Here is a 70,917-nt window from a genome sequence, read left to right on the forward strand (position 1 = left end):
GTGCAGTTTCCATAGGAAGCGGCTAGGATGCCAGTCCTCATGAAGCAAGAGTGGGGAAAGATGAGGCAAGGGCCAACCTAAGAAGATCTTCCACTGGCCACTTCAGCCCTGATGTCCATGTTTCTGAGTTCCCCCAGAATCTTCTCTGACCCAGACTAGGGTCAGGAGATGCTGCAGGGATGCTGGGGACTGGGCCGAAGACACTCAGCAAAGATGGGGAAGCTGAAGGCCAGGCAGTTTCTCTGGAACTTTCTAGAACAGACCCCCGACCTCCTGGCACGTGCATAGTTTAGGGGAGGCTCTTTTCTGAACCTGAATTTCCCATTTGGGGCTTCAACAGGCAGTAGGATGTTGATGTTTAGAGTTAGAATAGGTTGGAGTCAGTGAGGAACACTTATCCCTCATGGAGCTCCCAGTGCTGCGGGGGACTGAGCGACCACGCCTGTCCCCCTGGCTGGCACCTGTGGCTGCCTTGTCATCTGCAAAATGCTTCTGCAGTGTCCCACCTCCACAGATGTGCACATGCTGTGTACATCCATTCAACTGGGAGCCAACAAGACCCAAGAACCACACACCACAGGGATGGGGTGGTCATAGGAACAGCCCTGCATGGTCCCTGTCTTCCTGGATCTTTGAACCTGGTTGGGGACACAGGTGCAAAAATCACCAGGGGGTCGCTGCAAAGAGACGTGGGCTCTTAAGGGAAAGGATATGATTCTCTGAGAATAAAGAAACTTGACCTAAACCAAGGGTATCGGGGAGGGCTTCCCTGAGGAGCTGACGTCTGAGCTGAGACCTGGAGGAGGGAGTGGGACCACAAAGGCAGCAGGAGCAGCTGCCTGACGCTTCCCTGACCCAGGCCTCTCAGCCCGGGATGTCCTGGGTGAGGCGGGTTCTCTTCGGGACACTTGAGCAAGCAGATCCTCCGGGCTGGCCCCTGGTTTCCTCACAGGTGCAATGGTGTGAATGAGGCTCCGACTTCCAGCTGACTGTTGGCTCAAAGCATCCACCAAGAAGGGGAAACAACAGGTCTTCAGGCCTCTCCGTGACCTCTGTCCATGTGATCAGGCGCTGCCTCTTTGCATCCTCCACAGTCAGATAATGACTGACCTGGGCTTATCAGCCCAACCTCCGGTTGCCTCCACATACAATGTCACATATGGGTTGTGAAACAACTGCCTAGTTCCCCAGAAGACTGTCTGTTCCAACTCCCAAGGCCCAGATGGCTGCTCTGGCCAGCCTGGGAAATGTCAGCCCCCGGGGGAATCTGATCTGCGGTCAGTGTTCTGAGGGCACTTCCAGAAATGGCTCCATTTCTGAAAAAAAAAAAAAAAAAAGACCGTCTTTGGTGGTAGCAAACCTGCATCCTGGGCTCAGAACTGACAGCGCCTCGGAGTCTGTTCTTGGGCAATCTCTAATGGTACAGTGATCACAGCTTATCCTTCCGGGGCCTTCAAGCCTTCAGTGGGAGCTCCTTAATTTGACAAATATTTACTGAGTTTCTATTATGTGCCAGCTACTGTTCTAGGCACAAAGAGAGACAGTAGTAAACATTAAAAAAGCAAACAACAACAACAACCCACAAAAATCAAAACCCAAATTCCTGCCCTTGTAGTGCTTACATTCGACTAAGGGTGTTCACTTCACAGAGGACACATAGACAAATGTACTACAACGCTGGTGGTGACGAGGGCTTTGCAGAAAAATACAGAAGGATAGAAGCTAGTAAACAAGACAGGGAGGCGGAGAAAATATTATTCTCTTTAGAAGTGATGTTTGAGTAAAGATCTGAAGGAAGTATGAGAGGGAACGACATGGATATCTGGAGAAAAGATACGCCAAGCAGAAGAAAAGCAAGTGCAAAGGTCCTGAGGCAACAATGTGTGTAACGTGTGGGGAATGGCAAAAGGCCAGTGTGGCTGGAGTCCAGTGATAGGGAGAGTGTGTTGAACATGCAGGAGTGCCTTTTGTCAGTGTATGTGTGTGTGTTTGGGAGAGAAACAGAGAGAAAGGAGAGAGAGAAAAACTTAGAGACTGTTTCCTTTCTTTCTTTTACCTCCCCCGCCCCATCTTGGCAACGTCAAGATTAAGAGGGGAAAAACACAGATGATTAAATGATTTAAATGTGCAAGTGAAATAACACCTCAGTGAGCACATTATGCAAATCTATGCAATTAACATCACAAATGAGGTGAAGCCACCAAGGCCAGGGAACTAATTTCTCTGGGGGCTCTGGCTCCATTCTTACCCCTCCCTGCCTGCCAGAAACTTCTCTGGGTGAACAGAAGAGGAGCGAGGGGATGCCCTGGGCCCTGGGCGTGTGCACCGTGGGACTTCACCTGCATTAGATTCCCCAGGCACCCCACACCTGTCAGAAGAGGTGACAGTTACTGCCCTATTTCTAGGAAGAGGAAATTGAAGCATAGAGAGAAGGAGATTAGGTCCCAGGCCTCCTGGGGGGTAAACGCAAGAGGTTTTTGTGGAGAATTTTCCTATTTGTCCCTCAGGAGGTTTGAGTTTCTGGGGTGGTGGGGGCGCTGCAGATTCTCCAGGCGTTTAAAGAAGGTGAAGTTTCTGGAAAGAGCCAAGAGATTCATGTTCTAGGCTTTGTGGACCATACTGGATCGTGCCCTTGTGGTGTAAGCGGGCACGGTCGGGTGTGGTTGTGTTACAGTAAAGCCCGCTTACAAAACAGGCCGTGGCCCCACGTGAAGTCTCTCCTGGGCTTGTCACTCTAAGGCATCTGGTTTAGTGGGAACTTCCCCGGCCATGGTGCAGGGAGCCGCCGGACACCGTGTGACCCTGAACCAGTCCCTGGTCCCTCTGAATCTGCTTCTTCTTCTTCTTTTTTTTTTTTCTTTTAAAGAATTTATTTCTTTATTTGAGAGAGAGACAGTGAGAGAGAACAGGAGCGAGGAGAAGGTCAGAGGGAGAAGCAGACTTCCCATGGAGCTGGGAGCCCGATATGTGACTCGATCCCGGGACTCCAGGATCATGACCTGAGCCGAAGGCAGTCGTCCAACCAACCGAGCCCCCTGAATCTGCTTCTTTACCTGAGCAATGAGCAGACATCCTAGGGGAGGGGGCAGCCCTCTGCAAAGCACTGTGTTCAGCACTATCTCTGCACTACAAACCACTCAGCAGTGGGTCCGTCACATAAAACGACCATTTCCTGAGGCTCCTGGGTTCTGTGGGTCAGGAGTTCAGATCTAGCCCCATTAGGGACAGTTTGTCCTGATCTGTGATGTCAGCTGGGAATACTTGAATGCTGACTCAATGGCTGGAATCTGGAATTACCCAGAAGCAATCTGCACTTGCAGATCTAGCCATCAAGTGTAGCTGTCAGTGGGGGCTCAGGGAGGCTCTGGCCAGAACCCTCTATGTGGCCTTTCCCGGTGGCTTCTCTGTGTGGACTAGCTGCGGTTTCCTCACGGCATGGTGTCTGGCTTCCAAGAGAGCAAAGTGGAGGTTCATTTTTATGACTTCGCTTTGGAAGCCACGGAGCACCCCTTTGGCCACGCTCGGTGGGTCAAAAGAGTCACAAAGGGGAGGGACTATAGACAATCTCCTAGCCCCCACTCCAGGAAGGAAAGTCAGAGGGATAGCTCCATGGGCGATGTCATGGTCATCTTTGGGAAACACAGTCTGCCACATACACATGATGTGGCATCTGGGCCCGGGATCTCTTTCTCTGCTTCCAGGCAGCCCCAGCCCTGTCACCGGAAGCCCATTCTCCTCTGACCCTCCCTCGGACCCAACTAAGACTTCTCCAGTCAAACTCAAGCCCATGCTCCATCCTGGATCTCCTTCCAGAGCTGATCCTTGGGCTCTTCCTGCAGAGGGAAAAGTGGTTAAGCTTTTTTCTTACAAACAATGAAGGAAACAAAAGCAACCCCCCCACCCCACCCCCCACACATCCGCCCTATGACCCTGGCATTTGCAGGAGGGTTGGCCAAACAGATAGGGAAATGTTGAGACAAACCCAGCTGGGAAATGCCTTCTCCAGCCAGAGGACACAATTCTGAGTTGAGGGCTGGAGCGGGGAGCGGGGAGCGGGGCTCCTGGCCTGGCCTGGAGAGCAGAGACTCTCAGACAGCGATTGGTCAAAATAGGGCCTCTGAATAGGACCCGGAGCAAGGCAAGGTCACGTGGTTCTGAGCTGCCTTCAGAGGGGGAAAGGATCACGGAAATCTGGGTCCCTGAGATTCTGGGGAAAGACGTGAGAGTCAGGCCAGCCCCCAGTTAGATAAACAACAGCTCCCTGGAATCAGATCCAGTAGATTCCCACCTTCTAGTCTTCTGGGGTCTGATCCTCCCTCCAGCATTGGGAGAAGCATCTGGGGGGCTCAGAGAAGGGGAAGGGCTCCCCGTACATCAGCAACAGAGCTGAGACTTGAACCCGGGCTCTGTGTCCTTCCACTGAGGTGGCCCAGCCGAGGCCTCTTAGGGCTCAGAATCTCTTATAAATGGATATGATTATTAATAATAACGTGAACTCCCATTCATGGAACTCCCAGGTGGAGCGCTACATGCCCCTCATTACCCAATCCCACGACAGTGCCGGAGGGTTAGGGGTTCTTCCTGACACTCCCGTCTTCTAGAGGAGGCAATGTGACTGACACAGGAAAGAGATGGTTGAGACGGGTGAGCCCCTGAGCCCAGCACCCACGCCCTCAGAGAGAGGGAAGTGGCCCGCTCTGACCTTGCTGGGCACTCGGGCGTAGTCCAGGCCCTTGCTCAGACACTTTGGCACTTCCTGCCCCGGGGTCATAGGCAACTAGAACCGCCAACACCCCCAGCTAGATGAGGCTATGTTAACAGGAGTTCCTGGGGGAGGAGGTGGTGTGGAACCAGGTGGCCCCTCCAGGCATCCCACTCCCGGCCATCCTATCTCGACCTCTTGGCAATTCGAGCCAGGATAATTGTCCCCATTTTAACAGATAGGCAAACTGAGGCCCAGAGAGAAAATCAGGGCACCCCTCTTCTGGATAGTTGAGGGTGGCAGGGGAGGGAGCAGAAGCTGCAGCCGGATCTTTGCGACATCCTGCCCACGTGGCTCCTTCCCCAGCGTGAGTAGGATGCCTAGGAATGATAGAAGAACAGAGGAGCCCCCAGCTCCTTCCCTGCAGACTTCAACTGATCAGATAGTTCCCATGACTCATCTCCACATCCCCACAGCCCCGGAGGCTGCTCTGGCTTCAGCCTTCCTACCACAGCCCTGTTCCTGGGCAGTGAGGCAGCCACCAGGCCTGCCCCTCCCCTCCCCCACTCCTGGGATAGCATTGTCCTCCGAGGAAAGGCACCAGATGGGTGGGGTGATCATGTAATTTACTATCCAAACCAGAACACTTTGGGGAGCTATTAATAATTATGTGGGGAAAGGAGGCATTAACCTAGACTGTCTAAGACTTAATTAAAGTATTAAGTCTGACACAGAAGCACAGGCCACAAACTGGGGCGAAAGAGTTCATAGGAAGATATTTTTGAGAACACCTCAAGTCATACAGCGTGCCTGGGGATGGGGAGTTCAAATCTGCGTGCAGAGCTTTAGAGCACACCCTCTGAAATAAGACTGTCTGGATTCACATCCTGGTTCGACTTCTTGAGGGCTGTGTGAGCTCAGGCCTTTTACCTAACCTCTCTGACCCTGGGTTTTCTCATCCGTAAGATCAACCCACCCCCAAAGGACTGTTGTGAAGATGAACTCAGATAACATGCAGGTAAATCATCCATAACAATTTTGGCATAGATTACATGCTCAGAAAGTAAGAGGCCATTGTTGTATTATATGAATTTTATTGTTATTAACTAATGAGGCCAGGAACTGAAAGGAGTGGATCTCAAGGTCTCCGATAGGGCCCTGCCCTATGCACAGTCCTGTGGGAATGAAGGCTTGAAGGACAGACCCAGAGCTGTGGAATTCGGAGATGTAGGAGGGCCTTTCTGACTTCGATGTGGGCATCACAGTGGGCTTCCTGGAGGAGGTGGCCCCTGGGCAGGGTCGCAGTCCAGATTCTTTGGAAGATTAAGGCCATAGGTCCTGTTTCTAAAGAGCTTCTGATGTCCGTTTGTCCCCATAGGAGCACCCAAAAAGATAGTTCACTGAAGTTCTGCTTTTTCTCTTCATGACAACTTCCATGCCGTATTAGAGATGTCAAGTATCAGAGTCTTTTCCCCCAAAAGTTCCTTTTGGGGTCCTTGGGCTCGCATTTCATCAGCCTAATGTTTTGTCCCGGTTGCAAGCAACACAAGGCCCTAGAGCCAGCTGGAATGGAGCTCAAGAGAAAGAGTCTGGGCTCGCACAGCGGGGTGAAAGCGGGAAGCAGGTGAGCAGCCTGGCCTCGGAGGAGGGCTGGTGACTGGACCTGGGCCTAGGGCCCTCGCCGCCTCTGGGCCTCTCAGAGCTGGCTCTGGGCCCCTCAGTTGTAGTCACCCCCACCGAGGACTACTTTCCTGCCTTCTAGGGACACGTGACTCAGCGGCCTGCTGCCTTTCAAGTTATACAACACGCTCGATTCAGAACCTGCCCAGCATCTCGGATTCCCAAATTCAAGTCCTGGGGAAAGGCTCACTGGTGAGCTTGGGTCACATGTCTACTCCTCATCCAACTGGCTTCAGCAGCCCAGGCCCCAGGATTAGCAGGTTGGATTTCTGCTCTCGGAAGAGGAAGAAGGCTTTTGCAGGAGGAGTACACAGCCTGGGCAGAAGGCGTAGAGCTGGGGCAGCAGAGGCTTTGTGTGGAGGACACGGAGGGGCCGAGTTTGCATCAGCCTGGCTGTGGCTGGTTGAGAGGTGGCTGCTTCAGCCGCATTCCTGCGTCTGGGCTCAGTGGCCCTGACGTGGCCCAGAAAGGGAAGTCACCAGTGAATCAGCAACAGAACCAAAGCTCAAAGCCGGTTCCTCCCAACCCAGGCTTGAGTGTCTGGGGTGTGTGCGTTGGAGGGTGGGGGCGGAATGTGGGTAGAGGAGCAGGGAGAATGAAATCAAGAAATAACAGGCTTCACAGGAGCGATAATGACATTTTAACTTGAAAATTGCAAGGAGACAGGGCTGCGGAGGCGTATGCAAATTTCCATGCAGATGAGATGCAAATGAGCCTGCCTGCTCTTGCCTGGCGCACCTGGATGTGGCTTGGTGACAAATCCTAACGGGCACCGCATGGCTGTGTGATTGATTATCAAGGCCAGCTGGGATGACAACTGCACTCCCTCCTTGCCCCCCACCTCCCCTGGAGCTGGGGGAGAGACCAGACTGTTTCTAGAGCGCCCTCTGACAGCGGACCCTGAGGTGTGGCCGTACCTAGTTCCGGGACCGAAAATGTGGGGTACAGCTATTACTTTTATCGGCGCCAGCCTCCGTGGCAGACATCGTTAATCAACCGTTGAATTCTTCTTACTGAGTCAGCGGTGTGCTCTAGGCAGTCCCTACTAATTGATCAAAGTTGGCATTCATTCATTCATTCATTCATTCATCTAACAAATCTTGTGGAGTTCCTTCCCTGCGCCGAGGATATGTTGAACAGAGACTTTCAGTTCCTGCTATCCTGAAACTCACAGTTTAGAAAGGGATATGAGCATTAATAAAATATTACAAAACGGCAATTGAGATAGTCTGTGATAGAGAAGTGCCTGGTTTTAAGACTTGTCCTCAGTGGCCAGGAAAGGCCCACCCTATGGCTGATATCTGAAGCATAAGGACTTAACCAATTGAAAAAGAAGGAGAAGAACATTCCAGGCCCTGACACAAGGAAGAACTTCTAAGCAGACATTGTCAACACTATACCTCCATTCCCATTCCCTATGATCGCTTTTTGTCTCTTTGCATCCCTTCTGTGACTTAAAAAAAAAAAAAAAGAAAAGAAAAGCTTTATTGAGGTATAATTCATATACCATACAATTCACCCAAAGTGTACAATCCAATAGTTCTTTATTGTACTCACAGATATACATAGTCAATTTCGGAACATCTTCATGACCTCCGAAAGGAACCTTTTCCTCCTCAAGGATTCATACCCTCCCACCCCACATGTTCAGCCCTAAGCAACCACTAAATTACTTTCTGTCTCTACTGATTTGCCTGTTCTGGACATTTCATATAAATGGAGTCATGTAACATATAATTTCTCCTGACTGCCTTCTTTTCCTTAACCTGAAGCTTCATCCCCGTGTAGCATGGATCAGTTCTTTTCCCTTTAGAAATTTTTTATCGTGATAAAAGGTATATAACATAAAAATTGCCATTTTAACTATTTTCAAGTGTACAATTCAGTGGCTTTAATTCCATTCACAAGGTGCAGTCATCACCACTATCTCCGTTTGCATCCTCACGAACAGAAACTCTGTATGCATTAAAAAATAATTCCCCATTCCCTCTTCCTTCCAGACCCTGGGAAATTTATTTATTTATTTATTTTTTCCAGAGTAGACTCCATGCCCAGCACAGAGCCCAACGTGGGGCTTGAACTCAGAACCCTGAGATCAAGACCTGAGCTGTTATCCAGAGTCAGATGTTCGACCACCTGAGCCACCCATGTGCCCCAGGCCCCATAACTTCTAACATACCTTATGTTTTTATGAATTTGCTTATGCTAGATATTTTGTAGAACAGAATCATACAATATTGGTCCTGTTTGTCTGGCTTATTTCACTTAACATACTGTTCTCAAGGATCATCCATGTCATAGCAGACATCAGAGCTTCATTCCTTTTATGGATGGATAATTTTCCGTCTTATGGACATACTATGTTTCTCCATTTATCTGTTGGTGGACACTTTGATTGTTTCCACTTGTGAATGATGCTGCCGTGGGCATTGGTATACAAGTACCTGGCTGGGTCCCTATTTTCATTTCTTTGGGGTGTACACCAAGGAGTGGAATTGCTGGGTCATTTTATGTTGAGCCTTTAGAGGAATGCTCGAACTTTTCCACAGTAGCTGCATCATTTTACATTCCCGTCAGCAACACAAGGGCGTCAATTTCACTATGCCTTTACCAACATTTGTGATTTTCTGCTTTTTGGATGAGAGTCGTCCTAATAGGCATGAGATGATATTTTACTGTTTTTGATTTGCATTTCCCTAATGACTAATTATGTTGAGCATCTTTTCACATGTTCGCTGGCCATTTGTATATCTTTGGAGACATGTCTGTTTAATTTCTTTACCCATTTTAAAATTGGGTTGTTTATCTTTTGTTGTTCTTGTAGTTCTTCATAGATTTTATTTTATATATATATATATATATATATATATATATATATATATTTTTTTTTTTTTATTTTTTTTTTTTTTTTTTTTTAGAGAGAGAATGTGTATGCAAGAGCCAGGGGTGGGAGGGCAGAGGGAGAGAGAGACTCTTAGGCAGGTTCCATGCCCAACACAAAGTCCGACATGAGGCTTGAGCTCATGACCCTGAGATCATGACCTGAGCGAAAATCAAGAGTTGATCGCTTAACCAACTGAGCTGCCCAAACGCCCCTGTAGTCCTTCACATATGTTAGATATTAAACCCTTAATATATATATATGATTTGCAAATATTTTCTCCCATTCTGTATGTTGGCTTTTTTCACTTTCCTAATAATGTCCTTTGATGTACAAAAGTTTTCATCCAGATAAAGTCAAACCTACCAATTTTTACTTTGGTTGCTCATATTTGAGCATCATATCTAAAAATCCATGGTGAAATCCAAGCTCATGAGGATTTACTCCTAAGTTCTCTTTTAAGAGTTTAATAGTTTTGGCTCTTACTTCTGGGTCATTGATCCACTTCCAGTTCATTTTTATATGGTGTGAAGTAGAGGTCCAACTTCCTTCTCTGACATGCAGAAATCTAGTTGTCCCAGTACTGCTTGCTGAATGGACTTGGCACCCTTGTTGAAAACCAATTGCCCGTAGATATATGGACTTATTTCTGGACTCTCAATTTTATTCCATCTGTCTGGATGTCTGTCTTTATGGCAATGCCATATTGTTTTGATTACTGTAGGTTTGTAGTAAGTTTTGAAATTGGGAACTGTGGGTTCTCCATCTTTGTCCTCTTTTTTTTTTTTTTTCCCAAGTTGTTTTGGCTATTTGGGGCTGCTTAGAATTCAACCTGAATTTGAGGATCAGTTTTTCCATTTTTGCAAAAAAAAAAAAAAAGGCTGTTGGAATTTTGATACCGATTACATTGAATCTGTCGATTGCTTTGGGTAGCGTTGACATTTTAACAATGTTAAATCTTCCTGTCTATGTACCTGAGATGTCTTTCCATGTTTTTAGGTCTTCTATAATTTTTTCAGCAGTGTTTTAAAGTTTGCAATGTATAAGTCTTTCACTTCCTTGGTTAAATTTATCCTTAGCTTTTATACTTTTAGATGCTATTGTACATGGAATTGATTTCTTTTCTTTTTTTTTTTTAAGATTTATTTATTTATTTCAGAGAGAGGGAGAGTCGGGGTGGGGAGGAAGGAGGGAGAAGAGATAAGGTGGAGAGAGATAATCCTGAAGCAGACTCCCCACTGAGCGCAGAGTCTGATGCGGGGCTCAATCCCAGGACCCTGAGATCACGACCTGAGCCAAAATCAAGAGCTGGCTGCTTAACCAGGTAAGTCACGTAGGTACCCTAATTTTCTGTTCAGATTATCCGTTGCTGATATATAAAAACACAGCTGATTTTTGTGTGTTGATCTTATATCCTGCAAATGTTAGCTCTAGTAGTTTTCTTTTGGGTTAGTTGGAATTTTCTGTATACAGGGTTATGTCATCTGTGAATAGAGGCCATTTTACTTCCTTTCCAATTTGGATCCCTTTTATTTCTTTTTCTTGTCTAATTGCTCTGGCTAGAACCTCCAGTACAATGTTGAATAGCGCTGGTGAAAGCAGGCATCCTTGTCTTTTTCCTAATCTTCGGGGGAAAGCTTTCACTTTTGTACCGTTGAGTTTAATGTTGTGGGTTTTTCATAAATGCCATTTAGCAAGTTGAGTAATTTCCTCTCTCTGCCTGGTTTTATGACTATCTTTTATCATGAAAAGGTGTTTGATTTTGTCAAATGCCTTTCTGCATCAGAATGGTTATGTGGGTTTTTAACTTTCATTCTATTAATATGATATATTTCATTGATTTATTTCTTATGCTTAACTACCCTTGCATTCCTGAAGTGAATCTCAATTGGTCATGCTGTATAATCTTTTTTAATATATTGTTTGGTTTGCTAGTATTTTGTTGAGGATTTTTTATGTATATTCATAAGGTAGATTGGTCTGTAATTTTCTTTTCTTGGGATGTCTTTTTTTTTTTTTTTTAAAGATTTATTTGTTTATTTGACAGAGAAAGAGACAGCAAGAGCGGGAACACAAGCTGGGGGAGTGAGAGAGGAAGAAGCAGGCTTCCTGCCAAGGAGGGAGCTCGCCTGATGCAGGGCTCGATCCCAGGGCTCTGGGATCATGTCCTGAGCCTAAGGCAGATGCTTAATGACTGAACCACCCAGGCGCCCCACTTGGGATGTCTTTATCTGGTTCTGGTAATAGAACAGTGTTGGCTTCATAGGATAAGTTAGGAAGTGACTTCATTCATTTTTTTACAGCTAACTAATGTCCCATTGTTTGAATACACCACATTTTGTTTATCCATTCATTTGTTGATCAATATTTGGGTTGCTTCTACCTTTTGGTTATTATTAATAATTAATTCTAAATATTCATGTACTAATTTTTGCATGGACCCAGGTTTTCATTTCCCTTGGCTATCTTCCTCACAATGGAATTGCTGGGTCATATGGTATCTTCATGTTCAACCATTTAAGGACCTGGCAAACTGTTTTCTAAAGTAGCTGTGCCATTTTACGCTCCCACCAGCAGTGTATGAGGCTTCTAATTTCTCTACATCCTCGCCAACACTTGCTTTATTTGACTTTTTGATTCTATCCCTCCTAGTGGACGTGAGGTGGTCCCTCACTATTGTTTGGATTTGCATTTTCCTGATGGCTAATGACGTTGAGCATCTTTTCGTCTGTTTATTGGCATTTTTGTGTATCTTCTTTGGAGAAATGCTTATTCAGATCTTTTGCCCATTTAAAAATTATTTTATTATTATTATTATTACTATTTAGTTGTGAGCGCTTCCTACGTATTCTTTATACTCAATATTATCCTCATGGGACTGCACCTGCAAAGACTTCCAAAGACTGCCCTCGGGCTCCTGGGCCCTGCTTCGAGCAGCACCCTTTTGCAGAGAGCCCCGTAGGCCTTGGCAGTATAAAATGCCCTGCGGGGTCCCCGTGTCACCAGGCAGAGGCTGACACTTGGTCTACAACTGCGTCTTGGCCTCCTTCCCTTTCTGTCCTGATTGCCTTTCAACAACTCACCTGCACCTGACCCTCATCTCCAGGTCTGCTTTTAAGGGAACTTGACCTTAGAAAGAGTTTGGAATGGTGGAGGAACTGAAATTGCAGTGTTGCCAGAACTCAGAGAGAATGCGGAGATTGGGGGGGATGGTGAGGCTAAAGCCGTAGGCAGAGGCCTGACCACACAGAGCTTTGTGCATCACGGCGAGGGGTGGGTCTTTATCTGGAGAGCCACGGAGGGGTCACTGGGTGGTGTGAACCATGGCTGGACCTTATCTGACATTTTGTTAAAGTGCCTCTAGGTTCTGCGTGAAAGACACATGAAAGGGGCCCGAGTGGCTGCAGGGAGACCGTGGAGGAGACACAGGACAGCTGTCCAGGGGATCCAGGGGAGAGAGGATGGAAGCTGGAATGAAGATAGGGAGTGTGGAGGGAGAGAGAAATGAAGGTTAGAGAGAGATGGGCAGGTGGATTTCCAGGCTATGGGGAAGTTCAAGGACAACTGGCGGGTTTCCAGCCTGAGCACCTGGAGAGGTGCTCAGTGCACAGAGAGGGCGGTGGAATTGGGAGGGCAGAGCGGGAGTTCCACATGTGAGACGACACCAGCTTACCATCAGCTGCTGGTCCCATCCCATTTCACAGATGGAGCAAGTGAGGCCTGAGGAGTGCAGGGGTTCACCCAGGGTCCCTCATCACGCTCCGAACAGAAGGTGATGGGACTTCGGGAGTCCTGTTGCCTACCCAGAGCACTTATTTCCAGAGGCCCCACTGGCTCCAGCCTCAGAAAGCCGGTTCTTTAGGTGGAAGGTTGTTAGGGTGGGGTTTTGAGGCTGATGGATTTATTCCAGGCTGGAGGCCAGTACACAGTCCCCAGAGGACACAATGTCCCTGTTTTATGAGGGCAGCCTGTGCCCTGACTCCGACCAGCCACCCTGTCCGGGTCTGGCAGGCTAACTCGAGGGCAGGAGGGTGGGGGGGGGGTGCCCACATCAGAGTGGCCGACAAGTTGGAGGCTTATCTGCGCTCCCAAATTTGCCATTAATCAGACCAGGGTCCAGATCCTGAGCTTTCCCCTCTTTGTCCTGTGACCCCTTTCCTTGTCATCTGACCTTGGTTAGGGCACCTCCTCTCGCCCGTCTTTATTCAGTCTTCTCATTTGTAACATGGGGACATCCCAAAGTATGACTTTTGTGCCCTCAGGATTGTAAGAGAACGGATGGATAAAAAAGTACCTTGTAAACTGTCGAGTGCCTTAACTTCTATTTCGGCTCAGTCTTACCTCTGCACCAAGCCACCGCCCAGTGGGTTTCTAAGGCTTTGCTCCCTGACCAGACAGTCACCCCTCTGGAGAGGGAAAGAGGTCTGGTATGGAGTTCGGGGATGCAGAGATCTTATCACTCTGGCCCGGGAGCCTTGATAAACCCATTGTGCAGGTGGAAAAACTGAGAGGTGGCCCTCTGCTCAGAGTCCTTAGGCTGTTAAGCTTAGCTTCAAAGGCAGGGCTCTCTGACTCTAAAGATGAGAAAATTCCTTATTCATTTAGTGACCTGATTGGACAGATAAGCCAGAGGGGAAGCAACCTGCCCAGCGTCATGTGGGCAGTCAGCAGCAGCGGGTAAATGCCGCTGGAGGTCCCTGCCTCTCGGGCCTTGCCCCTTCCACCACCTTGTGCCCACCAACCCCTCAAGCACAAGAAAGGAGCTCCCATCATGGTGAGCTAGACGCAGTCATGTCACTGGCAGACTTTCCACCAGCACGGAGGGACCCTGAACCTCCACTCCCCAGAGCGGCCTCTGAGGGGCTGAGGCTTCGCTGACACATAGCTCTGTGGTCACTTGTGGGGCGTCTCCTGGGGGAGACCACATGCCACAACCCCACCATGGGCAGGTTAGGGCAGAAGTCAATCAAAAACTAATTAAGAAGTCCACACAATTCAAAGAGCAGAACGTTCTTTTGGAATCTCTTGGTGGCCTCTGGAGAAATTTCTTCCTTGATCGGCTGGATAGTGAAAGCATGGGCTGGCCGGGGTGGTGCCAGAGTACAATGCTGATGCTAGATACCACTCCTCAAGCACTTAGTATGCTCCAGGCACCTTTCCCACCACTTTCCACATCAGAACTCATTTAGCACTGACAGCGAGGCTTTGAGATCTGATTATCCTCATTGTATGGGGAAGGAAACCAAGGCACAGAAAGGTAGCATCACTTGGCCAAGGATGCACAGGTCTTGAGGCACAGAGCCCGGGCGGAAATTTGGTCTGTCCAGCTCCTGAGCCATGCGACTGACCACTTTGCCACACTGGCTCGCGGGCTACGGGAGACCGGAGGTGCCTCGCCCAGAGGACCAAGACCAGCCCAGCAGAGGCGGCTGGGGTACACAGCAGCGGCCAGGCTCAGCACGATTTCTGAGGGGACAAAGCGTGTGGCCGGTGCAGAAGCAGCAATCCGCCCAAACTGTCCCAAGATGAGTCCAAAATGTCAGCGTGGCCCCACGTCCTGACTCTGCCACTTGCCGTGTGGCACTTCAAATGTCTGTTTCCTCCTCATTAAGATGGACCGAACTTGGTATTGGCCTCACAGGACTGTTGTGAAGGATCCAGGGAGCCCTGGAAAGCGTCTACTGTGCTTAGTCCCGAGGTAGGCACAAAGAAATTGCAGACGAAATGTTAGCTATTACTATTATTATTTATTATTTGTATATGTCATTATTCATCATTAGATTTCATTTCTGCATCCCCTCTCCCCACCATGCACTGCTGGATGTAGACGGGGTGTTGGGGGTTGGCTCTTTTTAGAGACAGAGGGATGCACAAGATGGCTTTGGGGAGCCCTCCCTTGTAAGGATTCTGGAACCATCCATCCCCTTCCCCATCCCCCCTTTCCCTTGCAGCATCTGTATTCTCCTCTCTCCAAAGTTAGTTTCCATCCTTGCACCCCAGGTGCCCTGGCTCCCTGCCTGTGGTCCCCACTGGTTGGATGCTGTTGCTATAGCAACAGCATTTCAAGAGCCTTCAGCCTCCCTCTGAGGCGACAGGCATGGATGGAGGTGGGCTCAGCAACTGCCTCCTGCATCCTCTGGCCAGTGTGGATGGAAGGCAGGAGAGTGGAACGTAAGAATGAAAGCTGGCCTGGGCTGGGGGGGCCAGCCCCGCTCGGACCCCAGCTCCAAGCGTTGTCCCACCATACCCCACCTCGCCTTGTCACAGGAGAAACACCTGAGCTCTTGATTACAAAGGCAGATTCTAGCCCTGCCTTGGCTCCCAGGCCCTGATTTTAATTATCTGGGTGGGACCCCCTAGGAAGCTGCCTTTGATCAGCTCTGCTCAAGGCTCTGAGGCAGACAGGCCACAGAGCACATGTGAAAAAAATCTGGAGTCCTAGAAGATTGCTGAAGCCATCTTGGGCATTGAGGTTTGTGTTACTTTCTTTGCTGAGCCGTCTCCAAAGAAACACTCGCCTAGTCCCCCTAGGCATGCTCCAGTCCCGCCTCCCTCTCTTTCCAGAGCTGAGCTGAGTACCCACCCTCTGCCCAGAGTCAGGAAAATTCCAGGGCCAGGCCCCCAGAGGCCACCTTGTTAATGCATTCTAGATGGAGATGGGGGGGGTTCACCCTTTCCCAGCAAAATGACCTTCAGTGGAGGTGCTAGCCAGGGTTACTCAGGGTGATGTGAAAGCCTGGCAGTCTTCTAGATACTCAAGAAGAGGGGTGCCTGGGTGGCTCAGTGGGTTAAGCCCTGCTTTCGGCTCAGGTCATGATCTCAGGGTCCTGGGATCAAGCCCCGTACTGGGCTCTCTGTTCAGCAGGGAGCCTGCTTCTCTCTCTCTCTCTCTGCCTGCCTCTCTGCCTACTTGTGACCTCTCTCTGTGTGTGTCAAATAAATAAATAGAATCTTTAGATACTCGAGAAGCAACCGGCAGGGCTAGGTAAAGAGAGATAGGTAAGGAGCTACATGATTAGGCTCACAGAAATTCCAGAAATGCTGAGGCCTAACAAAACCAGAAATAAAGGAACAAAGCAGACGACCCTGCCCTAGGCGTCAGAGGTGGGGAATCTTTTTATGACAGTCACATTGTGACCAGCAAAGAATAACTTGACCCCAAAGAAGAAGGAGGCTATTCAAGATGTTATCACTGGTCCTTACTCAAACCAAGACAGCACAAGAATGATAAGGCCACAGGGCCCCGATCAGTCCTAAATAAAAGAGTGTCAATGGGGACCCACATCGGCCTCCCTGTCAGGACCCCTCTCACCCCCGAGATTCCTTTGTCTGTGTTCTTGTTTAGTAAAACTCCACCTCATTACTCACTCTCCTTTGTCCCCAAAATTCATTCTTCAACTCCGTGGGACAAGAACTTCACTCCCCCGCTTCGCCGTGAGATCAGAGGGGCCCATCCCCCTGCTGGATCGAGATGTGGTCTCCCCGCTCTCACCCACCCCAACCACCAGCACGAGGCTAAGACACTGGGCACCAGAAGCGTTGCCTAAAGCAGGGCGAGTGGGGTGGGGACCTGGGGTGGGGGTTGTGGAATTCATAGAGTCTGAAATGGGTGCGGGGGGAGAGAAGACAGAACATCAGAGGGGGAGAGGGTTTTCTCTGGAGCACCCAGAGAGAGGACCAGACCAGGAACCCTGGAGGGTGAGAGGATGGCCTTGTCCGTGGGAGGAGCCCTTGAGAGCGAGAGCCAGCGAGAGAGCGAGCTTTCCCTGCCCTTCCTCTTTCTGGGATTCCCTTTGCCCCAGGCCGGCCCAGAGAAGAAACCATCATCAGCCAGCACGGGATTCACTTGACCACACACCCTTTATTCCTCCCACTCACCTCCCTTCTCCTCCACCACTGGTTCCTGAAATCACAGCCAAATAAAAAGCCACCGGGATCCCCGTCCTGGATCAGAAGCGGAGCCCGAATCCCCCCCACTTCTGGCAACGGGGTCCCGTGGGCCCCCAGGGGCAGCTTATGCACCCCTGCACTCCCGGTGGGTGTCTGGCTTGCCTGAGACTAAGACCTCTGAAAGGGTCTGTACCAACAGCTCTTTCCACCACGGGCCCCGGGGGTTGTGGAGTCGGTCCTGGGCGCCACCATGTCCTGCTTTGCTCTCCATTCTCACTATTCTGATGGTGAGTCACGTCTTTCTAGAAGTTTCTGGGGCAGGGGAACAGGTTCAGCTTCTTCCCCTCTCCCAGCGTGGGTCAAACACACAGTGAGTGCTCACGAGCCCCAGCTGGGGCTCCCTCCTGTCGCTGGGCCCCTCCCCAGCCACCCTCGAGGCCCGGTGCCATTGGTGGAGGTCCTAGCTAGAGGGAGGCAGGGGGACTCGTCTGGGGTGAGTCCTCCAGAGACGTCTGTGAGTCTGTCCCCTCCGAGGAGAAGCTGCCCCCAGTAGGGTGGGGGGTCTTGCTCTGCCTGAGGAGTCGCTGCTGGGAGAAGAGGGGGTCAAAGAAGGGCTCAGGGGCTGGAAACCAAAAGGGCTCCTGGGGGCCTTTGCCTTCTTTAGCCTCTACGGCCCGACCAGCTTCCTGGGGCAGAAAGCCCACCTTCACATTTCTGTTCTGTCCCTCTCTGTGGGCCCGAGGCCAGCAGGGATTTGGTAAATGGTCCAGGCCCGGTAAGTCCGAAGGGGGCAGGCCCCACCTTCCTCTGGAAGCAACATCTCCATTCGGACCCTGGCCCTTGGGAGCTGCCCTTCTGACTTCCGGGGGTGCTGAGTGGGCCTTGGGCCCCTCTGGGCATGGGCAGTGGGCCAGGGCCTTCTTCAGAAGGGTCTGGATCTCCTCGTGCCTCACCCGGGCCTCCTCCCACAGGTCCTGGCCCAGGCCCTCCTGGCTCAGGGAGGCCACCTGCAGCCCCATGGCCGTGAGCTTCTCTGCGGGGAACTCCAAGGCCAGGCGCTGCCGGTAGCGGTCGAGGCGGCGCTGGTCCCCGGGGCTGGCCCTCTGGGCCTTGCACAGCCTGAGCTGCCTCATCAGGTCCTGGCAGTCTGTGTGAAACCAGGTCATCTGGGGGCGACAAGAGAGGAAGTTGGGGTTCAGTCTAGGAGCAGGACATAGGATAGGGAGGCCCGTCTCCAAGCAGAGAGGAAGTACGGTTGGGATGAAGTCATAAGAAGCGCCCAGTCAATGCCCTGGTTTCCTGTGCGTGGCCCTGAATGTCTCTGCTGCCAGCGAAGACAACGGGTCCCCTCTCTTCCCTGAGGTAAACACACCTGCCATCAGCTAACGGGCCTCAGCCCCCTTTGGAGCCTCAGGCATGGTCTCCTCCCCTCGGGGGCCCACAAAGACTCACCCCTTGCTGGGGCTCTGCCTTTCCTTCTCAAGAAGGGGAAGTGGTACTAGCAGATCATTCGGGTTCTCGGATGGTGGAAACACTGTCTTCACCCATTCTGAGTGGCACGGAGGGAGGCATCTCATTTATTGAGCACCGACTGTTTGCCAAGCTCTGGGTAGCTCATGTATGATGGCACTGAATAGTACCAGCAGCCCATTTCACAGAGGGGGAAACCAACGCTCAGACACATGAAATCACTTGCCCCAGGTCACGCGGCAAATCAGGAGGGAGCTGGGACTTGAACTCAGATGCGTCCAGCTTTCCACAGATTTCTCTCTCAAGCCCGTCCTTGCACGAGGGAAACTGTTCCAGCGAGGGCAGTGCCCACACACTCACCAGCGAGACCACCAGCTGACCCAGGCCCAGGGTGGGGGTGTCCATTCCGCTGGGCTTCTGCCTCATTTTGGGATTCTACTGTCCCTACTTCACCCACAAAATGTCTGCAGGCTGCAAAGGAGCCAACACGTTCCCAGCAGCTCGTGAAAAACATAATCTTTCTCTCCATTAATTTAGAAGCCGACAGCGAGCTGTTAGCTGTGGGGATTGGAGAACCGTTTTCTCCAAGGAAACCATCTTTCCGCGGATTAAGGGAACTTGTCTTTAGATAAATGGCTTCATATTCGCGGCAGCACACGGAGCTCATGGCTGGGAAAGGGCTCCATAACTCTCTGTTAGTGGCACAATTGTTTTATTATTATTTAGTGCCAAAGCTGCCGGATGCACGCTCTCAGCCTGGGGCTGGGCCCAGCCCAGGGCTGTCTTGTCTGTCTGTCCGCCTGGCTGGGGCTCCATCTTCCAGGCTGGGCTGGGCAGGGATGGGCAGCACCTTTGCCATCATCTTACCAACCCTTTGGGGGTGTGGATCAGGATTCAGGCCCAGAGAGGAGCATGGGTCAAACAGCGAGATGGCCATGGTGGGATTCCAAGTCAGGCTCCCACCTCCCGTAGGATTTCCAGGCCTGGGGCGGGGGGTGTGTGGGGGGAGCTCTATCTTGCCACACGCCCCCCTCCCCCCCAGTCTTCCTTCCTCTGCCTCACTCCTCACTCTCCCTCTGGCCGCTTGACCTCTATGGGGACCTGCCCCGTCCCAGGCACCTGGGAAGGATGAGGGCACAGTCCCGGGGCTCACCTCCCTGGGGGGTGATGAAGCCACAGGATCATTCCAGATCACAGTGAGCACCTTGAAATGAGACAAACAGGGTGACCAGAGAGATGGGCGGGGGAGGGGGGCAGACAGCCAGGCGGGAGGTGGGGGACATGTGAGCTGAGCGCTGAAGACAAGAAACCAGCAGGTCTCGAGGAAGAGCGAGTGAGAAGGCACAGAGTCGCCGTGAGTCTGCTCTACGGGGCTGATCTGGGCTGAAATTAGTAAGCAAGTGAGAGAAGCTGCCAGATGCCCTCAACCCGTGAGGCATTACCACCACTCCTACTGCTACTAATGATGATCCTATCGGTGTCGATAATAACAACACCAAATTAGAATACAGCCCCGGGGGCGGGGGAGGGGAGGGTTACTTACATTTCATTTCCTCCTCTCACTACCCAGCGAGGCTGGCCCCAGAGCCCGGGGACCTGGGTTGGAATCTCAGCTCTGCCACTTCCCCCTGTGTGACCCTGGAGGAGTTGTTTGACTTCTCTGTGTTTCCTCATGCATAAAATGGGCATAATCATAGCACCTGCCTCCAAAGGTGGGTGTGACAATAAGATGACACGTGAATGATAAGCAAGGCCACCACGTAACAGGAACTATAGAAGCATTGGTTACGATCCCTGTTATGATTGTTATTCCTGACAAGGAGCTGAGACCCAGAGCAGTAGAGACCTCACTGAGGTCACACGGCCTGTGCGGGCAGAAGCTGTCCCTGACTCTGAACCTCAGATGCGGCCACTGCTTGGCTCTCTCCTGTCAGCTGGGAGGAGGTCCCTTTGGTGCCACTGACCACATCCACATCCAGCGGCCCCACAGAGACAGAGAGTGGCCTGTCCTCCCTTTGCCCCAGGCGGGACTTGACCAGAGTCCCTCTTGCCGCCCTCCAAAGCATCCCGTGTTTTCTGTCTCCTGTGTACTGGGCCAGCCTGACAACTGGCCCTTCCCACACTCTGTGTGAGGGGGTGAGTCTGAGGGCACTGGGCCTGGGCCAGAACTGTGGGTTCTTGGCCCATCTGGGGTAGCCCGGGCTGTTCCCTTGTCCTCCTAAGCCTAGTTCTCCACCAAGAAAATGAGAGATTTGACTAAATGGATTTGGGAGAGGTGGGGGTGGGGGTCTTAAATCAAATCCTGCTTGGTCACTGGCCCACTGGGGAAACAGGAACGAGAGACACTTCCGTCATTGGGCCTCCATTTACTCATCTGCAGAGTGGAAACAATGTTGGCACCCCTCCCTCATAAAGATATGGTGAGATTAGGGGCACCTAGCTGGCTCAGTCAGTAGACCATGGGACCTGATCTCGGGGTGTGAGTTCGAACCCCACATTAAGCATAGAACCTACTTTAAAAAAATTAAATTAAAAAAGAACAAATAGAGATGATGAGATCAAGTCAAGCAAGGTTTGTGAAGCACTTGTCGGAGTGTCTGGCATGGAGTCCACAGTCACTAATGTGGACTCATCTCATAATAATCATATCACCATCATCATCATCATCACGCCTGTTGGAACAGGGGAATCTATTACCACCTGCCCTCGCATCTTTGGAGAAGAACAGAGAGAATCATGAATCCATCTGTGTTTAAATTCCAAATCTTCTTTTCCTCAGCTGTGTGGCCTTACACAAAGCCCTTTCCCTCTTGGGGCCTCAGTTTGCTCATCTGTAGAATGGGACCACTCAACCTTGCTTCACTGGATTACGAAGAGATGATGGACGCAAAGCAAAGGAGTTCTTCTTGCCTGCTACCCCAGCACTGACACACTCCCATCCCCCAGAGGAGCCCTACCCTCTCCTCCCCACTCCTAGCCAAACTCTGGGTTCCTGGCAAAGACTGAGACCTCTGTTCTGAGGGTGCTCAGAGTAGCCTTTTGGGCCTACCTGTTCCAACCGCCTCCCCTCCCCCAGCTCCCACCATCTGTGCAGGGCAAGGTGAGGCATGGGAAAGGCACTAGAATGGTGCCATGAGCTTGCTGTGTGACGTTGGCTAAATGACAGCCCTTCTCTGATCCTGTTTTCCCAGCTCCGCAACGGGGGGGTGGGGTAAGATCAACGTTCTTGACCTGGTCTGACTACCTAGTGAGCTCTCCATGGAGACGAAGTCTATGGCTTCGATTGGATTCTGGAAAACACCTGGAACCCTTCCCCTAATCCCAATGTTGGAGAAGCAGGTGATTCTGAGTGTCCTCCGAGAGCTGACACTCGGGTCGCCAGGAGGCTGCCGGGTGTAGTGGGACAAGCTGAGGTCAGAGATCAGCCAGGACTGATTTAGGGGGTTAACCTGTCCTCTCCCACCTGGCTCTCTTCCCACCTGGGGAAAGAAAATGCAGGTCATGCTCTCCTCCTACCCTACAGGGTTACAGAAGGAAGAGCCCAGGGCTGCACGGGGGCTGGTTGCTGTCCCCACCCCAGCTTGCAGCGGCAGAGGGCGGGGAGGGGTCCTGGCAGGCGGCCACAGGCTCACCTTCTTGCAGAAGAGGTGCAGGTGGAGCAGCGTCTCCAGGTCCGTGCGCTGCCGCTCAGCTGCCATGTAGAAGTGGGTCAGCTTCGCCTGGAAGGCCCGCTGGGTGGAAGCGAAGGCTGCCAGCTCCGGGAACTCTGCTCCTCCCGCCGCGCTGCTTCCTCTGGCTGTGGCTCCCAGCTCAGCCGCCTGCTTGGACAGCTCCAGGCCACGGCGGTACTGGGCCTGAGCGGGGAGAGGAGGGGTCCACTCAGTTCCCATCCTAGCCGAGGCCTCCTCTGGAGGTCAGGAACCTCCACTGTCCGGCCGCTGGGTGGTGACACTTGCCAGACCTCTGTTGCCTCATCTGTAAAATGGGGCCAGGCCTCTGCCTCAGCAGCCCACTTGCCTCACTGGGACTCTGCTTAGAGTTATCTCCTTCTGGAAAACTTCCCTGACCCAGGGCCTGGGTTTGGGGCTCCTGCTGCATGTCCCCACATGTCTCCCCCAGTCCTTGCTGGCCTAGGAACTCCCTGAGAACTGAAAGGGGCTGAACTAGGGTCCAGTACATCAAGGATACAAATTCCTTGCCCCGACCTCCGAGTCTGACTGAATAGGTCTCAGGTGGGACTCTGGAATCTGCATTTAATGAAATCTTCCAGGGATTCTGAGAGAGGTTTTTTGGTCTAGTGATGATCCTGGAAGGCTTCCTGGAGGAGATAGCATCTAAGCTGAACCCTCTGTGATCTCAGCTGGTCTTCTCACTATCTCTGGAAGTTTCATTGTGCTCTCCAACCTCCACACCTTTGCCCCAGCCATGCCCTCCTCCTCCACTGCCCTCTCCATGTGCCCTGGTCCTGCTCCCAGTCTTAGGAACGCACTGCAGCGTGGAGAAAGAAGTCCTCAAACTCCATGTGTGCCTTCTCCACGGTCTCCAAGCTTCTGTCTTTGGGGGTCAGCGCTTGCAGGCACCGGCTCCCCTCCTGCTCCATCCAGTTGCTGACCTAGGGCAGGGGAGGGAAGTTTGGACATGGTGGGGGACCTGGGGGATGTCTCTTAGCTGGTTCCCCAACTCCCTTGGAGATGAGGATCTTCTTGTCCTCAGTTTTTCAGTGGCTGGACCTGTGCCCACTGGCCTAGACTGACACCATCCCAGGTCTGGGCAGGAGCAACAGCTTGGGGAGGTTGGGTGCAATGTCACGTTCTTCAGCTACCTGAAGGGAAAGAGAGCCTGGGTGACTCAGTCAGTTAAGCATTTACCCCTGGCTCAGGTCATGATCACATAGCCCCAGGACTGAGCCCTGCCTTGGGCGCCCTGTTAGGCAGAAAGTCTACTTCTCCTTCTTCCTCTGCTTGTCCCCTTGATCCTTCTCTTTTGCTAACTCCCTCTCTTGCTCAAATAAATTAAGTTAAATTAATTACATTAAATTAAATTAAATCAAAACAAATACCTAAAGGGGAGAATACTCCCCGAAGGGGACCCCAGAGGGCATCTGGCCTGGCCAGCATCATGCACACTTGTTTGAACCAAGTCACAGGGTAGCAAATTTTGCTTCGTCTAACCACTTGCTGGCACCAATCATAGAAGAGGCGGCCTTGAGAGTAGTGAGCTCCCCACCCTCAGAGGTGTACAAAAGTGCCAGAGGAAAAGCTGCCTTCTGTGGAGTAAGGTGCATAGGTGCTATGAAGTAAGGTGCTATGTACTCAGTGTATCGACTGGGCAATTCACTTCCCCTTTCTGGGCCTCAACTTATTCAGAGGAAAAATGGGGCAGACATGAGGAATCAGCAAGGGACAGCGGCTCTCCAACCCCTGAGCAAAAGTCCCCTTCTGATTCTGGGATGCCTTCAAGAGTATGTATTCACTCATTTTATCCTCAAAAAGCCCAGCACAGCAGGCACTTACATTATTCCCCACTGAACAGATGGGGAAACTGAGGCAGCGAACAGTGCAATAACCTGCCTAGGGTCATCATCAGTGGCTGGAGCCAGGATTAGCGCCCACGCTGTCTGCATGCTCCACAGCTCCAGCCTGGAGGGGTGCACTGGCTCGAGACCCCGGCAGTCAGAGCAGTGATGCCAGGGGCAGGCTCCGGGATCCCCAGGTGTGTGACCACAGGCAGGTGATGTCATGTCTCCCAGCCTCCACATCCTCATCAATGAGTGGGAGGAATCCCGGCATCCTCCCACATCCCTGGCAAAGGATAGGTTGGAAAATCCTGGTAGGTGCAGAGGCTCTGGCCCAGGGCTTGGCGGGGTAGGGCTTGGTGGGGGTGGGGTGGGGTTATGCCTTCACACGTCTGGCACCTAGAGAATGCCATGTCACGGTCATGTCACCGGAGGCCCGCCTGGCATTGAAGAATGGCCAGCCTTGTGTCCTTACGCCAGAGCAGAGTGCCTGCTGGGGCAGGACCTGGGGCAGGGTTTTCTCTGCAGGGAAGCCAGCCTCCCCTTTCACCTGGAGGATGGCAGCTTCCAGACGGCCCAGGCGGATCCGGAGCTCCAGCCTCCCCAGGAGATGGTTAGATGCACTGACTAGGACATGCAGCCGCTCATCTACGAGGCCGTACAAGGCGACAGCTTCAGCCAGATGGCTCCTGGGAGGCAGAAGAGGGGAAAAAAGGGGCCCCAGATGTTCCTCCCCACCAGTACCTGCCTGCAACCTCCCACCAATTCCATGGTTCTGGCCTGGGGATTCCAGCTGCTGAGTTGCTGTGTGACCTTTGATAGGTCCCTATACCTCTCTGGACCTCAGACTTGGCCTTCCAAGGGACTGGGAAGACCAGAGGACACAGCAGGAAAGCAAATGACCCCTTCCCCTTCCCCGGGAGGATATGAAGTGGACTGGACAGATCTGGGTTCAAATCTTCACACACACCCCAAGCCGTGGACATCAGTGCTTTCTAAAGCTTCTTGGACAGTTCCGGGGGCAGTGAAGGTTGAGAAACAGCCCTCACACACTCAAACCTCCTAACACAGTGCCCAGCACACAGTGTGCCTTAGCGCTTATTACTTCTATTGTAAAGATGGTGAGTGGGCGTAACACACCCTCGTAGCCCAGCCTCCATTTTACAGATGGGAAAACTGCGGTCCAGAGAGAGGAACAGACTCTCATGCATGGCATTCTGTATTGAAACCTGGTGTGCAGCTTTTTAAATATTGACAAAGCCAGTGAGACATAAGTGAGGGACGCAGACCAACCGGAGTGAGGCGTGGTAACACTGCGGGGAGGGGAGGAACACCCCTCAAATCCTACCCCACCCTCTCCTGCCCTATGGGGTCTTAACTTGAGAAGGAAAAAAGAAAACAATGCTTTGGAAGGAAAGCCTGCTATCCTTGCTCTGGGCCTCCTCAACGGACGGCAGCTTCCCACAGATCGCTGCCCTTCCAGGAAGGGATGAGGGCCCAGGGTCGGTGGTGCTCCGGCTGGAAAATACCAGCCTGCCTGGAGGGACAGAGAGAGGAAGGGGCGGGCGTGAGGGCGGACCGGGAGCTGCAGGGTCCTCCCCACAGAACAAGTAGGCTCAGCGGCTCATGTGGGACCACAGCGCCCCCTGGTGGAACTTCTGGGAGCCAACAGTCTGGAGAGGCCCACGGAGGACAGAGGAGCCAGGGTACCAGCCAGGGAGGTGGGGTCATGCTGGGAAGGACCGTGCGAGCCCCACCAAGCCGTGTGAGGGGCAGGGAGATGGCTCCAGCCCAGCACCAGGCCCCACATCAGCGTGAATCTGTCTGTGGCTGCAGTTCAAGGTGACAGGTTCAGGCTGCCTGGGTTGAAGTCCGGACCCCGGTACAGGTCAGCTGTGTGATCCTGGGAAAGTCACTCAACCTCCCTCTGGGCCTCAGGCCCCTCCTTTGTAAAAGGGGGGTAATGCTAGATTCCTCCTAGTGGGAATTAAACAAGTTAATATTTGCAAAGCCCTTAGGACAGGGCTGTGCTCATACTAAGTACTATTCAGGTGTTGGTTAAATAAACAAATGATTCTTGGAAGCTTGTGTAAACTTTGTAATTGTGTTTGTTCTAATGGAGATAAAATAGCTCCAATTACTGACGGATTTAATTACTGACTTGCACCCCCCACCCCGAAATGTAAGCAAACCAGTACTTTCCAGGAATATGTGTCTGTTGTTCTGTGGCTCTGACACCACTGATGCCACCTAAGGTTCCCTGAGCGGGGCTGAGGAGCCCACCAGGGAAGGCGGGCCGTGCCATTAGAGCATTTCCCCGAGCCTCGGCCTCCCATCGGCCAAATGAGGATGGTACGGCCCTCACGAGGTTCTTCTGGGGAATAAACAAGATGGACCTTGAAGGGACACAGCCTAGTGTCTTAGAAAGTCAGAGAAAGTGCTCGAGGGTGACCAGAAGTGAGCAGGGGCTGTCTTTGGACACCTACCTGGGCTGAGGAGGGCCGGGGCTGAAGGAGAGGCAGCAAAGAAGGGACGGGAACCTTACCAAAGCCTCAGCCCAGGATATGAGCCCTGCAAATGCCCCCATCCTAGATGTCCTTAGGGCCCCCTTGGTGGGGGCCAAGTCCCCAGGGCCAGGGAACAAAGGTGGGTGAGGAAAACCCTGGCCGTTCATACCTGACATCGGGGTTGGAATCCAGCCTACCAGCTTCCAGCCGCAGCTTGGCCAGAGTGGCTCCCCCTTCCCGCTGGAGGCCCAGCAGGCCTGGGTCCCTCAGCACGGCCTCCATCAGCTCCTTGGACTTGCTCAGACACCTGGAGGCCTCCTGTCAGTGTAGGGAGGTGGCCTGAGGCGCAATCCCCACTCTCGCTCTACAGCCTTCCCAGGGCTCCCCACACCCAGATCGTGCCTGAGTCCCCCAGTTTGGTATTCAAGGTTCTGCAGAAAGTCCATCCTTTCTATCTCTAAAACATCTCCTCCAGCCATGCTTCCTCTCATCACCATGGCAACCTCACTGGTCCAACCGCCTCATCTCTGTGGGACACTCAGCCCAGCCTCTTCACTGGTCTCCCGGCAGCTCGCTGGCTCCCTCTGTTCTCCATATGGCAGCTGGAAGGATCTCAGAGGACCAAGGCGTTCATCCTGCTGCTCAGAACTCTCCGAGGCTTCTCTGGCAGCTTAGAGTCCCAGCCCAGCCCAACTCCTTGATCCAGCCTCCGTGGGGTTAGAAGATCCTCCTGTTGTTCTGTTCCTCTCCTACCCTGCTCCCACCGCTCTGTTCTACATCGGCCTCCATGCTCTCCTAGAACATACCAGAACAATCCCCCCTCAGCACCTTGGCGCATATTTGCCCTCCACCTGGCACAATCCCCCTCCTGTTCCCATCGCCGGCCCCTTGTCATTCTCAGGAGTCTGCTTAAATACCATCTCTTTACGGAGCCCCCCCCCCTTTCCCTATGGTTCTCGATCTTTCTTGGCCTTTGGCACATTTTGTAGCTACATATCCATTTCTTTGTTTGCTTTTTAAAGGACTGCTTCTAGCACTGCACCCACGACACCCTCCAAAGGCAGGGACTAGTCCTTTTGCCCCAGGCTGGGGTCCCCAGGGCGTGATACACAGCGAGTGGCCTATAAATATTAGTCCAGTAAATGAATGAAAAAGGGGGATGGTTATGCCCAGCATGCTGTCCCCTTCACTGAGCCCCTTGGTCCACGGAATCTGGGGTACAGAGGGGCTTCCCCACCCCATGAACCTGGCTCACCTGCACCCCTCCAGGGGGCTCACTCTTCTCAATCTGGTTGATGGAAGCCTTTAGCAAGGAGGCGGCCCGGCGGAGGTCAGCAAGGAAAGGGTCCAACTTCTGCATGATGGAAGACCAGAGCCGGGGTGTCAGCCTGGGCCCCCGAGGAGGGCGCCTGCCCACGCCAGGGGGACCCAGGGCGGGCATCAAGCAATGGTTCTCAAACTTGAGCTGCATCAGAATCACCTGGAGGGATAGTCAAAATCCAGACTGCTGAGCCCCACTCTTGAGTTCTTTATTGAATTCTTTCGGGTGGGGCCTGAGAAGGTACATCCCTAGTAAGTTCCCAGGTGGTGCTGATACTGCTGGTCCAGGGACCACACTTTGAGAATCACTTGGGCTGGGAAGGAGAGAGGGAGAGGAAAGAAGACCCAAGGTATCCTCTGGGGGAAGGGGCAGGAGCAGATGTGGGAGGGCAGAGATAGGGGACATCCTCTGCTGGGTCCCCCTTCAGCCCAGCTCCACCACTGACAGGCTGTGAGACCTTGGGCAAGTTGCCTAACCTCTCTGTGCCTCTACTTCCTCCTCTATAAAATGGGTTCGCAGTCGTCCCTACCTTACAGGCTTGCAGGAGGATGAAACGGGTTCATGTGGGTGAGGCACTTAGTGTCTTAGCCATCATTATCATTAGTTTTATATTCTGGGACTATGGGCTAGATTTCATGAAAATAGAGTTCAAAGACCACTGGATTCATCAGAGGGGAATGGGGGGCCGGTGAAATGAATAGGAAAGGAGATCGTTCAATATATATACACCCTTCAGCAGCATTTTTGAATTTTGAACCCACTCTGCCTTTTCAAAAATGGGCACAGGCTCAACAGGAGAGGACCCAGGCCCCAAACAAGTAAACAAACCACCGCACGCAACAGTCAGTGGGGACCAGCGGTTCTCACGGGGGGGGGGTGATTTCGTCCCCCAGGGGACATCAGGCAATGCTTGGAGATGTTTTCGGTTGTTGTAATTTGCAAGGTGCCCCTGTCAGAGTGGGTAGCGGACAGGGACAGTACAAATCATGCCACAATGCACAAGAGAGCTCCCCCCTAAAAAGAAGAATTATCCAGTCCCAAACGTGAACAGTGCCAAGGATGAGCAGTAGGGAAAGTCGAGGGCAACATTTATGGGCACTGGTTTCCGTGCGATTTAAGCCTGGAATCTTCTGTGTGCTGTTGTGCTAGTCCCTCCCCACCACCACACACACACACACCACCCTGTGTGTCCTCGTGTGTTAAACTGGACATGAAATGCCCCCTCCGGGGTTGTGCTGAGGAGAGGCTGAGATCATGAGGGGAAGGAGCCCAGTGCGGGCTGTTTCCTGATTTTCCTCTCTCAGAAGGGAACATGTCTGCCTCCCCCGCCAGCCCCTGAGCTCTCTGAGTTGTGCAAGGCCCAGAACAAATGTCTGCTGATGTCTTTTCAGTTAACAACAGACACAGCCGTGTATACACCAGCCACTCTTCCAAGCTCTTTGCCCGCATTAACTCAATTAATCTTCACAATAGCCCCCTCGGAAATAGCTATCTTTACCGCCCCCTCCCCAATTTTGGACTAAAAGGAAAGGACTCAGAGAAGGTAGGTAACTTACTCAAGGTCACACAGCAGAGTGGGGAATGAAACCCAGGCACGTTGGGCCCAGAGCCTCAGCTCTTAATCACCACCCTCTGAAACCTCATCATAAACGTTTGTTGAATGTCTGGTTTGGAACCTGACAGAGTCGCTAAATCCCTGAAGCAAGAGTATGAAGGGAGGAAGAGGAGGAGCCTGGGTTGGGGGTAGAGGCTGTGAGGGCGGGCACCTGGAAGAATTGCACCCACTCGCAGTGGCAGTAGGGGAGGGAGCCCTCCAGGGCTGGGGGCAGCTGGCTGGGGTCCACGTGGTGGCCGAGAGCCTTCAGTGAGGTCACCACCTCTACCTGCAGATCAAAGAAGTCAGTCAGGAGGACTGGAGGATTCCGGGTGGGGACATATGTTTGAGAAGGGCCTGCCAGATCCCTGTCCCACCACTGCTCTACCCGTCACAGGGAAGGCTGGCCCTGGCTTTAAGAGTTGCTTTCTGGACCAAGGATCTTCTCTGGAAAGTCTGAGAAATCAACATTAAGAATGCGATCCTGGCCAAGAAATGGCACATCAAAGCACTTAACATACCCCACCTCTTAGCCTGTGCCCAGGCAGACATCACTAATCAATCACAGCACTGGCTCCCTCTAAGCCAGGCTCTTTCCCAGCACAGCTCTCCAGGCCATCACACAAATTGATTGATGCTGACTCTTCTTGTAACTTCTTTGGAATCCTTGTACTGTCCTCTGACAACCCACCAAGGTGCTGTCTCCTTCTTGGGGCTGATGAAAAAGTTCACCAAATCTGAAATGTCCTCTAAGACATGGAGGAGGGACGAAGTGGCTGCTTCTCCTGGGCGCTAAAGATGAATGTTTATGCCAGGCCCAGCTCCAGATACCTAAGCTTGGGATCGGGTGGACTCAGTTTTTTTTGGACCCGTCCTTGGCACTCAAAGTGTGGTCCACGGACCAGCAGCCTCAGCACCACCTAGGGGCTCCTAGAGATGCGGAATCCCACGCCCCATCCAGAACTCCTTCATTGGAACCTGCACTTTGACAAGGTCCCTCAAGGGATTCGCTGGTCCATAAAAGCATGAAATGCACATCCTGGCCCACAGTGTGTCTCTTTACCGATGAGGAGAAAGAGGAAGGAGGCTTTTAAAACCATTTCCAGAAACAAGGCAGAGGGCAGGGTGCCCACACCATGATTGTAATACATGCACCGATTAAAGAAAATGGCAGGCCTCTTTCCTGCAAAGCCCTAAATGATCCGAACCTGAGATGCTGAGAAACCCAAGGGAGGGGGAAGGCAGGAAGATCGGGGCCGCAATATGCCTCTAGCTTGCTGAGTGGCCTTGGGCCTCAGTTTCCCCATCGGAAAAAAGGGAAGGAGGAGTCGAGGAGATGAAGCTTTTTAAATAGTCTTCATGCCATTGCAGGTCCGTCATGAGCCAGGAGCTGCTGGCATTGCCAGAGAGGGAGAACAGTATGGTTTGGAAGCACCTGCCAGAGAGGCTGGGGCTCAAAGTTGTAGCACCTGGCCTTGTACTTGCTGACCTCCACTAGGCTGACCTTGAACTTGTTAACCTTCCCTAGCTGCTGAATTCTGCACCCCAGCTCAGTTCAGCTCCCCCACTCACCTGGATGTCAGGCAGCATCCCTGGCTGGAGAGCAGCCTCCTCGTCCCCCAGGTAGAGCACAGCACCCATGGAGGCTGGGGCCAGAGCCTGTCAGAGAGAATCACTTCAGGGGGGCTCTGCCTAGACCTTCACTGAGCCCCCTGCTAAGATTCAGGCAAACAGGGTGGGTGGGGTTTGGTGGGGGGATGTGTAGGTGGGATGTTTGGAGGGTGAGTCATTGGGAGTCAACAGAACAGCAGGTCCAGGCTGTGTTACAAACGTCCTAGATGATCCATCCCCACTGGGCCTCAGTTTCCCCATTATAAAGTGAGGAGGAGAAGGAAGAAGAGATCAGACCATCAGGTAAGCACACGCCAACCTTCCACTTCCTCTGTTGCCTAACCCATTAACTTAGGAACCTCTTCCTCCGGCATTCTACGCTCATGAGGTTCAGGGGACCCAAGTCTAAGCCGATCAGTGTGCCGCATTCCCCTGGCCATGGAGATTGGTTGGGGGATGGCCACCTGAGCTAAGGAGACAGAAGGAAACTTGCTGGGACCCCTGGAAAGAGAATCTCTCACTCTGTCCTACTGGATTTAAATGAAAGACTATGGGAAGTGAAAGCTGTTGGGAACCAGAGAGCCACCAAGGCAGGGAGCCTGGCTGAGAACAGCGCCCTCCCAGGAGAAACTGGCCAGAAGTGCAGAGACAGGAACCGGGTCTTGGAGACAATATTTGAGCCCCTGAATCAAGCCATACTTGGAAGTTGGATCTAATTTCCAGATTGTCAAGTCAAATGAACCAATGAACTCCCTCTCGCTTCAGGCCTCTTTGGGCTGGGATTTCTATACTGTAATTAAGAGTGTCTGCCTGGCGTTCCTGGTTCCAGTTCTCAGCCCCCTGGGCTCCATGAGCACCACAAGTCCCCTGGAGCTCCTAACACTTGCTAGGCTGAGGCTGTCCACTGCCCACTCACCTGGGTGGCCTGCAGGGCACTGACCAGACCAGGATGCGGGGGCTGTTTCCTGGCATCAATCACAACAGCCAGCCCCTTGGTTTTATCTTCAGGCCTGTGGGTGGTAAAGAGAGTTGGCAATCTTGCTGGATGAACCAGGCTTTCTAGGGGGAAGGACCTATGGGGGCGGGGAGACTGGCTGCCAGGAGCCTTGATTTATTGGTGAACTCTTCCTCCTACAAGACCAACTAACTGCCAACGCCCACCCCACTCCAGGAAGCCCTCCATGATCTCTCTCCAGGTGGAGTCCATTGCTTCCTCTTCGGTGTTCCCACAGTACCTCACACAGCTCTCTCTCACACCCTATAAGCCACTGTCCCCACTGCAGTGGACGAGTCGTCCAGCATTGAACCCATCCTTTCCCCGTGGGCAGAGCTCTCGCTTTCTTCAGGAATCCCACGTTTGGTTCGGGAATCCTATGCCCTCTGTATAACAGGTCCCCCAGGGGCTGGTTTCTGATTGGTGGAGGCCAGCAACCATGGGGGCACTTCTGGGAAAGAAAGGCTCCTTTACCAGTTTCCTCCTAAGAGCTAGAAAACGGAGACCAAGAAAGTTACATTTCCTTATCAGTGAAGACATTTGGAACTGGGATTTGTTGCTCGCAGCCCGAACACCCTCAGTGGTTCCCGGTGTACGTTTCGGTGATGACCTTAGGATTTCCCAAACTGGCCCAGTTGTCAAAACTTGTTAAAATAATCGGTTCGTCACCCCCGCCCCTGCCCCATCCCCCCAGCAGATCCAGGGTGGGGCAGGGAGGCTGTGCGGTTCCAAGTGCCCTTGGCCGTCCTCATGATCAGGCAGGTTGGAAAAATAACCCCCTGTGGGGGGTTATTTTGAACTCCAAGCCTGAAGTCCAGCCAGTTCACAGAAAAAATGGAGGCGGCCAGTGTGGTGGTGGACTTGTGGTACAGTGTCTGGAACCTGGACAAGATGTTCCATCTTGCTGAGAGTCCATTTTCCCATCTGTAATGGGGATCATAGTGCTGACCCCTTGGGGCCGGCTGTGGTGAGGACTGATGAATTCATTGGAGTGAGGCACTCAGTGACTGTGCAGGGTAAGAGGAACATAAATGTCTGATTTTGTCATGACCCTAGAAGGGGAAACTGAGGCACAGAGTGGCAACATGGCAGACGGTGAGAAGAGGTCCCGCACCTCGCCTGCCTCCCGCTGTTCATGCTGGGAGAGCCGTTTGCTTCCACACAGGCCTGGCCACCAACCCGGGGGGCAGGCCCCGATGCGAGAAGCGTCTGAGTCTCTAGCGTGGCCTAGCGTGAAGCTGGGGCCAGGACTCCACAGTTTACATTGGTCCCCAGAGTCCACTTGGCTGTCCCTTTTTTTTAAGTGACACTCAGAGAGGGGAGGTTACTGCCCCAAGGTCACACAGCAAATTGGTGGGATTCTAGGACCCTGTCTAACACACTGACCACTTCTCAGCATGAAAAAAGTGTGTCCCATCTCCCCCTCAGGCCAGAACAGTCACACCACCTTGGAGAACACAAAGAAAAATCTTAATGGCCAGCAAGTGGCCATGATAGCTCCCACGGGGTAGAGCGTATGGAGAAGGTTCCAAAGGGTTCCGCCAGTCCTTCCATCCCCGACCCCTAGCCACACAGCCTCTAGGTTGGGTTGGGGTCTCTAGCACAGTCCTGAACAAACCCCACCTCTGAGACCCTCCTGGCTGGGGGCTAGAAGGCTGAGGAAAGGATGGAGGCTTTCCCCAGCCAGTCCAACCTGAAGTCACGCAGGTGAAATCAGCCTGGATCACCCACTAATCGTCATCAATCTACATCACCCCCGTTCTCTTCACCACACTGATGCTCCTAAGAGTTGCTCTTCCATGCTCCGCTCCTCGCACGCCATCCATCTCCCGCAATCTGGGAACCCCCTGATGGCAGGGACTAAGTCTGTCCTGCTCCCCCCCTCCCCCCAGCATCTGGCTTGGGACTGGCTCTGGGAACAGACGACTGGGTGGAAGGGCACGGTGTCTGCCCATTCAGTGCCCAGCCCGGGACTCGGGGCCAAGAAGTCAAAAGGGGACAGAGTGGCCAGCTGGCCCAGCCCCTTACCTGGGGACAGTGCACAGGTAGGAAAGCAGCTTGGTGACTTCTGAGCTTGTGCACCACGGGGCCTCCCAGGCCCCCTCAGTGGTTGACACCAGAAGCAGGGGCCTCCCTGCCCTGTCCCGACCACCTGGAAAAGGGAGGACACAGGTGAGCAGTGAGAACCCCAGGTCTCTCCACCTCGGATGTCCTTTCTCTCCTCCCTCGGCCACTCTGAACTCTGAGTTGGCCTTCAAGACCCAGCTCAATAGCCACTTCCTCAGAAAGCTGTCTTTGACTCCGCCCTCCATTCCGGACTCCCTCGTTCTGGACTCCCTTCTGCACAGGGCACTCTGGGACGGACAGCTCAGGGACTCGACTTTGGAGGCACGTGGATGGGTTCAAGTATCAGCCTGGCACTGACTCACTGTGTGTCCTTGGGCTAGTCGCTGGGCCTCTGAGCCTGTTTCCTCATCTGTTAAATGGGGAGCATAAAATGTGGAGCTTACTAGGTCATTTCGAGGGCTAAATGAGATGGTCCTGAGAAACACACGGAGCCACGGGCTCAGTGACAACCATTGTTACATGGAACATCACCTCTGTCCTCATCTCTGCCCCCGGCCCAGGGCTGCCAGCTCATGCTTCATTCTTGCAGACTTTTACCCATGGGTTCTGTAGACTGTTTCCCGTTCCAGGAATCAGGGCTGCCTGGCCCACTGTCCCCACAGGGGCTGAGAGTCCGAGGCCCAGCGAGTCAGCGCAGCCTAGCTGCACGATGGTGAGGGGAGAGCACAGAGGAGGGAAAGAGGCTCAGGCCTCTGGAAACTGGGCCTGCCTCACACCCTGGGCCTGGAGCCCTGCCCTCCAGAGTCACCTCACGCAGAACCAACTTGTAACAGCCACCGTCCGCTCCACATGGGCACGACCTTCTACAGTATGTAAGCGTGCAAGACCCTTTATGGCTCAGGAAGTCTTAGAGACAAGCTTAACAGCCTTCATAAGTGCTGTCTCACACAGGGGTGCAGACCTTCTAGAACAGTCTTTCCTTCATGCACATTTGCAAATTTGACATAATCGTAAAAGATGTCCGACCGTGTGTGTCTAACTTTAGATCCTCTTGAGATCATGGGTTGGATTTTTCTTTTCCCTGTGATACTCATTTATAAATTTCAAAAGGAAAAGCATTTCACTGGGGACAATATGGGAAATTTGAATATGAACTGGGTGTGTTGAGTAGTATTAGAAATTATATTTAGTTTTGTTAGATGGGCTAATGGTATTGCAGTTCTTAGGGAAAATATCTTCAGAGCTGAGAGAGGCATGCTGAAGTATTCAGGGACAAGATATGAAGATCTTTCACTTACGCCAAAATGTTAAGACTTATTAAATCTGAATAATGGGTAAGTAGGTGTTCCTTACAATATAGTCTCTGCTTTTTTTTTGTATGTTAGTATTTTTTATAAGAGAAAGTAAAAAAATGTGAAATGATTAAATATGAGAAAATGATATAACCTACAAAGTCAGAGATGTCTGCCCATGTTCCTCTGAAATCCTCTTGCAGCCACTGGGGCCGTCAGGTCAGGCAATGCTGCATCATCGTCCCCAGGCCCATTTTCTTGATAAGGAAACTGGAGCCCGGCGAGGGAAAGTGGCTTCCGAGTCTCGCACAGAGCCAGGTCCCTCACCTGCTTGAGTCATGCTTGATCTGGCCCTTGACCACCAGGAGAGATGAGCTCCTGTCTCTATAGATCCATGACTGGAGCTCAGTAGAGGCTCTGTGGGGTGCTGCTCCCCTACTCTAAACAGCTCGTGGCTCCCCATGGCCTCTAGGAAAAAGTGCAAGTTTCTCCACTTGCCCCTTAAGTCTCCCCAGAGGCTGTACACTCTTCCAGGCTCATTTCATTCATTTTGTGTTATCAGCTGTATTGTGTTCTTCCTACACCCTCCCACTTCCATATGTTGAAGTCCTAATCCCCGGGAACTCAGAATGTAACTGTATTTAGAGACAGGGTCTTTAAAGACAGGATTCAGTTAACATGAGGTCATTGGGGGTGGGCCCTAATACAATATGACTTGTGTCCCTATGAAAAGAGGAAATATGGACACAGACACACAGAGAGAAGACCACGTGAAGATCAGATCATCATCTACAACTACTAGACTGTGTCACCCCTTGCCACCTATGGCCCAGCCAGAAAGGGCCATCTGTCATTGCCTAACCTAGGCGGATTCTTTCCTCTTCTTTCCTCCTTCCCACCTCCCACCCCTGTCCATGCGGTTTCTTCTGCCAGGGATTCTCTCCCCTCCCACTTCTGTCTGGTGAAACCCTCCTTATCTTTCCAAGCCCAGTTCAGATGCCACCTCCTCCAGGAAGACCTCCTCTCTGCCCTCTGTAGAAGCCCTTCTCCCACTGCAGCCTCCTACAGCAAATGTAGGCCTTTATTCAATCCTGCAAAACTGAGGGCTCCACTCATTGTGTCCCAGCCCTCAGCACAACATGGTACAGGTCTATGAAGTAAAATAGATTTTCAAGACAGTAGGTCACAAAAAGCCCTGGGGTCTTTCTTGCTTCTGGACATTTGCACATTCTGTTCCCTCTGTCCGGAACACTGTTCCCACCCCTTCACCTGGATAAAACTTAGTCATGCTCTAGGACTGAGCTTTCTGTTGCTTCCTCCTTCCTCCCTGACCTCTCCTCGCGCCTAAGCCTGGGCCAGGGCACTCATCGGTCCTCCCACAGCACCCTGTACTCCTCCACAGTGCAATTTGTTTACATTGGATTGTAATAACCTGTTGAATTTTCTCCACCCTGAGAATATAGACTTTTTGAGAGCAGAGCACACATCAGTCTTGTTCCGCCCTGAATCCTCAGTGCTAAGCCCAGGGCCTGGCTGTACACAGCAGGTATTAAAGAAATGTTTGTTGCAAAGATGAATAAATATTCAACAGAAGGGATAACATCCTCTCTACTGGATGCTGGTAAAACCCCACTCGGATCCCTTTGTCAGGCTTGATACCCATCCCCCAGCGGCTGTTGACTGCTGGCTGTATTGGCTCACAGATGTCCCGTTCTCTAGAGAATTGCCCTCAACTGAACTGGATGCTCACCCTGCATCTCAGGCCCTGCCTGGGTTGATGACCAACAGACCCAAGTGCACAACAGACCAGCCCCCTATACCTTAAAATGGAACCAGCTCTGCGGTAATATTCATGTCCCAGACCTTCACAGGGTCAGGCCCCATTGTCACTCAGCTCCTCCCCTGCCCTGTCCTGCTCTCCTCACTCCTCTTCTCCTGAGAACTACCTTCAACAAATCACTTCTCCAAGGATCTCTGTCTTAGGCCCTGTTTCTAGGGAACAGACCTAAGACACCCATGCTGGCTGCCTCACTAAAAAGTAGGATGGATGGATGGTTTAATGGATGGATGGATGGATGGATGGATGGATGGATGGATGGATGGATGGATATCTAGAAATTGCTTTCATATAATCCAGTTCCTTCACTGGAAATATGAAGAGCCTGAGTCCCAGGGGCACTTGGTCCAGAATACAAGCCTCCAGGACCTTCCCTGTCTCCTCCACACCCGCCAACACCAGGATGCTCAGAGACTCCCCACCCCAACACACCCTCACCCCACCCCACCACCCTCCTCTCCACCTCCAGCTGCCCTATGATCCCCGAGGACCTGGCAGACATGCTATTCTTGACTGGAACAGCTCCACACTCAGAGCCCCCATCCTGGGTTCAGGCCCTGGGGTCTCCTCATCCACAGCAGGGACTCTTCCAGGAGGGCCTTCTGGAAAGCCAGCCTTTTTCCTGGTGAGTGGGCCTGAGTCAGCAGCTGGGCCAGATGCTTTGGTCTGAGTTGTCCCAGCTGGGGAAGACCAACAAAGAAAAGGATATTAAGAAGAATCTGGGTTTCCCTGGAGGAAATGTCTTCTCTGGCATTTTCTGACTGATAATAAGAGCTTATGGCTACTGGTCTCTTACCTAATGTGGCAGGTGTTATGCTAGGCTCTTTTTTTTTTTTTTTAAGTTTATTTATTTATTTGGTAATCTGCACACCCAACGTGGGGCTCAAACTCACAACCCTGAGATCAAGAGTCATGCGCTCTTCCAATTGAGCCAGCCAGGCATCCCTAAGCTGCTTACTTTTAGTGTGTCTTTGAACCTCAGAACAACTGTGTGAGGCAGGGGACACCCACACTGCACCAAGAAGGAGTCCTTGACCAAGGTCAGCCAGCCGCTGTGGGGCCGAACTGACTGTGGACTCAGGACGGCTCAGAATAGTCATTCCAGTCCCCTGAGACTTCAAGCCTCTTGACATGCTCCCCGTGCACTAAAACCCTGAGGCTGAACCATTTCGGGGGTGGGGGGGGAGGGGTCTCTGTCCCTGGCATCCTGAACCTCCTTGTCACCTGGTCATGTCCAGAGAATAGTCCCCTGTCCAGCCAAGCGAGTGGGCACCTTACCTTTCCCCAAGCCCTTGGCTTGGTTGGGTTTGGGAGAGTAGAGCGAACACAAGACTTTCCAGGGCCCGTCGTGCTGGAGTGAGGCTTTCTCTGGTGGCCCCGGGGCTTGCCTTTGCCCTTTCAAGAAGGAGAATCTAAGCCCAGGAGTGGGGGACCTGGAGGAGGAGGTGTTCTGACTGGGGCCAGGTCCAGGTTTGGAAAGTCTCAGTTTGGCCCTCTCTTCCACTGGAGTAGCAGGAGAGGAAGCTGGGCACAGATACAGGGAGGACTCTTGTTTTGGGTCAGGCCTGGGCTGGACCATATTTTCTGGGTTTGCCAGATGTCCCTGCACCTTTGTGGAGGAAGCCAGGTCTTCTGAACCACCTGCCTCGAGGCCAGAGGCCCAGGGTAATGGCTTCTCAAGGACATTGAGGTAGAGTTCCCGGGGCTGCTGTTCTGAGTCATGGGTGTGTGAGTCAACCTTATGGTTGATCTTTCTCCTCAAGTCCAAAATGCAGGGCTCCTCTTCTGAGCTTGCTGCCTTCTCACAAGCCCATTTTTTCAAGGAAGGTCCCCCACTGGTGCCTGAGAGAGGTGGCGTTCTTTGAGAAAAAGGGATTTGCTTAGTTCTGGATAATTCCTCCGATGCCCCCAAAGGACACCCATGGGATGTCTCCACTTCCCTACTAGGAGACCCTCCTCTGCTCTCCAGAAGGACCACATAATCTCCCTCCAAGTCCTGGCTGGCCACATGGTCCATCCTGAAGGCCACCTCCCCAGGCCTGGCTGGCTCTACTTTGATGAGTCCTGGGTACTTGTTTCCGTAAGTCCTGCCCTTGCCCTTGGCCAAGCTCTGGGCATACAGCTCCTGGCAGCCTGGGGACTTGGGCTGGGGCAGCTCCGGAGGGCAGCTCAAATCGAGGGCCTCTAACTGAAGGGGCCCCCAGGCCAGGGAAAGGACATTCACTGCTTGGGGTCTGTCATCCACAAACTCCGGGCTGGTTATCTTGGTCCAGGGCACAGAGACAATCCCATCTTCTGAAGCGACCAGGCAGTTGTGAAGGGGGCTTCCCTCAAAGTCACTGTTGATAGTCTCCAGCCCCGTCTGGGTGAAAAGTATAGGGTAGGACGACACGGGAACAGGCTTTGTGTCCACCGTGCGGAGGTCCAAGGAGAGGCATTTGATCATGATGCAGACGGACTGCTCCTCCTGGGGCTCGACTTGGAGGTAGAAGTCCCCTTGGCGTAGCAAGAGAGGGTTGAGGGGGGCCAGGTGTACCACGACCTCACCCCCCAGGCACAGAGGCCAGCCCTCATGCAGGAAGAGGCAATGTGAGTACGGGGCCTGCGGACAGAAGGGTGATGTCAGAGAATCCTACCCCGGAAGGACCTGCCCATGGGGCTGATGGAATCTGGGGCAGGTCAGGGATGGGATCAGGGAGGCAAGAGAGGTGCCTACAACACAACTCTTAGGGCCCCATCTCAGAGTCTCGCAAGTCACACAACCCCTAGAGCAAATGCCTCTCTTGCCCCATCCTAGTCCTGACCCTGACCTTAAAAATGCTCGCTAGCCTTCTGGCCCAAGGGAGAAAAGCTCTGAGTGGCAGGTGCTACTTTGCAGGTGCCTTTCCCATGAGGATCGTTCTCCTTGGGTCACGGTCCCTTCTCCCCATCCACCCCAGATTTCTCTCAATCCAAATCAAGTCTGGGCCCTTCATTCAAGAGCCAGAGAGACACAGGTTCCAAAGCATGAATCGCTAATTTGTGCAGATTATATAACCACTTCAAGCCTCAATTTTCCTATCTGTCATTCCAGGAATGACCATATGTATCATACGGCTGGGTTGGTATGAGGATTAAGTGAGATCTTATATACGTGTAAATAAAACCCCCACAGCACAACGCCTGGCGTACACTAAGTGGGCGTTCAATAAATGTTAATTTCCTCTCCCTTCGACATTTGCCCTTTGAAAAATTGTGGGGATTTTCCATTAGAAAATGAGTCAGTTACGGCACTTACGCCATTCTCTAATTTTTAAGGCAGAGAGATTACAGAGTGAAGTCGAAACAATCCTGGGTGAAAAGCCAGGAGACATGACCCCACCACTACCTTGTTGGATGACCTTGAAACAAACAAACAAGCAAGCAAACAAAATCATTCCACTATTCTGGACTTGAATGTTTATTATTTACTGGTTTGTGATTTATTTATTTATTTATTTATCTTCACTGAGTAATGACATGGCAGGTGAGGAAAAACTTTAAATTTTTTTTTTTTTTTTTTAAAAACAGGAGGCACCAGCAATTCTCTGTATAGGTGGGACACAGCAAGGCATCCCGGAACCAGTTGGACCTGACCTCTCTTGAAGATTTTTTATTTATTTATTTGACACAGAGAGAGAGAGATCACAAGTAGGCAGAGAGGCAGACAGAGAGAGGGAAGCAGCCTCCCCCCTGAGCAGACAGCCTAATTCGGGGCTCAATCCCAGGACCCTGAGATCATGACCTGAGCCAAAGGCAGAGGCTTAACCCACTGAGCCACCCAGGCGCCCCAGACCTGATCTCTCTTGATGGAGCCCCTCCACCGGACTGTGCAGGACCCGCTCCCACAGCTACACAATGTGGCAACAACAGAAGCAACACCCCCACCCGCCACGGAACAGACAGGTATCTCTCTCTCTCTCTCTACCTGGCTTTTGGAAAAAAGCCCTGTGGCTTGAGTAAAACCTAGATAATCTTCTATAATTTGGATGTGTATGGGGGGGGGGAGTTCCAGAGAATGACACTGAGGTTCCTCTTAATGAAGCAGGTGCTTCCCAGGTTGATTAACTGGGGCAAGAATTGACTGCCCTTGTACCCCAGATGGGTAAACCAGTCCCCGTCAGGGACGCTGTAGATTTGGCTGCCGCAGGAAACCTTCCTATCCACAAACCCCTCCAGTCCGCGAGATCCTCCGCTACTTTCACAGAGCGTTCTGCTGTTTACAACCTGCTTTCCTTCGCCTTCCCATTAAACGAGGCCAAACTGCCCAGCAGTATTGTGCAAACAGCAAGGCACCACAAAGACAATGGTTATGATCAATGTATTTGAATCTCACAGTCACTCGGTGGGGCAGGGAGTTCAGGCACCTTTATCTCCACTTTACAGATGAGGACAACTGAGGCTCAAGGGGGTGAAAGAACTAGCTCATGGCCACACAGCTGAGAGCAGCATAAACAGGACTCGTGTCTCGGCTTTCATATTTGGAGGCATCTGTGTCCCCACTGAAGTCCCCACTGGACTTCATCTAAGGGTGCTGGCTGCCTCCAGGTGCTGGTCTTTATCAAGGCCAACTTTGGGGCTGGAACATTCCTATTTTCAGGGGAGAAAGAAAAAATGGGAAAGTAACAGCCAATGGCTACCAAGTACCTGCTGAATACCAGGCTCTGTGCCAGGCTGTGTGTGTCCTCTCTGGGACGTGGGTACCGTCTCATCCACATTCCTGCTTTCCCATGAAGGAAACTGAAACTCAGAGGGTGATCGCCCAGCTCCGCAGTCATGGAGCCTGACTTTGAACCTGGGGCACCTGACTCTTGCCGCCATACTATTAATCCTACCCTGGGCTCGGAGGTGACATGAATTCACCTAAAATTATAATTAAAATCTCCTATGATTAAAAATAGGGAAATTGGGGTGCCTGGGTGGCTCAGTGGGTTAAAGCCTCTGCCTTTGCTCAGGGCATGATCCCAGAGTCCTGGGATCAAGCCCTGCACCGGACTCCCTGCTCAGCAGGGAGCCTGCTTCACCCCGCCCCTGCCTGCCTCTCTGCCTACTTATGATCTCTATCTGTCAAATAAATAAAATCTTTTTTAAAAAATAGGGAAATTAAAACGTTGTGACCCTTGTTCCTGGAAGACATGGGGAAGGAGACCATGCAAATACAGATTTAAGGGCCGAAAAAGGGAAGAGGGGAGTCATAGAGCTTGTCGTGGGGAAGGAGTTGGGAGGGGCAGGTTATGCACAAAATAGTGTCAGGGTGGGTGAATGGGAGCTGGCAGCAGGTGCTTGGTGAGAATCTTCCTTCTGCAATAACAATGACTGTGTATGCCAGTTTCTGCCTTCCAGAAGCCACACCAAGCAAGAGAAACGAAGGATCGTAGTCTCCTTCTAGTTCCTACCATCTCTAGTTCTGGCTCCCAAACCGGAGCTTTTAGCTGCCATATTCAATTTCTTGCTACCCCTGAAATGATGCGCACGGTCCTCACTCTTATTTTTTGCTCCTGATGCATTAGGTCTCCGAGGCACATGAGCCAGCGGGAGCTTCAAACCTCTTAGCGATGCTTGAGGCTGGGACAGCGGGGGCACAGTTGGCAACCCCGTGAAGGGTGTAGACAAGTTCCTGCGACAGGCATCTGAGGGCTTGGTCTCCAAAGGCCTGTCCCCACCCTTAAAACAGTCACCACCTCTGACCAGAGGCGTAGGCGTATGATGCAAGCCCGGCCAGCCCCGCTATCCCATTTCTCTGGCTGCAGCAACTGGTCCGCTCCAAGCCTGGCCAATCAGGATCTTTTCTGGCATCTTTTCTATCTGCAGTTGAGGGGGAAGAGTTCTTTTTCCTCTCCAAGAGTTTCTCCTCTCCAGGACGGGAGTGGATCCCAGTCTTGGGGGGGACATCTAGCCCATAAGATTGATGTTGGCAAACAAGGAGAAGCAGAGACAAGAGACAGAAAGGGATTTGATTGGTGTATCAACTTGGGGCTGAGGCCAGATCACCTTGAGTAAAGATCTATCATTTGCAGCCAAGTAAACCTACCTAAAACACTTTTCTTTCCAATTTGACTTAGAGAGTCCTCCCTGAGATCTGGGTTCAAAGAGGTCTCCTGGGACAAAAGTGAGTCCTGAAGCCTCTAGGGCTCCAGGAAATATCTGGAACATTCTCTGCTATTTCTACTGAAGCTGACCCACTTCAGCCAAGGCAGCTTGGTGATGCCCACAATGCCAGCCCCAGGGCAGGCTCCCAAGGGTCATCCCACCTTTTATCCAGGATTTACTCCCCGCTAGCGAAAGGATAAACGTGACTGACTCCTAGATAATCAGAGAGCAAAGAACCAAGCGAGCTTCCTGCTCCACTGGGGGAAACCAGGGGGAGGATGGAGAACCATCCCACATCCTCAATTCTTGCTCTGGGACAAGACACGCACCAGCCCACTTCCTTCCCTGCTCACCTCCAGGCCTCTGGTTCTGGGAGAGCTTGTCCCCCGGCCCCACCCTCCCTCCCAAACTTACACAGGCTGCTTCTCGCACTTGCTCACACAGGCGCTTGGCAGGAATAAGGAAATCCAGAAGGCAGGTCAGCCCATCCCCTTGGAAGTCAGAATCCAGCAGACGGAACACCTGCCCCAGGATGGTGGGCGCCGTGGCCTCAAAAGGGGGATAGAGGCCTGCCAGGGCATGCTGGATGGTGCGTCCAGAGATGGGGGGTCCTGTGGGGGATAGGAGGAGAATACGAAAAGCAATCATAGCAGTAATAATTAGGGCAGTGGCCACTTCCCATGATCCTCCAGGCTCCATATGACTAAGGCTGACCTCCTCGGCTACCCTTACCCCTCATTCATCCTCTCCAGCCATATTGGCCTTCTTCCCTGTTCCTCAGGACCTTTGCACTGGCAGCTCCCTCTGTCTAGAATACTCTTCCTCAAGACATCCTCATTCCCTCCCCTCCTGCGGTCCTTGCTCAGTGCCATCCACAGGCCCAAGGTGGAGGGGAGGAATGGTGGGGGGCATTCTAGGTCGGGGCCAGAGGGAACAGAGAGGTCCGCAACCTCCAATCCCACCATCTGGCAGACCTGCACACCTGCAGGTTGAAGCTGAGCCATCAGTGAAGACCAACCTGCAGGCAACATGTAGGTGCATCAAAACGCAGGTGCATGAACGATAATAAGTAATTGCTGGAGTTTTTTTTCAACACCATCTTTTCGGGTGGTTTGTTACACAGTAATACCTGATTGATACAAATTAATATAATTGACACAAGAGCTCACAGATTCAGACTCACATGATGAGCTGCCTTCTGGGTGCTTCCCCTAGGTGTCCACCAAGCACAGATCATGAACGCATCAAACCCAACTCAGTATGTCCCTAAACCCACCCCTCCCCCATGTCCCTACGTCAGTGACAGCCCCACAGTCCAGTCAGACTCCCAGGCCAGAAATCTGCGCATCCTTCTGCCCTTCCTCTTGCCTCCTCCGTTCACACACAACCTGCAGGCTCTTCTCACCTCCAGCAGCCCACCCACCAACTCGGCTCTGCTCCCCCGTCCCTATCCTGACCCAGGCCTCTGTCTCTTCCATGGAATCCCTTCCTCATTGCCATCCAACCTTCAGACTGCCTCACTTCCAGCCATTCTGGACCAGGAACCCGCAGTGGTCTTTCCAAACACGAACCTGACCTTGGAAGTGTCCGCACTGCCTTCAGGAAAGCATCAGCCTCCAGGCATTCAGGTTCCCTGTGATCTTGGCATTGGCCTCGCCTCACAGCCCGTCTGTCTCTCTCATTTTGGCCACAGCACTGCGTGCATTCTCTTGCTTATCTCCAAGCCTCTGCACACGCTGTCCCTTCCTTCTGGCGTGCCTTCCACTTCCACTCCCCTTCACCTGGCTGAGTCCCTCCCATTCTTCAAGAGTCAGGTCACCCCTCATATCTCCCATAGGATTCCCCCAGACTTCCCTCCCCCACACCCCCTGGGCCAGGTGTCCCCTTTCCTGGGCTTCTGTGGCAGCCCTATCATAGCGGTTCCCATGCTGATTGCCATCTCCCTCCAAGACTCTGGGATCCCTGAGGACGGGGCTGGTAAGCAGAATAGTGGCCCCAAAGATGCCTGTGTCCTAAGCTCCGTTACCTGTCAGTCTGTTTCCCCATAAGGCAAAGATGGAATAAACATGACAAATCAGCCCTCCTTAAGATAGGGAGAATATATCCTGGATTAGCCAGTGGGTCCCATCCAATCCCATGGGGTCTCCAAAGGGCGAGAGGGTGCAGAAAAAGTGAGAGTTGGGGGGAAATGTGACATGGGAAGAAGGATCTGAGAGACGCCATATTGCTAACTGTGAAAATGAAGGAAGAGCCCAGGAACACAGGCTGCTCCTAGCTGCTGGAAAAGGCAAGTACAGCCTGCCAACACCTTGATTTGAGCCCAATGAGACCCGTGTTGGACTTCCGATCTATAGGATCCATAGAACGGTATGCTGCTTTAAGCTACAAAGTCTGGGACTTTTATTTTTTATTTGTTTTAACAGTGCCTGAAACTGTCACAGCGACGGGGGCATTGATGACTCCCCTTCCAAGGGTCTCCCATTCCTGGCACAGGGCCTGGGCAAAAATAGGTACTCAGTAAATGCCGTGGAAGGACAAACAAAATGTCCCTCTCTGAACCACAGGTTTTTTCCATCTGTAAAACCATTTGGATAAGACCAGAGGTTTCCAGTCTGGTATAGTAATAGAACCCATGGGTTATGACTTTCAACTCTTAAAATGCCTGATGGAAGCCATTCTGGTTGGCCCAGACTGCTCACAAGCTCCGGGGCCATCTGTCACTGAGAGATGTAAAGCAAGATGAGAATAAACTAGAATCCAGCATAAAGACAGCTTATTTGGGGCAGAAAAATCATTTTTACAAATGAGGTCCCTTCAGACAGGGAAATAAAATCCGGGATTGGAGGAGGAAGAATATGGCACTTCTCCATCCCAGCAAGAGGCCAGGGCCAGGAGGCTATAACACAGGGGCCGCTAGCCCATGGTCATTGGGCCAATGTCAGGGTTGCCACTCTGCCCCCGCACCCACACAGCACTGAGCACAGGGTATGGTCTCCATCACTATTTGTGGGAGGAATGAATATATGTCTACAGCCCCCATTCTGAAGGAAGAAGGGTCTTGCCACTGACACAGCATCAATGCAGTGGGGGTGACCTATCACAGGTTCTTGACATCAAAAGTGAACATGGCCAGAAGGGCTATTTTCCCCTTTGAGGTACAAGACAGGGTCGGGGTGGGGGGAGGGGCGTCTTGAAGTTGACAGAACAGAAAAAGCCTCATCTGGCTTGACCAGTTCTTCTAATGCTCTTCCCCTCTAAAGCAAGGTCAAACCCCTAGAGTTACCCCTCACCCACGCAATCCTGAGGAGAGCAATGGGAATGGGGACCCTGAGTTAGAGGACTCCGGCTGACGTCTGTGAATATGTGGACACACTAAGAAGCCACCACTCTACCCAGCCTCTTCTAGGGCACTCGCTTTCCTAGGTTCCACGCCACTGTGCCACCTTGGGCAGGTGCCTTCCCTCTCTGGGCCTTTCCTTGTGTGCACATTGAGCTGGGTTAGGTTTGTTTCATTTTGGTTTTGGAAATTTAATCATTCACTCACATCTTCATGAATTTTAGCATATCCAAATACCATTTGTACTATTAGCGCTAACCGCTTTTTTTTCCCCCCAAGTCACTCACCAAAAATACTTAAATAATTGTATTTCAAACAGAGACGTTATGCCCCCATACAGGTTAGGAGAAGGCAGCCAGACTGCCCAAGTTCAAATCCTGCTCTTACCACTTTCTGCTTAGGTGACTTGGCAAGTTGCTTAGCTTAGTTCTGTCTGCCTCAGTTTCCTTACTAGGGAAAGCGGGGGCTCATAATTGTATGTGCCTTAAATGGTTGAGCAAGACCGAATGACATAAGACACAGAAGGTCTCTGCACAGGACTAGCTTTTAGTAGGTGCTCAATCAGCAAGACCCATCACTGCTATATGCTTGTGGCCATTACTATAGTTATCATTATGTCATTGCTTTATGGGGAAAATTGGTATCAGCTGGCATAAATGGAATGGAACTTCAAAAATAAATTGTTGAGGGCGCTTGGGTGGCTCAGTGGGTTGGGCCACTGCCTTCGGCTCAGGTCATGGTCTCAGGGTCCTAGGATCGGGTCCCGCGTCGGGCTCTCTGCTCGGCAGGGAGCCTGCTTCCTCCTCTCTCTCTGCCTGCCTCTCTGCCTACTTGTGATCTCTCTCTGTCAAGTAAATAAATAGAATCTTAAAAAAAATAAATTGTTGATGCGTTGGGTGGTTTTGTATTATTTTATTCATATAGATATATTTATATCTATCATATATATTCATTATTATAGCCAGAGGGTAGACCTTACATTAGTATATATTACCATAAATAATGTAATATTTAACTATATAATAAATACACACTTATTATATAAAATATATTTCATTTTCACTGTTCTAGTTCTATAAAAATAAACTATTTTTTAAAAGAAAAAGGAAGCAATAAGAACAAATACATTTTCTAAATTAGGTTCTAGGACATCTGGTCACTTCCTCAAGGCTCATCGAGTTTCTCTTTCGTTCTTTCAAAGCAAGCTTGCCACGTATTAGAAAGGTAGTGAAGATATCTTATCGTGAGAGGTGGGTTTTCTCTGGGGGTCCTTAGAATATCAGAGGGAAACTCAAAGGGCCTGAGTCTCCTAGCACATGACTCCTGTTATTTAGCTCTGCTCTGTGACAGCCTGTGTCCCAAATGTGGTCTGCATGTCAACCTTGGATCAACCATCTCTGCCTTGATGTGCCTCGGTTTCCCCATCTGTAAATGGGGATTCTAGAGCCTAGCCTATCTTGCTCAGATGATTCTTCTGCAAATGCAGGGAGATGATGGATGCAGGGGTCCTGAGAAAAGAAAAAGGTGTTGGTGCCTTTTTTTTTAATCTTTTTTTTTTCTTTATTCCTCCTGTCAGATGAAGCTAGAGTCCCAGCCTCTGTGTGAAGCCATGTCCCCCTCCTGACCCCTTCCTGAACCCACTGCTGTCACCCGAAGAATAACAACAACTTCCAGGCACCTGCTGTGCACGGGGCCTTGCGCTCACTCACATTCTCTTGCTTAGCCACACAAAGGTCCTGGGGCAGAGAAGGAACGTCCTGCTCTGCCGATAAAGAAGAGGAAGCGGATCTTGTCCAAGATCACGGAGGAGGAAGACAGAGCCACGATCCAACCCTGTCTTGGCCAGTCAGGCCCGCCCTCTTCCCCTGCTCCCTGGTGCCTGGCCCACCATGGGGCCAGCAGCAGCCACCAGCCTTCAGGGTGGCCTTCCCAGCCGCCTGTCCTGCAGTGTTTCAAGCTGTTTACTTCTCGCAGACTAAAGCTCACAGATGGGATGCCTTTGGCTTTCACAAATGGGCTCACTGGCTGCACACTCTAACGATTTAAGGGGCGGCCAGTAAAAAAACAAGAATGTTCCAAGTTAATGGGACTCCAAGCTCTTGGCCAGAGCATTACCTGCTATGGGCCTGAACCCCAGGGGTTCATAAGCTGTCCAAATATGGGCGTAAGCACACAGTGTGGAGCCCGTAGGAAGGAAAGCTGGCCCCTCTCCACTCAAAACCAATCAGGCAGCCCAGCCTGGGCCCTCAGGAACCCAAATACTGCTGGCCAGACACGGGCCCCTCAAAATGATTTCCGTGAAACTTAATCGATGTGTTTCCATTCCTCCCCAGTGAGCGCAGCCAGGCTGGGCCTTTAACTGTTCCTTGCCAGGAAGCAGCGAGAAGTTGGAAAGGGAGAAGCCAGAGCCGGTCTGCAGCCCTCCAGCTCCCCCCCCCCCCCAGAAGCAGAGAAGGAGCCCCCAAGGGGGCCCACAGACCCTGCTGCGGGGCTGGTGCCTGAAGGATGCTCAGGGGCCTTCTGGATAGACCCAAGGAATCGGTTATGGGGCTGGCAGAAAAGTGTCTGTCCCCAGCGGTTCCCTCTGGGTATGGGAAGGTGGGAAGAGGTTCCTACACTTCTGTGTCAACACTTTGCACTGAGCCTCCATTATTTTTTTACTAACACACAAGTCTGATGTCGTTTTTACCTATGTGCCTTTCCCCGTGAGCACTGGCCAGATCAACACACAAGGTTTCCACCACCCCGGAAAGAGGCTCCCTGCCAGGCAACTCCCTCACCCCGGGAAGGAACGACTCTTCTGATTACTGGAAGTTTCTAAAAGAAAAAATTCCCAGACAGTGTGATCTCCATGCTGTAAAAAGGTGCGTAAGCCAAGAGGCCTTGGAATGAAGTGTTAACAGCCGTCACCCCCGAGCGCCGTTGGGGGCAGGGGCCTCGTAAGTCACCCTTTTTCATTTTCTTCATAGTTTGCTGGATTTTCCGACCATTCTGTAACCAGCCTGTGTAGCTTTTATAAACAAGAGGGGAAAATAAAACTGTGATTGTGTGTGTGTTTTAAGGCCTGTTCCCTTTCTAAATGGTCTCACCAGTTGTTGTTAGCTGGACTTTCTGAGGTGTGCCGAACTCTTCTTAAAGGCCCAGGTTTATCCATTGGCTCCACCAGACAAAGCTCTGAGCATCACTGAGCATCATTCCCTAGCTTGGGAAGAGCGAGGGCTTCGAAGAACTGAGGTAGGCAGGGCCCCAGGGCTGCTGTCATCCCCTGCTCTCCTCCATGGCATGCCTAGGGAAGGTGAGATTTCACCCTTGACTCACAGGGTGACCATGGCCTCAATTTCCCCATCTGTAAAATGGGTGCATTGGGCTTATCTATCTATCTCTAAGGATGCTTCCAACAGGGTCACTCTAGAATTCAACGTATAATCAGGTGCAGGAAGGTTTGGAGCTGGGACACGGTTTCTAAATGGGATCAGTTAATCCCCAATTGATGGGAAAGTTTAAAAAGATCTGGTCTCATCCATCTCTCTACTCAGCCCAGGAAGAATCCAAACCACCAGCCACAGGCACAAATGCCCACAAGGGACTGAAAGGTGACATGGAAGACAGAAGTAGCCAAGTGCGAGAAAATAACCCCTCTGGCCCCTTGGTGAGTGTCCCCTGATAATCAGCCTCAGTGTTGGGGAAGCAATAGGGAGTAGTGGGGACTGTGGCACACGTCCCATCTCATCTGCTCCAACCCAGTGTTGCCTTCACCCAGCATTACTGGGTCTGCTGACATTTTAGTAAAGTTTCCCAGTGTTCTACAGGTTAGCCACACCAAACACATCTGTGAGCCAGATAGAGCCCAGTGGATATCAGCTTGTGGCCGCCAGGTTCAGCTACCTGGGACGTTCCTCTTGAACTTCTCCAGGCTGGAGATTCTAAAAGCAGTATTCTGTGGCCCTGGCTGCCAGGAAGTTGTTGCTTGTGTCCAACTAAAACTTCTCCTGCTTTAAATCCTTTTTATTTGTGTGTGGGTGGAGGCATGAGTGAGAATTGACTCCTTACTTAAAAAAAGAAATAAAAGTAGAAGTAGAACCTTTTAGAAACTGGAAAAACAGCCCAGATGCAGTGAACTGAAAAACCAGTGGGTGTTAGAAGACCCACATTTGAGAACAGCTCTGTCATGGCTCATTGGTGTAACCTTGAGCAAGTCACTTCACCTGTCCAGGGCTAAGTTTTGTGTTTGTTCTTTTCTCTCCCTATCCCGTTTGCCTTGCCCTGGGGCTCACCATTCCCACCCAAAATACATAATGATAATAATAACAATGATAACTAGAGCTTCTTACTGAGCAAGCTTCTGTATCAGGCTTTATCCTAAGCACTTTTCATTATTTTATTAACATTATTTTATTTCATCTTCCCAACAATTCTATGGGATTGGTATTTTTTATTCCCATTTTATGGGTTAAGACACTGAACCCAAGGCTTTACCCTCAGTAAATGGTAGAACTGGGTAGAGGTCTTCTCCCCCTTCCCCAGGCTGGGCTCTCCTTTGGCCATTACAATGGCCTTTTTTTTTTTTTTTTAAAAAAAGACTTTATTTATTTATTTGACAGAGAGAAAGACAGCAAGAGAGAGAACACAAGTGGGAGAGGGAGAAGCAGTCTCCCCGCTGAGCAGGGAGCCCGATGTGGGGCTTTATCCCAGGACCTGGGATCACAACCTGAGCTGAAGGCAGACGCTTAATGACTGAGCCACCCAGATGCCCCTACGATAGCCTTTTAGCACACAGATGTGATTGTGACCCTTCACTGCTCAACAACCTTGAGTGGCTCCCCACTGCCTTACCCACTCAGCCCACCACTAGTGGCCATCAGTCCACAGCAGCGTACTTTACTGCTTCTTCCAACACACTTGATGCTCTAGCCCGGGGCTTCCCAATCACCCACGTGCCATATGCAGAGTTTTTCTGGCTGTTTATACATCTTAATTTATTTTGCTTTATATCAATTAGTATTTACTTCACATTCATCTTCTTGTCAATTCATTTCCAACTTAAATCCATTGATTTTTATTTATCATCCTGTGTTTGTGTTGCCTAAACCACTTCTGCCCACTCACGAAGATGAACAACTGTAAATAAAAATGTTCATCTAGGGGCCCCTGGGTGGCTCAGTGGGTTAAAGCCTCTGCCTTCTGCTCAGGTCATGATCTCAGGGTCCTGGGATTGAGCCCTGCGTCAATTTTGTTTGAATCCTCAGCAGGGAGACTGTTTCTCCCTCTCCCACTCCCCCTTTCCCTCTGCCTGCCTCTCTGCCTACTTGTGATTTCTGTCTGTCAAATAAATAAAATCTAAAAAAAAAAGTTCATCTAAAGTCTCCCCACCCACGGGCGCCTGGGTGGCTCAGTGGGTTAAAGCCTCTGCCTTCAGCTCAGGTCATGGTCCCAGGGTCCTGGGATCGAGACCCACATCGGGCTCTCTGCTCCACGGGGAGCCTGCTTCCTCCTCTCTCTCTGCCTGCCTCTCTGCCTAATTGTGATCTCTCTCTCTCTCTCTGTGTTAAATAAATAAATTTAAGAAAAAAAAAAAAGTCTCCCCACCCTGGACCCATAGCGGGTGCCCCACTTGGAGAAGAACTGCTTGAGCTCGCACTGTGCCCCTCTCTGGGCTGGGTGAGCTCCTTCCCACCCTTCAGAGCCCTGCTCAACCCGCATCTCTTTGCTTTTCATGACACATATGCTTCCAGGCAAAGAGAGGGACTCCCATCGCCTGTCACCCAGCCTCAGCAACTTTGCACTAGAAGCCCCCCAGGACAGGAACCAGAGCTTACTCTTTTCGCACTCAGGTCCTTACACAGGGCCGGGCACATAGCAGGTGTCTTGGAGAAGCAGGTACTTTGGCAGTGTTGAATAAATTAGATTCAACTAGCTTTTCTCAAAGTGTGGGAGAGGCTGGCAGGGGACCCATGAGATGAGTTGGGGAGGCCATGAACTTGATGTGAAATCACAGAAAGTTATCCCAACTCTTGTTTAGTCCTCCTGAGAACACCAAAGAGAAAGTCTCAGTTCAGTGCCAGGATATCTTAAAACACCTCTCAGACACACAGTGATCACTCCTTCTAATGAAAAGAAAGCAGTCCTCCCACTTGGAGTCATCCAGAGCCAACCTCATTGAGCCAGAATTTACCAACACAAATTTGCCCTCACTGTAGACATTTTTACAGTTACTTTGTGTTTATGATTGTGGATACTGATTTTTCATGGTCATGATATAAAATGTCTTAAATATACCTTTAAGTGTATAAGGTAAGCTGATTAAAAGAAAAATATTAAGCAAATAGTAATTTTGATTTTGTTCTTTCTTCATAATGTCTTATCCAGCAAGTGAATGTGCACAAATTATTATGATAGAACAAAAAGTTCAGGAATATGAAACCAAATAAGCCCAAAGTACCTTTGTCATAAGACACTCTGGCACTGGGCTGTGCCAAGGCACTAGGTAGCCTTTAATCAAATCATCCCAGGCAAAGAACAACTGTGGTAGAGCCGTGAAGGAAAGATACATAACATACTAGAGTGGGAGTCAGGGAAATTGGGAAAGGCTTTCCTGAGGATGTGATACTTGGGTGAGCATTGATAGGATGGCTAGGAATTCTTCAGGTGAAGGGGTGCCACCCCAGCAGGAACAGCATATGCAAAGGTCCTGTGGCAGGAAGGAACATGAAAGATAAAAGACTCTGAACCAAGGTCAGAGTGGCTGAAGTACAGAGGTGAGGTCAGAGAGGTGGACAGGTAACAAAAGTGGGAGAAAAGTCTGTTCATCATGCATATTTAAGAAAGAGTTGCTCAGCCTTTTCAGAGAACCACCCAGGGCCTGCCTCGTAACCTGAGGGGCTGGCGTTCAGCAAGGAGTTTCTGGATTCTAAAAGTAATCCCTGAGTTCAGTCCAAAACCAGGGAAGGTTTAGCAAACACTGCTTGATGAAGGTTTGGTTCTGGGGTGGCCTGGACAGCTGAACGCACATTCCGAATTCAGGCTGCCCTATCTTCCACTTCCTGGTTGGGTGACCTTGGGCAGCCACAGAAGTTCCTAGAGCCTCAGGTCCCCATCTGCCGGGTGAAGATCCCAGCAGGTCTATTTTTAGGGCTGATGTTTGTGACATGAGCTCCTGAGTATAAATCCCTGGGCACAGTGCCTTGCCCATAGGGAAAGGTGAAGAACCACGAGCTTAGGACGAACTCTGTCAAACAGCTAGGGCAGCAAGGTGTGTCGTACACCTGTCCTGCTGGTGTGTGAACCTAGCAGCCTGGTTTTGCCATATGTCTGTGGCATGGATGCAGATGGACGTCCTTATTTTGGCAGTGGGGACAGCCGGTGGGTCAGCCGTGTGCGTGTCAGAGGGCACGTGTGTTCAGCCGTGGGAGGCAATGGGAACATACATTGCTATGCTCTGTGCGTGCGTACCCGTCTTAATAGAATTCTTGTGCACTGAGTGAAAATCCACACACATTCAGCATGGCCCATCAGTCATGGGGTTAAAGCCTTGGCCTGTCTTCAGGACTTTTCCAAACCCCAGTGCTCCTGTGAACCCGCCTGGGGCTCCTGGGCCTATTGGGAGCTGGACTGTGATTCCCTGAAAACAGACTTTTCTTTCATTCCCTGTTCCCAGATACTGGCACACGTGCATGCGCGGACACACACACACACACACACACACACTCCTCCCAGAGCATCTCAACGTTAGGGAGGGGCCAGCCAAAGAAGCCACAGTATCGAAGTATTGCTCTCTTTCCTCTCTTTCTGCTAGGCCTACCTCCCCACCCTGTTCCCATGAGACTGCCTCACATCAGGACTAGGAGCACACCTGGCGTTTTAGCCCTGAGTCTAAAGTGAAAAAACCACCCCACGTTTTGGTAAGCAACTCCGCCCTCTCCACTGGGCACTGGGCAGGAGGGGGGCTTGAAGCCCCATCTCTGTTTGCACCTGTGTGAGGACAGTGGGCATACCTGACCCTCAGCCCCAAATCCAAAGCACAACACCACCCCTTGTTTTATCTAAGGCCCAAGGGCTAGGGTTTCAGCTCTGATCTGTGCCAGGGATGGGGCCACATCTAAGTTCACAGGTCATCCAATCTTAGCCATCCACATCGCTCCTGGAGAGACAGGGAGGGCCCAGAGAGGAGAGAGGACATGACCAGAGGGGCTCCCCGCACCTCCACCCCCATTCTCCCATCCCGCTCCTGATGGGGAGCAGTTAACACAGACCCTTAGCGGGGCACTGAGGGTCATAGCATGAAAGGTTGGGGTCCGCCCTGGACACCCCCACCAAAAGGGGACAGAGCGAGGTGGTCCAGGCCTTGGCAGGCGTTACCATGGTGACGGGCTGCTCCCCTCCGGGGCCGCGGGATCAGTCGGTCGGTCCGTAGGTCGGTCTGTGGGGCACGGCCCCCTCCTAGCACTGGAGCGAGTGGAGCCGGCTGGCCGGGGAGGGTAGGCCGGGGACACAGGGAGAGGGCCCGACGGAGCCGGCGAGACGAGACTGGAGGCAGCCCGAGTAGAGCGGGAGCCGCCGGCCGCCTCAGGGGCGGGTCAAGCTCTGCTACCCGCGCGGGACGGGGCGGCGCGACAGCGGCCCCTTTGTGGCGGCGCCCGGCTCACGCCCCGCCTGCCGCGCGGGAGGACGAGCAGCCGCCCCCCTTCCCGGGGCTGCGCCGCCGCTGCCGAGAGCTGCTGGGCCGCCCGCCGCCTTTCCGCCCGCTCCCCTCCGCCCAGCCGCCCCCGGTGCACCGACGGCGGTGCCAGGACTCCACGGCCATGCCAGGTCTCCACGCCCGCGCTGCACCCACCGCTGGGCGCGCACCGCTTAGGCTTCAGCCCTGGGTTCGAGTCTCCTCCTTATCCGCTCGTCAGTTGTGGGAATAGGCAAGTCACAAAGTGTCTTAAGCCTCAGTTTCCTCATCTGTAAAATGGGGATGATGCTACCGATGGGGCTGATGGTGATCGTACCTGTTTCTTAGACGTGGTGGCAAAAATTGGCATCTGTCCCAACGCCCTGCCCCTGTGAAGCCCACACCGCCCCCACATCAGGATGGCCCAGTTCAAGACTTAAACGTGATGGTAACTTCTCGAGTTCTTGTCTTGTTTCTTGCAGATAATGACTAGCTTTGTGGCCTTGGTCAAGCCATCGTTCCTCACCTTTGGCGGGAGACCAGAAATTAGATGATTTCTGGCTGGGTGACTCTGGGGTTCCTCTATTTATTGAACAAACATTGTGCCAGGAACTGAGACAGAAGTCAGAGCCTCTGCCCTCAGGTAACATATAACCTAGTGGGGAAGATAGGCAAGATATCTTCCCCACGTGGGGAAGATAAACAGAAACAAATAATGGTTGAGTGTGCTAGCTGCTAAGGCAAGAGACAAATGTGGACCTTGAGAACTGTAGGGGGACCAACTTGGAGCTGGTGGTCTAGGAAGGGACAGAGAAGCCTAGATCTAAAAAAGGGGAAGGAATTAGATGAAGAGTGGAGGAGGGAAGATGGTGGAAGAAACAGAGTTCCAGGCAACAGCATGTGCAAAGGCCCTGAGTTACCATTAAGCTGAAAGAAACCTGGAATCAGCGAAGAACTGATAAAGGGAAAGTATAGTACTCAGAGTTCAAGGTCAAAGCCCAAGCCTTATTTTTAGCCCATCCCCCACCCCACATAGGTTAATCAGTCTTTTAACAGCGAGAACGTGAGCTAAGAACCCCATCCTGCTGTGTAGCTTTTAACAAGTCCCTTCATGTCCCTGGTCCTACATTTGCTCATTGTTAATTTGGGACTAATAATCCCGAATAGCTTCACTATGCCCCACAGCCCAGAGGACCCCTCCATGGCATGAATTAAGCAAGCAAATAAATGTCTCCCACCTGCAGGGGCAGTCCCTTTTGGCATCACTACTCCAGACATGAATTTAAGAGAGAACAGACTAGTTGATGTCAAGTGTAGAGTTCCACTGGGAATTGGCGGTGGGGGTTGGGGGGCGGTTTCCCAGCTTGGAGCCTGCAGAGTCCCAGTTTTGCAGGGAAACAGAACTGACATGACACCAAGCATTCTGGGGTTGCAGGCAACAGAGACTGACTCTGAGTTAGTTTCACAGAGAAATAATGGATTAGCAGAGTATTAGGAGCTCGCAGAATCAATGAGAAGACCGGGATCCCACCCTCTGGAAAGCACAGGAACCAAATGAGATGCTCCAGGGGTCTCCTTGTGAGAATGAATGGCAAACCCTTGAAGACTGATGGAAAGACATCAAAACACCCCAAACTAGAACTTTCTACATGCAGGTAGTAATTGTTATGTAACTGTTATGAGGTAAATTCTCTGATTGTCCTTATTTTATAGATTAAAAAAAAAAAGAGGTACAGAGAGGTCAGGTAGCTTGCCCAATGGGGAATAGGTACTGATTGTGGAGCCTGAAATTACATGAGGTTATCCATTTCCAGAAATTATGTTATTAACCACCTTCCTGTGCTACCTGAAGGAATCCCAAGCTATGTGTCACTCTTTTCTAGAATCAAAGACTTACATGAGAGATTATTTTATTTTTTTAAGATTTTATTTATTTATTTGACAGAGATCCCAAGTAGGCAGAGGGTGGGGGATGCAGGCTCCCTGCCGAGCAGAGAGACTGATGCGGGGTGCAATCCCAGGACCCTGAGATCATGACCTGAGCTGAAGGCAGAGGCTTAACCCACTGAGCCACCCGGTGCCCCTTAAATGAAAGACTCTAATTCGGTCATGTGGCAAGGTAGCATAACAATGAATATATTGGGACTAGTTTATCATGTAAAGGGCAATTAGGTCACACAAGAAGGGTAGGAAAGGGTCTGAAATAGCTTATAAACAATGGTGCTCATCACAGCCCATCCCTTGGGCCTCTCAACATCCCTTGTATGTTTATTCCAGTGCACACTCTTCCCAAAATACTCTTTACCGGCATAGTAAGTTAGTACATACTAACGTACATACTAACGTGGCATACTAACGTACATACTCCACGTACAGCCAAATGTACACACACATACCTACACCCTTGTATGTTTTGACTCCGTGCTGTGTGTGACCTCAAAGAAGTTCACCTTCCTGAACCTCAAATCCATCCTTCTAAGACAACATATGACTTACTTCCTCATGGGACTGTGGTGGGGATTAAATAAGTCAATGAATGTAAGATGCTTTGCACTCTGTCTGGTACACAGCAGAATTAATAGATGACGCATAAAATGGTGTTGTTTATGTAAGGGACCAATGGTTGTGAAATCAGCCTCCAACTACACAGGCTTAACTATTGGTTCGATTTGGTTCGTCTCTCAGGGACTTTCCAGAGAGGATTTTCCAAGGACTGTCCGATGTATTTCCTCTCTCTTTGGCAAATGATTAACTGAATGAATCATGTTCCACTTGCTACACCAGATTTGGGGGAACTCATCACTGCTCTGACATAGGGTAGAATGGAGAAAGTGGGGAAGCGTGGTAGAAGTGGGTCTCTGCCACCGACCTGCTGGGTGGCCTTGCACAGATCCCTCCTCTTTGGGGACCACAGTTTTCTCAGCAGAATCTGAAGGCTCTAATGCTCTCCCCATGAGACTTTTGTGAGAATCCAATGAGGTGGTGATTGAAAGAGCCTAACTCAGTGCCTGGCATATAGGAGGTCCCCAGCAAATAGCAGTTGTCCCTGTGACTCTGAGACTCCCAGAGCCAGGTTTCTGGTTGTCAGACTATCTCTCCCCAGAGACAGTCTCAGTTGGGGGAAGAGCATTGCCTAATTCAAACAGAATGTCATGGGATTCCAAATTGATTCATTCAGTATTTATTTGTTCCTTCTGTAAGGGTAGCAAAATCCTGGCTTACCTATGCATGTTCACCTCTTTCCTACCCACGGTAGGCATCAGGAATCCACCATGAACCTTTTTGCAGAACTTAGAAGCAGCCTTAGAATCCTCAACACAGAGCCCAGGCAGCCACTACCCATCAACAGGGCTGGAGTTAAGACAACGCTGAGCTTATCTGCTATTGGCGGTCCCTAATGTATAAGGAAGATTAGCATTGAAAAGGCACCAGCTCTGGAGGCGGAAGGCTTGGCTTTGAACCTTGCCTTATAATTTCCTATGGGCTGTTCCAGGAATGAGTAGGTACCGAGGCACTGGATCAGCCATGGACTGTGCCGCTTAGATTTCCCTTCAAGAGGGATCCCATAGCAGTTCAGTGAGCTGTGGATTCCTCCAGGATACAGCTTTTGCCCATCTCCCCTTCACCCTCATGGGCATCGCCCCCGGTAAGTTTCTTGCACTTCCAACTCTGTCTTTGACATCTGCTGTAGAGGATTCCACTAACATCACACTGAGCTGCCTAAGTCTGGGTTGGAAGGGACTGTGCTCCCCTCTGGGATGCTGAGAGTAAGGGGAAGCGTGGAGATTACGGACAGGGTTGGGGGAGAAGACCCAGAACAGGGAGGCTGAAGATCACAGTAACATAACCTATGGCCTGCCCTAGATGAAATTGACCTTACTTATCAAGGACAGACATTCAACTCAACAATCCTAAGACCACAGCATTTTTTCCCTGCATCTATATACTAATCCTAGGGAAGAGACCTTGGTTGGCCTTGCTTGGATCCCAAGTCTATTCCTTAGCCAGTCACTGTGGTCAAGGAAATGAGGATATTCCGACTGGTCAGAAGAGACTCTATGCCCACTGCTGGGTGGGAGCCTATGATGGTAGCTCTACCAGAACTGCATGGAGTGGGGGACAAGTTCTTCCAAGAAAACAGAAGGAGAGGAATGGAAACACAGCCCAAGCCAACAAAAGCTTTGGGGATCATTGCCCAGTCCATAAACAGTGGGTAGACAAAAAATGGAAACAACTTGGTGTTGTCCCTCAAGGACCTTCTCTTCTTGCAGGTGAAAATGTGATGTTTAGGTGAGTTTCCTGAGACCAGATCTTGGGACAGGAGTAGAAGAGAGATGGGGATACATGGATACCTCACACACTGTCCCACCCTCTCCTAGGAGGCCCACAGTCTGGTGCATAGGGACAGAGAGGGAAACAACCTATGAGAACAAAAGCCCCTGAGACTTAAAGCTTACCTTGTTCGTCTGTCCTGATTGACAGCACAGAGATCCACCCACAGAGGGCTAACTCACACAGTGTGACACTCCCCAGCCAGGACACCAACCTGTCATGTTTGGACTGTCCCTAAAATTGCTTCCTGGTGGAGGAGCCTATGATATATAGTCAGGGCTCTGAGTTCAAGTTCCTGCCTGCCCACTAACTCCCCAGAGGCTTATGGGGGTTTACTAAATTCTCCAAATCTCAGTTTTTTCAGCTATACAATGGAACCAATAATCTTTGCTTTGCTTCCTTCCCCTGCCTGTTGTGAGACAATAGCCACAAGCACTGGTCATGTCCTGCAAGAGACACAGATGCATTTATTGATCACCTACTGTATCCCAGGGACAGTGTGCTGAGTCCTGGGAGTAGCAGGGTGAACATGACAGATAGGACCTACCCTTGTGTAACTCACAGTATAGTAGGAGGTCAGATCTTAATAATGAAGCATGATACAAATCGTGGTATGGTTATTCAAGAGAGGAAAAGCACATATCAAAAGAATCCAGTAGATTCTAAAGGTCTGGGAGGGCTCCCCTGAAGGCTTAAGCTGAAATCTGAAGAGAAAGAAAGAATGAACTAATGAAAGAAGTCAGGGGAAAGCACAGTCAGGAGGAACAGCATATGCAAAAGCCCTGTGGCAGGAGAAGAATTGGAGGCAGAAAAGAGACACAGGGAGAGGGACAGGGACAGAAGATGAGGTGGAAAAGGTTTTTGCCTTAGAGCCCTGAAAAGCCATGGGAGGAAACTAAGAAGAGAGTAATGTGATCTGACTTATTTTTCCCCAAAATTCCTCTAGCTGCTGGATGAGCCGACAGTAGAAAGTAGAGGTCGAGGGAGTACAAGAGGAGGCAAGGACAGCCATCAGCTAGAGGCCTGTCACAAAGGGTTGGCGAAGGTTCAAGCTCCAAGGACAGTGGAAACTGAGAACCAATGCCCCATGGCAGAGGCCACTGAGGGCCATCCCACTCCCTCCAGCCCATCCCTTAGCCCCCACCTGGGGTTTCTCTTTTCTTCCCAGTCCAGCCCTTTCTTGTTATTGTAGGATAGACTCCATCAATGACTCATCCAGGACTTGGGTTTCTCATTCCAGCCACCTCCCCCACCCCTGCTACTTGGAACTCCTCCGGGCCTGTGGAGCTCACCCCTCACCATCTGGAAAGGCAGCCAAGAGCCCCTCCAGCTCGGAGGGGAGTCTAAGAAGGGAGGAGCTGGGACTCTGCCTGCTCAGGCACCATCCACACTTCCCTGCCTCTGTGATTTTGCTCATCTTCTTCCTCCTGCCAGGGGACCCCGTGTCTGCAAGACCTATTCATTCTCCCAGGACCACCTCCTCCAGGAAGCCCTGCCCCATGCACCAAGGCAATTGTTCCCCTTATGCTTCACACCTGTCTTTTCATTCACGCCTCAGGAGCTCACCTCTTCATGAGGGAGGCAAGGAAGTGCAAAGTTGGGGCTGGGACACACAGATAAGGTAGCAGCCTACAGGAGCAAGCCAGCAGCACCCCCAAGAGGAGGAGTCAGAGGAGGTTTCCTGGAGGGAGAAACATTTTCACCTGGGTTGTGAAGAAGGAATAGAAGATCACTAGGGGAAGAAAGAAGAGAAGGCATTCCAGGCCAAAGAAACGGTGTGTGCAGGGGGTGATTGCGGATCATTTATGGGGTATGTGAAAGGGGCCTTGTGCATTTTTTATTTTTTTTTCAAAAATTTTATTTTTTTATTTGACAGAGAGAGAGAGCACAAGCAGGGGGCGCAGCAAGCAGAGGGAGAGATAGAAGCAGGTTTTCTGCTGTGCAGGGAGCCCCAATGTGGGGCTCGATCCCAGATCTCTGAGATCATTCATAACCTGAGCTGAAGGCAGATGCTTAATCTACTGAGCCTCTCAGGTGCCCCCCACCCCCACACACATACCGTGCATTTTTTAATGAATGAACATTTGAGGAGTGCATTGAGAAATTCACTATAGCTGCATCAGTTTGCAAACTGGGGATGTATGTGCCAAACCTGGCAAACACAGGCTTTAAAAAACAAAACTGAATTTGTTGTCAACATCTAACAACAAGGAGGCTTCACATAAATTTCTGGGCAGCAGCCTCTCCCTTCGTCCACTTCAAGCATGTGGTACCCAGCTCACCAGAAACTCCGCCTGGATCACTTCGCTCATTTGCACTTCCCGGGTCACTTCCGCACCCTGTGGACATTCAAGTTCGCATCCCTGATCCAGATGATAAGCTTCCGGAGGCTCTGAACTACGTGAGGTGCTAAGCGGGCCAGGTGCACAGCAAGTGCTCAATAAATACTGGCCGGGTGGACGGGTAGTATGATTCTAACACATGACCACAATATCTTAGGATTCCTGCCTTTCCAAGGTGGAGCCCCTCCCGTGTGGGCTGGATGGAGACCCTCACGTTTAAAGAATCAACTGTGGAAGAAGTGACAGGATAGGACTGTTGTGACAAGGTCATAAAAGACATGTGACTTCCACCTTGTTGTCGCTTGGATTGCTCACTGTGGTGGAACCCAGCTGCCATGGTGTTAGGACGCTCAAGTGACTCTATGGAAACACCCATGTGACAAGGAATGGAAGCCACCTGCCAGAAGTTAGCACCAACTTGCTGGCCATGTGAGCAAGCCACGTTGAAAGTGGACACTCCAATCCATCCCAGACTTTGGATGGCTATAGCCCCAGCTGACGGCTTGATGGCTGCCTCATGAGAGACCCAGAGCTGAACCCTCCCAACTAAGCTGCTTCTAGACACCTAATCCACAGAGAGTGTGCAACAATGAATGTTTATTGTTGTTTCAGATGCTGGGTACTGAGGTAATATGTTACATAGCAATAGATAAATTAACACAATGGGTGGTTGGATGGATGGATGGATGGATGGAAGGATGGATGGACTGATGGATGGGATGGATAGAGGGAATGGGTGGCTAAAGGGGGTGTTATGTAGGAAAAGAGATTCTATTAGGAAAGCAAGGGGAGGGGTTCAGATCCCAACTGAGTTTTGTCATCCTGGAAAGCCAAAAGAAGTTTGTAATTCAGGAGTGCCACGGTTCTATCTAAGTTTTAGTGGTTCACTCAGGCAGACATGTAGAGGAGAATAGATAATGAGCCTTCAGGCTGAGAGGTAAGCAAGAGGCCGTGTCAGTTATCCTGGGGAGACAGATTGCCTTGTGTCTCCAAACACAGATTCCTCCAACAGCAGTCCCATTCCAATCTTTGTACCCCATGGTCCGGCCTCTGTCAGTCCTCAGTCCTGAATGGCTCTCTGGGCCGTGGAGGAGGTCAGGAGTTGAGCATTTCTCAGAGACCAAGTCATCCTCCTCACTCAGAGTCTTCTTTGTGTTGAGGAAGCAGTTGCTCCCTTGACCAGTGGGGGCTCAGAGTAGGGTCGTGACCTTCAGGAATCAGAGAGGGGGGGCCAAGGAGTCAATTTGCTGTGCAGACCCCACTGCCCCCTAGGAATGATGGAAAGCCACAGCTACCAATCACCCATGAGTTAGGTCAAACCCAAGATCCAGTCTATTGAGATTGTTTGAAATGGCCCAGCAAGTGTCTCAGGGAATGTATTTGCAAACAAGTCTGACACATATGAGAAGCTTTCATGCAAATCAAACTACATTGAAATGCCATTTCTCATCTATTAAATTGGCAAAAGTTCAAAAGCTTGACAACACATTTTAGTGAGGCTTTGAGCAAATAGGCACTCCCACACATTTATTGGTAGGAATGCCAATTGGTAATAAGCCTTAAACAAGGGAATTTGATGGTATCTAGCAGAGTGACACAGACTGTAGCCTCCAACCCCAGGATTTTTACTTCTAGAATTTATTCTAAGAATATAATTCCACAAATACAAAAACAAAAAAAAAAAAACAAAGAAACCCAACAACTTATGCATAAACTTATTCACTGAGGTATTAATTGCAATAGCAAAATGTTGGAATATCCATGTCCATTTATGGGAAACTGAGTGAATGAACTATGGTACCAAATAAGGGAATGTTATGCAGCTGTAAAAGCAGGCAGGAAGATCTCTATGAACCTATCTATAGGGAGTAACTTGCAGCATATGTTGTTAAGCAAAAACACAAAATAAAAGCAAAATGTAAAGGACTGTATATGGTATACTACTTTCCACATAAGAAAAACTCTTTGAAAACCATTTATTTACCTGTGTACTTACTTATTTAATTAGGCAGAATTTTATCCAGGAGGGATAAATTGAAAACTTACTGAAAATAGTCACTCATAAGGAGTTGGTCGCAATGCATTGGAGAAGAAAGAGATGGCAGCAAGATTTCTCTGGATAGATTTATATACAATTTTGACTTTTTAACTACATAAACACTGTATATTTTTGGAAATAAAATTAAATAGGGGCGCCTGGGTGGCTCAGTGGGTTAAGCCGCTGCCTTCGTCTCGGGTCATGATCTCAGGGTCCTGGGATCGAGCCCCGCATCGGGCTCTCTGCTCAGCAGGGAGCCTGCTTCCTCCTCTCTCTCTGCCTGCCTCTCTGCCTACTTGTGTTCTGTCAAATTAAAAAAAAAAAAAAAGAAAGAAAATAAAATTAAATAAAAATATGAAAACCTAAACCCTAAACTTAAAAACAAAGAGAACAAATGAACTTAACTGTACTTCAAGTAAATAGTATAATCACACACAAAAAATAATTCAAGTGACTTTGGCCATAGGATTCTGACTCCTGACCCCTTAGTGAGACATACCTTATGGATAAAGAGAATGGCAAAGAAATCCTGAACTTTAATTAGTAGTATTTGACAGAGGCATTGGTATTATAATTTTGAAGCTACTATCTGCGTTGCATGATTAAAGAAACGAACAAATATATTGATGATTTGGGAACCCAGGTCTTCACTATGGGAATAGGAAGTTAAAAATATGGAATGGGGAAAAGATCTGTGGCTCTGAGTTTTAACTGGAGACATCAATAGGAGCTCATGTTTTTAAAAAACATGCACGCACGGGCGCCTGGGTGACTCAGTGGGTTAAGACTCTGCCTTCTGCTCAGGTCATGATCTCAGGGTCCTGGGATTAAGCCCCGCATCGGGCTCTTTGCTTGGCGGGGAGCCTTCTTCTCCCCCCCCCTCTCTGCCTGCCTCTCTGCCTACTTGTGATCTCTCTCTATATATATCAAATAAATAAATAAAATCTTAAAAAAAGAAACACACACACACACACACACACACACATTCCCTAACTCTGTCCACTTCCAGGGCCAGGGAGCTACAATAGTGCCTCCACTGGCCAGATCTTGGTTCCTAAACCCTGATCTCCACTAGGTAAAACCCACGTCCTTAGATAAGAGACTAATTTCAAGGACAGGGCAGAGAAAGTGCAAGGTGAACCTGAACTATCTCGTGTCAGAAAGCAAGGAAGCACTCAAAAATGATGAGGCCAAATTAAAGGATCCTACTTAAAGGGGCGTCCACTAACCAAAGTTCAGACAAGTTGATCATCAAGGAAGAATGATGTGGTTTCTCACTGTTGGAGAGAGAAGCAGGAAGTAGAATGATCTCTGTAGTAATAGGTTAGAGCCAGAGATGGTATGAACTAATGCTTAGCTTAGTAAAAATATCGATGAAGATTGGTAGATTGATAGATACATACAGAAACATTTAAAGATATGTGTGTACACAGGAGTCAGTATATACATATATATATTGCCTTGCTCCATCAGCTGAAGGAGGTTACAAGAAATCATACCCCAGTAGCAATGAGCACACCTAGCACCCACATCTTGGCTTCTAATACCATTCTCCAATAAAAGAAATCAGAGGGCAGAAGTAGCTGACTCTAGGACCAGGGTAGGAAATACACAAGATAAGCCTGGTGAAAGTAAGGAAGTGCCAAACAACAAACCGACAAAACCCACGATGATGGAAGTATGTCAAAGAGACACAGGAACCCACTGAAAGAGCTTCTAATGACCAAAGCTGCAAAAATTTGAGGAAGAAAAAAATGGAATTATTATATTGATATAAATACAAGTGAATAAATAAGTGGGAGAGAACAGACAAATCTCCCATGCAGAATTCCAAATAATTTGCATAGATACTTCGCTTTTGAAAAGATGGGACATAACACCTCAGTCCTAAAACGAACTTCATTTCAAAGAGCACAGTATGGAAAGGAGGGAAAATTAATTTTACAGTATATCAACCTAACAAACACTACCTCAGCCTGGTGATCAAGGTCAACATCAAGACTGGTGATCTCGATAGTAGATACTCTGGATATGCTTTGCAAGGACAGGGTAATTAAGTGGCAGACTGTCTTAAACATCCTCCATTCTGACCCTATCTGCCTTGCAAAAATGCCCAGAAAGGGCAACAGTTTTCTCTGACACCACACAGCATGTCCATGGCAGAGGCAGGATTAGAACCCATCATCCTGACCCCTAGCCCAGGGATCTGCCCCAACTCTGAGTGCTGGGAATGGCAGGGACTGGACAGGACTCTTTATAACATCGTCACAGCAGCCACAGGAAGACAAGGGAGGTTCAGAGGGTTAGTAGAATGTCCCCACATCATCTTGGAGTGAAAGAGCCACCAAAAAATAGGAAGCAGGGTTCCCCAAGCCACCCTGCCCCCAAGGCCACAGTGTAGCCTGATTCAACCCCATCCCTGGGAGTCCCAGCACTGGTGTTTCCCTCCCCAAAACACTTGTTCCCTCTCCCTCCTTTCTCACAGTGACGGCCCCTTCCCTCTGTGGCTCCACTTCAGGATCTGGATCTATTTGGCCACCCAAATAGACCCTGGACCTCTACCTAGGGTGATGCGGTCTGGATAGGGTGAAAAAAGTGAACAGATGGTGCTGTGGGGGCGGCAACAGGGAGAGGGTAGGGTCGTGCAGAGAACTTGGCCATGAAAGAGCTCAATTGTCCTGTGCAGCTGTGCTTGCCTTTCTCCTCCTTTCAGTCTACAGCCCTAATCGGAGAGGGGCAGCCGCCTTCTCTGTGCCTGATCTACCCCCACCCCCAGCTCTCCAGGGGCCATCAAGCACCACTTTCCCCTTCTGGTTTCTTGTCAAAGCAGTATCTCAGGTCTGCAGAGCAAGAAGGGGTCTTGGAAGCCATGGTTTCTCATTGCTGCCACATCAGAATGGCCTGTGGGATGCTCTTCATACAGATATTTCCTCTTCACCAGGATCAGAACCCCCAGGGCTGGGACAAGAAATTGTATTTTTAATAAACACAGCTGGTTGGTGAAACACCTGGTTACACAAATGAGAGAATCTGGGGACTTCCTGTCTGGAGAGGGACACGGACTTGCTCAGGGTCACAGAGCGAGTTTTATGGCTAGACCCAAGCTGACTCACTCACTCATTCATTCATTCATTCATAAAAACATTCATTCAGCACTGACTATCCCAGCCTATCTGCTAAGGATTTACCAGAGAGAGAGTTTTCTTCCAAGGTGTTCACAACAAGTAAGCAAGCAAAGAAACAACAAATGTGTCCTTCAAAAACATGACGATAGGTACTGCAATTGACTTGTCCAAGGTACTGCAGGAGCCCACCTGGAAAGGATACTTACCCCAGGCAAAGGGGCGCAGTGATCAGGGAAGGCCGCCTGGAGGAGGTGAACCTTTAAGTTCCTGGAAATATTTATGCCAAGAAGGAAGGGTGGGTCAGCATGAGCAAAGGCTTGGAGGCAAGCAGCAACATACCTTATGTGGGCAGCCCATAGCAGTTCAATGTTAGTGAAGCCTAAAAGATAAAGCAAGAAGCTCATTCACTGATTACATCTGTTGAGTGCTTACTACATGCCAGACCCTATTCAGGCACAGGGTTTGGGCACACTGAACAAAACAGACAAAATGTTCACCCTCATGGACCTTCCATTTCAGTGGGAAAAAGAAAAAGACAAACCAATAAGGAAATAAAGTTTATAAATGTTCATGAAGTGACAATGTGCTAAGAAGGAATATAAATCAGGGCAAGGGGCTGGGGCTCATATTCTGTAAAGGGCAGCCAGAGAAGGCCCCTTGGAGAAAATAGCCATTAGTAGAGACTTAAAGAAAGTAAGGCAGTGAGTCACGAAAAACTGAGTGAAGCAAATTCTAGGAAAAGGAAACGGTAAGTGCAAAGGTCCTGAGGCAGGAGATGGATGAGGCTGGAGAAAGGTTGGCAGGAGGAACTTACATGACACACTGAGACTTTTCTTTTTCCTTCTTTTCATAAAGTATAGGAACCCAGGAAAAGTTTTAAGTGGAGAAATTTCCACTAAATCTCCACCAAATTTCTATTTTAAAATTCCTTCTAATGGCAGATAATGATTAGAGAGGAACAGAAGTAGATGACAGCAGGAAGAACAGTGAGGAGTTCACTAGAGTGGTCCAGGTGGCAGAAAATGGTGGTCTGGGCTGCCATGGGAGGGTATGGGAGGGGTGAAAAGAAGACAGGAAATACTAAATGAATTATCCAGGAGGCAAAATCCACGGGGGGAAAGGAGGCCCAGGATGGCAACAGGTTCCTGGTGGAATGCCACCTCTTTGATGAAGCAAGACTGGGAGAAGACACATTCAGTTTGCAACTCTGAGCCTGAGACTCCTGGGGATGTTCCTGTCCAAAGGATGACAAACTTGGGCTCTAGAGAGATCTGAGCTGGGGAGGGGGTTGGGGAGCTAGCAGTGTAAAGAGTGGATGGAGAGAACTTTGATACACTGGTCATTTGAGTCGACACATGATTATTGAGTGTGGAAGGAAGGGCCCAGGATGGAATCTCAGGAAACCCCAGTGTTTAAGGGATGGAACAGAAGCCCACCAAGGAGACAGAGAAGGATTCGTCTAGGTCCCCAGGAGAGCGAGGAGCAAGTTGGAGTAAGCCACGGATGCTTTGAGGGGAGAGAGACAGACAGTGGTAAGTCTGCTCAGAGACGCATTCAATCAAGGGCTAAAATATGTACATGGGAACTTAGCCAGGCACTAAACCGACTGACAGCAGTCTCAGCACACGGACGTGAAGCTGTCTTCAAGGTCAAGCTCCTTATGCATTGCTGGGTAACAAACGACTCCACCAACTCAGCGACTATGCCAACAAGGGACATTGATTTTCAGGGTGTTTGCTGGGGCTGCAGTCACCTGAAGCCTCGACTGAGGCTTACAGATCCACTTCCAAGACTGCTTGCTTAAGCGTGTGATGAATGGAAAACAGCGTCTGGCTGTTGGAAAAAGGCAACAGTTCCCCATCCTGTGGACCCTTCCCCAGTGCTGCCTGAGTGGCCTTACAACATGGCAGCTGGCCTCACCCAGAGTCAGTGACTCTGAGAGTGTGGAAGCCACAATGTCTTATGGCCTAACTTGGGAAGTCACACACAGTTATTTCCTCCATATCTGAGCATAGTCCTATTCTGTGTGGGAAGGGACTCTACATGGAGGCGGGAGTCACTGGGGATCACCTTGGAGGCCAGCTTCTACAAGGTGAAGACAGTAAGAATGTAAATCCTGGTGTTATGTTTAGTTTGTGAAAGTCTTTAAAAGGTCACCCACCTACCCGAACACAGAGTACCTCTTTCACGGAACATCTCTGAGAAGACATGCTTTTCACTGTTCATTTCTTACATGTTCTTACATGTTCTTACATAGCTTACATGTTTCTCCTCATCTAGGAAATATATTTGAAACAAATAATTATCTGGTGGCCGAAAGGAGTGCCCATTGAGTTTGGGAAAAGTTCTTTCATTCCTTCAAACAACAAATATTTTCATTGAGTTCTTACTGTGTGCCAAGCATTGTTCTTGGCACTGGAAACAGTGACGTGAGCAGAGCAAAGTTCCTGTGGTCATCATCTATGAGTCTGTAGGGCCACCATAACAAAGTACTGGAGACTGGAAAGCTTACACAAGCAACAATTTATTTTCTCACAGTTCTGGAAGCTAAGAATCTGAAATCAAGATGTCAGGCTGGTTGGTTCCTTCTGAGGAAGGAGAGGGAATGGTCTGTTCTAGACCCTTCTCTTTGCCTTGTGATGGGCCATCTTCATGTTCACATGGCATTCTCCTGTGTGTAGGTGTTCACATTTCCCCTCATTTTATGAGGACACCAATCATACTGGATTAGGACCTACTGTAATGACCTCATTTTAACAGCTTTACCTCTATAAAGACCATATCTCAAAATAAGGACACATTCTGTGATACTGGACCTTAGGACCATCACATATGAATTTGGCAGCAGGGATGCAGTGGATGGGCACACAGCTCAACAGGTAACCCTGGCCTTATAATCTAGTGAGGGAGACAGACAAGAAGCAAGCAAATACATAATACCTCCAGGGGTTACAGAAAGAGAAAAAGCAGGGCACAGGGATGAGTAGGCCAAAGGAAAGGTGTTGCTCATATCTGTGGGGTAGGAGGTTCCAGGATCTGAGTGGGGAGGGTGGCCTGAGGGCAGGAAGTGGGAGTCTGACCCTTGGAGACAAATGGGGCTTTTGAGGAGGTTTGGCTGAAGAGGAGAGGAAGGGCAGTAGCTGGAGGGAGGCGTGGGATCAAAGAGAAGGTTCGTCTAATTTTCTGTTGGAGAATTTTGTGAGTTGAGAAGACCAAAAATTTCAGAAAGGGGGAGGACCAGGCCTCTTCTGGGAGCTGAGAGAAAGCGGGGAGGAGAGAGGGAAGAGGCAGGTGTGTATGCCTGAGCCCTGAGAGGGGGAACGGAGGAGGAGGCCACTTGCTGAGTGGGAAGGTACAGGGGACAGGAATGGATGAGGAGCAAGCAGCCTTAGGGTTTAGCTAAGAGGGACACAGGAAGCTCAAGGGTGGGGGCCTGCCCCTTGGTTCCTCCCAAACACCACCAATCTGTGCAGCCTTTGGCCTTCCCGTTTCCTCCCCATCTCCCCCAGGACCCTGTGATGACAGGCTGTGGGGCTCTCCCTCCCCACCCACTGTCCACTCTGATCAATGGTTGCTGTGTTCTCCCTGGCTCTCCTCCATGTGTCCCCAGTCACAGAGATC

The 70,917-nt window shown here is 50.6% G+C and overlaps 1 protein-coding gene across 1 annotated transcript; it reads right to left on the bottom strand.

The window, feature by feature from the left end:
* Nucleotides 1-15,012: 15,012 nt before the first annotated feature.
* Nucleotides 15,013-55,606, bottom strand: KIAA1755 (KIAA1755 ortholog). The gene is made up of 15 exons (XM_059407691.1): nucleotides 55,534-55,606; nucleotides 55,162-55,443; nucleotides 43,884-44,080; nucleotides 38,640-39,963; nucleotides 37,853-38,041; nucleotides 34,194-34,317; nucleotides 32,088-32,181; nucleotides 31,133-31,219; nucleotides 29,733-29,849; nucleotides 27,901-27,999; nucleotides 26,815-26,963; nucleotides 24,689-24,827; nucleotides 23,113-23,235; nucleotides 22,256-22,477; nucleotides 15,013-18,319 (listed from the first exon to the last, which is right to left on the bottom strand). Exons 1-15 carry the CDS (start codon nucleotides 55,604-55,606, stop codon nucleotides 17,618-17,620), a joined length of 3,921 nt encoding a protein of 1,306 aa, XP_059263674.1. The 3' UTR covers nucleotides 15,013-17,617.
* Between the last annotated feature and the right edge of the window lie 15,311 nt (nucleotides 55,607-70,917).

The sequence above is a fragment of the Mustela nigripes genome, chromosome 7 (assembly GCF_022355385.1).
Source record: "Mustela nigripes isolate SB6536 chromosome 7, MUSNIG.SB6536, whole genome shotgun sequence".
Taxonomy (NCBI): Eukaryota; Metazoa; Chordata; class Mammalia; order Carnivora; family Mustelidae; genus Mustela; species Mustela nigripes.

Bases quoted from the DNA above. Each gene is read 5' to 3' on its own strand.
- KIAA1755 (XM_059407691.1), bottom strand. From the start codon at position 55,606: ATGGCCGTGGAGTCCTGGCACCGCCGTCGGTGCACCGGGGGCGGCTGG. The intron at 44,081-55,161 runs GTAACGCCTGCC...TATCCCCCACAG, and splicing joins GGGAGCAGCCCGTCACCATG to GACCCCCCATCTCTGGACGC. The intron at 34,318-37,852 runs GTCCTCGGGGAT...TCCCTTTTCCAG, and splicing joins AAGAATAGCATGTCTGCCAG to GTGGTCGGGACAGGGCAGGG.